This window comes from Quercus lobata, chromosome 1, assembly GCF_001633185.2.
Source record: "Quercus lobata isolate SW786 chromosome 1, ValleyOak3.0 Primary Assembly, whole genome shotgun sequence".
Lineage (NCBI taxonomy): Eukaryota > Viridiplantae > Streptophyta > Magnoliopsida > Fagales > Fagaceae > Quercus > Quercus lobata.
In genome coordinates this window covers 8,989,140-9,061,228 of record NC_044904.1, presented here as the reverse complement: position 1 = coordinate 9,061,228, position 72,089 = coordinate 8,989,140, and the positions used below count along the sequence as shown (strand labels likewise).

Below are 72,089 nucleotides of genomic sequence, written 5' to 3'. Positions count from 1 at the left end.
AAAGGTTGGGGACCAAATATGTAGTTTACTCTAAAAGCTATATACGGTATCAACTTTATATATATATATATATATATATAAAAACATAACATGATACGGACTTAGTTTTATACTTTTATTTGTAAAGATTTTTTGAAAAAAAAAATTAAAAGGAATCTTTATTTATTTATTTATGTAATATGTCCTTTTTTTTTTAAGAAGAAGAAGAGTAATATGTCCTTAATATAGCAAAGGGTCGTTTGAGTAATGACATCATACAAAAGTACATTATCAAAAATAAAAAGAAACTCAAGAGGTAAACATCTTTGGACCCTGGAAGATCCATTACCTTCAATGTTAGTTGGTTTGTATGTTTATTAGATAAAAATTAGATGCAATTTCTTAGCATTAGCACCTTACATCTTTCAATTATATTTACGAATATAATATAGTGTTATCTCTCTTTAACGATGATTAAATTTAATTATGTGACACACAATAACGTTCTGTTTGTTTCAATGGAAAATATTGTATAAAGATAATTTTTCGTATTTTTCAGTGTTTGGTAGCATAAGAAAAAATGTGTCAAAAGAATACTATTTTTAATCAACATAAAAAGTATAGTTTATTTTTAAAAATTGTTTTCTACTAATTTCATTGGAAAACAATTTTATCTCACAACAAGTTAAATAAGGGAAGTTATGAGATTATTTTTTAACTTCTTTAAAGTTTCTACCAAATATAAAAAAAAATGAGATAATTTTATAGAAAATGCTTCTTGAAAAATAAATCAGTTTTTAGAAAAAGAAGTTTTGCCCAAATTTCTTTAGCAGGCAATAAAAAGAGAGGTAGGGCAAATAGTAAAGTCTTTCTACAGTCAAATGGTATACCTAGAATTTAAGATAAAAAATTCGGAGGACATTAGTTCTGAATTAGAAATCCAGTTCACACTTCCAAATTCCAATGGACAGACTCATCGCACTGGGCTGTCAATTGGGCAGTTGAATTACACCTAAGAGCAGCCCAAATTTGGCTCAAAGATGAAAAATGAGAGCAAATATGGGCCCAACCCATGCTCCTTCCTAACTCCCTTTGGAGATCTAGCCCATTTGAGGTTTGAACTTTGAACCTCATTTGGGCCATCCTAAACTAAGTTTTCTAAAAAGTATGATTTGCACAGAAAATAGTTGCCTGTGATGGTTTGTATGGTCGAGTGGGCTAAGTTCAAGCTCAGTCTGAGATTTATCTTGGGCAGAGTGGGCAAAGAAGCTAGTGCTGTCTGATTTATCATTCTTCTTCTGTTTTGATATGTCTAAAACTGCCATATTTTCTTTCATATGGTGCTTAAATGTCGATTTAACTAGTTAAAATGTTTGAGCAAAAGGTATATCTGATTATTTTTACCTTCTTTTGCTACCATCCACAAAGTTATGAGTTGTTACTTCCAAGTTACCATAGTCAAAGCAAAATTTCTAAATCCTGACTCATTTCTCTTTTTATTATGACTTGATACTCATAGTCATAGGTTATAATTAGCTCATCATCATGGAACCAATACCATAATTTGAATTCATACATACAATAAGGTTATCAAGAAGTCTTCAAATGCCAACAACATCTTTCAAATAAGGTTATCAAGAAGTCTTCAAATGCCAACAACATCTTTCTAACATAGTGGGGTCAAGTATGACTTCTGTTCTGTCATAAACTCCTAATGCCACCCAATGTACGACTGAATGTGTTGGACCATAACAGAAGTCTTCTTTGGTAAGCACACAGCTATTAGAAAGAAACTAGATCATCAAGCCTAGAAAAGGAAAGAATTTTTTTTGTCCCATGCCATCATGATGATCTTTTCATTCAAGTGTCATATATTTTCCATTTGAGAATGATCTTGTTATCCAACAGAAAGAAAAAGCAAGAGTCAATTGTGAACACCTTGGTTCCATTTTGGTTAGGAATTTGGAATTGAAAGAAGCTGTAATGGGCTGTGGTTGGGCAATATTTTTCCCCCCCCAAAAGTTATACTTCATCATTATGAAGTTATAGAAAAAATTTCTGTATCGAAGATCTGCATGTCCAAGAATCATCATATCTCACTTTCTTGCGTGCATATATGGCATAGGAATTGAGGCACTAAAATTTATTTCAAGTATTAAAAAAAAAAAAAAAAAAACTACTTTCTAGTTTTAGAATTAAAAAATAATTTTTAAAAAAAGCATTAAGAAGATATGGTTTTTCTAAAAAGTACCCATAGAGGAAATATTTTGGAATGTTAAGGCAAAAATGTCGTTTGAATAGATATTTGTAAAAAAAGAAAACCATCCTCAAAAGGTTTTCAAAAAATCCAATTATTTCAGAAATTAGAATTTAAAAAAAAAAAAAGAGTATTAAAGGCAATTTGTTTCTTTAGATTCGGGACCCAGAAATATCATTGTAACTAAATAGACTTTATCATGTGAGTTTTTGCAACGATTATACCGCCCAGTAAACATGCATGTAAGGCTTGTCTTAAACTAGAAATTTTAGTTTTGAGTTCATAATTTATTGAATTGTCGTTGTCATCATCATCATCAATTTTCTATGAAATGAATCTTGTGGATGGAAGTCTGGTTCTTGACCACCAAATGCAAACTGTACAGTGGATATATAAAATGTGGTCAAGAACGCAAACTGTACAGTGGCTAAATTTTTTAATCAGGCCACAACAAATTATTCAATTCCAAGCCTCACAGGCAATCGGAATATTTACAAGTTATTTCTGGGGTCCATTTCATATCATTTTCATTCTTTCTGTTCATTTATACTTTTTTGCTATGTTTTTTTTTAGGGAATTTTTTTTTAAAACTTGATATAATTAATCTTCTGTCAGTTTATCATATTATATCTTTTAAAGTTAAATTACAGGGCTTTTCCCCTCTCTCTCTTAAATTAAATGCAGCACATTTCTTCTGTAACTTTTGTTACTTCCATGAATATATATTTGTGATATGGCTAAATCAAACATTACCGACACCTATCACAAGCACAACATATTGATGTTGATGCATTCTCATGCCTCTCGAAAACCCAAAAAAGTATTTCTTGTAGGGTTATCAAACACAATTCTAAGAATGTCATGGGGAGCATTTAAGTGTATCTTCATGATTTCTAGTAATAAAAACGAAATTATTAAGACTATATTACCAATTTTACTACATAAGTCTCGTAAGAATGAATGTAATTAACAATATAATAAATAAATTCTGAGTTACTTTTATATTTTTTTAAAAGTTGATATATCAGTTCATAAGACTATATATTTTGTAATTTGCAGTCAATGTCACTATTCACTCCTAACAAAATGTTTCAATTTACAGAAAACCAACCAACTAATAACTTGGCTTTGTCACTTAAAATAGCAACCACCAAAACATATATAATACCCCTCTGCTTTCTTCATGGTGAAGTCTTTCGCTTTTGGAGTTTTTTTTTAACTATTGTTAGACTTTTGAGATTGCAGGTGAGCTAATCGGTGACCTGATTTAAAGACATCTCTTTTGTCATGTCATCACCAAAGTAAACATATATGTATAAACAAAAGTAAAAATTTCAGGAGCTGAGAGTATGCCTTTTGTTTTTGTTGCTGATGTTGCTCTTTTTTATAGATCCTTTGGATCATTAACCTATATTTTTGTTTTCAAAATTGAAAGCCCAGGAGAATCCAACTTTATGGTTGTGGTACAATATATATATTTGTGGTTTTCTGACTCATTCAAATTCACAGTTCACAAACGGTCGGTGGGGTCTCTATAAAAGCAATAGACACCATTGGTTCAAATTAAGGCCCATATGCCCTCCTGAGTTGGTGCTAAAGATAAAAGGGTGGTCACGAGTCATGATCATAATTTTCATATATAGGAGAGAATCATTAATCACATATCATCTGGTACAATGTGAACTTGTCCATTGTCGAATTTAAGGTTTGATAACAACATATATATATATATATATATATACACACATCTTTTGGTCACACTCTTATTTAGAATAAACAACAAATTTTGAGTTCAACAAAATATTAAAAGGAGTTTTAAGAACTTGGAGTTGGCTAGATGCAACATCTCAACTCTCATCCTTTCGAAAAATATAACCAAAACTAAAAATTCTGAAGGTTAAAGCTTTAATCTTGATTTGGGTTGTGAGTTATTGTTGGACTCCAATTTTGATCAGCTAGACCTTCATGGCAATAATGAATGATTTGTTAAAACATGCTATGCAAACCAGTATGATTTGCATTGTAATAAGCGGGAAAATAAGATAGTCCAACATAATTGCTGCTATTAGAATTGTTACTGAGATTGTGAGAGAGAGAGAGAAACAATCTACATCTACAACACAGAGTCCTTGAAAAGTTACATTTTTACTATTGAGCTAAGTAGAAAATATAGAGAGAAATACAAACCCAAGACTATCCATAGGCTTAGGTGTTGCAAAAACATTTATTGCAGCATAGTAATACTACTACAATGACCCAGAAAAATATCTCAAACAGTTATAAAAATTAGGTTTTTTAAATTTTCTGCCATCCAAATCAAACAATTATGATTTCTTTTTCATTTTGATTTCAAGATTAAGATAAAGATTTCATTTTGAAATATATGACTAGAAGATGTCAATATAAAACTGTTCCTTAACTCCCATGACACGTTAGGAAATTGCCTTGGTCCTATTTATAATTATTATCATCTATTGAGGGAGGGCCAGGGGCCAATGCTTCATTAAAAAGCTCATTATGAACTGAAAGGCATGTTGACCTAACGGTTTAGCTTGGATTCCAAATTTCCAATTTTGAAAAGTCTTTTCTGAATGGCTTCAGAAACCAAGTTAATAAAAGATCTTCATTTTTTTTCTCCCTCCAAATTGCATTTTATGTTTTCTAGTCTTGATCCTTATATGCCAACCTCTAAATGAGATGAGATGTGTACACTGTAGACTAATTTTACCTTATCCTTTACTTGACTCAAGCGTGTTCAATCATCAAACCAATTAATATAGGGTAATTTCTTTATTTGATCTAGCAAAATAAGGGTGGATTTTGCACCATCAAACACTGTTACATACTATATAGTCATTTGCATATATTTAAACCGTGGATTGAATTAGGTTAAGTTTAGATCTAGTGCATGACACTATTTGACACATGTCCAAACCTAAAAACGTGTATCCGAATTGTGTCGAGTCAAGTGCACTGATACACTTGACCTAATCCGTGTCCGATTTAATTATAAGACTCTCTTTTTCCTTCTTTTTTTTAAGAAACCCAAACAAATTTCCATTCAATATATAGCTAAATCATTATTGTCTTACATCAGACTCTAGTAAGCTAAATAGAAAAGGTGGCAAAAGCATTGTGGCTCTCTTTCCTTAATTCTATTCATATGGCAGAGCATTTTTTTTTTATCACCAATAATGTAGAGGTAAGAGATACAGTGATGATTTTTTTTTTATTCTTCAGTAAACTATGTTTTGCAAATCCATATTTGCATAATCCCACCACTTACTATGTGTTAAACAGTTTCTCATATTCACTTGAATCCCTAAAAAACCTGCTCATCACCTCCCATTTTATTTTATGTCCACACCAAACAATAAAGTACAACCTTTCGTGGATGGCAACATAGTACTACTTTAAGTGACTGAACTAATTTCGATAGTCATAGAAACTTAAATTGAATTTCAGAAATTGGCTCTTGTTATTCTTTTTAGCTTGTTGGTATCATCACTGAATACTTTTATTTACCCAAACATTTAATTAGAATCTTAAACTTTTAAATCTCTAACTGGTTACTACAGCCATAATAGATCCAACAACCTTTTACAAAAGAAGAGATACAGCATAGTTAATATAGAGCATGCATAAGACTACTCCTTCCATGCATAATCTTGATCCATAACATGTATATTCAAAGTGGTTCAATTAATGAAACTAACTGGCTAATAGTTGCGGGGGAAATGATTTAAGCTGTGGAGTCAACAGAATATTATAATTATTTCTAAAAAATTGGCTAATTACTTGTTTCTCTAAAAAAAAAAGGGACCAATAGCTTAGTTTGGCATTTAGGATTAGAAGAAGAAGCAATCTAAGTGCGGCATTTAGGATTAGAAGATGAAACAATCTAAGTGTTAGTATTTTCTTTAATGACTATGCAAGCAAATTACTCTAGGAGAAAACCATATTAACTCAAAAAGTGTTGGTTTTGGACTGATTTGCCAAATTAGACATTGTTGATTGCAGCTAAACACAATATACTTCCCCCTTGTATGAACTAATCTCCACATATGGTCAGGCAAGAAAATTTTCTAAGATTAGGAATACAATATTTTTCATAACTCGTTAAGGTGATAAATTATAATTGGAATAATAATTTTTTTCACATAGAATTATCGTTGACACCATTTTTATTATGCATTAATCGGAATAAACCGTATCAGTAATTGTGAAAATTATGTTCATAATTTTATTTGAAATTCGGTGATCACCAAAAAAGTAAAAGAAAGTTTTGCCCAAAAAGCAAAAGTAACTAATGGAAATGATAAAATAACAAAGAAGGAGCCATGCTTTATTTCAAAATGTTACCACTTTCAATAAGAATTGACTTTTGAATCACTTTAGCAGCCTCCAAAGTTCCAAGTAATTTCTGGTAAGATTCAAGTTTCATAACGGTCAAATAGATCTAGAAAGAACTAGACACCATTTGTACAGATTAAGGCTGGCATGTCCTACTTGACTTGTAGATTCAAAAAAGGAGTCATGACTAATGGCTATGATTTTTTTTATATTTTGGTTTACGTGTGCTTATTTTGGAAACTGAGATGCACTTTCATAAGACTTAACTAAACATTTGGCTTTATGAATAATTTCGTTTTCATATTGGCGTTGTGTTGTCGTTCATTTCTGTTAACAATCTAAAATGTCAAATAATTAGAACATATAATTTATATAATGCAAATATCACCAGATTATTAAAGAAAATAGACCAATATTCTGTCTACAAGAATAAATACACTTTTTACTACTAACCCAAATGTGAACATATTCTTTTCTTTATTTCTTTTTTTGATGGGAAAATGTGAACATATTCTAGTTGCTGAAGTCATGAATGAGATGAGACTAGCTTATGTTAATCTATTAAATTTTAGGGCACGCTTTGAATATTTTTTTTGCTGGAGTCTATAATAACCTCTCAGCACTTTTAGCTGAATTGCTTATTTTTAATGGGGACATTTACAAAAATATCAAATTTATTGCCATAAAGCTTTTTGGGAGACTATTATATGTTTTATTATAAAAACATTTTATTTCAATATCTTATACCATCTAAACTCTGTCAATGCAATATTTTAGATTTTGAAAACAAAGAAACATAAACCGATTGATTAAAAGGTAGATAATTTAACTTAAACCTTCAGTTTGCATCATTTCAAACCTTATAATCTCTTGGATAGATCATTAATAGTTGAAGATGGACTAAATTTGAAGTTTAAACCATCCTAAACAAAGGAAGGTTTTGAAGATTTGTGATTTCCAACTTGATGAAGACAATGCACCAACTTGTTTCTATCACAAATTAGGTACCTCTAGCCATTCATTCAGGCATTCAACAAGTACACACAAATACGCAAGTGTCAAACAGTGACAAATCCATCTCATATAATTCATTAATAATGTTCTTTTTATTTTTTTTATTTTTTTTTTATTATCATGCTTAACATATAGAACACATTCAAATCAATGGCCTTCAAAATCAAAATGGACAGTTAAAATTTCCCTGGCTTATATTATAGTTGAAAGCAAATAAACAAGATTGCTGTGCTGACTGTATTTACCAAAAAAGAAGGAAAGCAAATTAAAAGAAAAAATTATGTGAAAGGAAAAAGCATTTTTGCTCCTATGTCACCAAACACGCCACTAAGATTCTTGTATCTTTAGTAAATCATCTAGGTAGTAGATACAATACCTAATGTTAGTAAAATAATACAATCCAGTACATCTAAAGTATCAGGGCTTTGGTGGTTGGTCACTTTCTCAAGCATGGGCCACTCTTTTCTAATGAGCAAGGCATGTGATTAGCTCTTTTCTTAATCTCTTTGTAATGTCCCTATACATTTTAGGAGATAATAATAAAGAAGACTTTACAATTTACATAATTTTGAGTCAATTATTCAATGAAAAAGAAAGAAGATGATTTTTGGATGATTCTAGATCTGCTTTTCAATATGTCTATGTTAACTTGTGTTTTGTTTAGCAAAAAAAAATGTTAACTGGTCTTTTTAAGCGTACATTTTGTGGCAGCAATTCGTAATAAAGTATGTTAGGGACACAATATTTTTATAACAATTTTACAACAAACTTTTATGTGTAAATTGTTAGTAATAGATAAAAGAGTGATGTTAGTGATGAGTCTAAATGAGAACTAGTAACAAAATTACTACTTAAAATTTATTATAAAATTGTTATGAAAATATTATGAATATACTGATATAGCAATCATCATTAATTCATTTGCAAACCCAAGAAACTAATTTGAAAATGAAGGGTAGTTATATTATTCAACCTAAACTAAATTTAAAAATTGCCAATATTCACAAATTAAATCAAATGAGATTGAATTTCAAAATTCAAATCCAATCTTTTCATTTGAACTTTGAAATTATCGTAACAATAATAATTCTAATAAAAGATTGTTATTTTTATAATTATAAATATTTGCTAATTATTTTAAAGATATAATTGATGAAGATACTTATGCCCCCATGTTCATTGTAGCACAATCAATTTGAACAAACCTATAACAAAGCTTCAACATTCACAACCAACCAAGTTCCAACTTAGAAAGAAACCCAAACAACTCATCACTTCTCATTCGTTCCTACCAAACAAACAAAAAAAAAAATCAAAATCATTTCATTTCCACCCAATAGTGATTATTGACAAGATTAAGAGATTATAAAAAATTATAAAAAATAAATAAAAAGTGGGGAAATGAATAATGATCCACACAAAAAAGCCAAAACAGTAGTTAAAGAAGACAGCAAAATATGAGGACCCCACAAAGCTTGACAGCTGTATGGCAACAATGACACAGCCACCCTGTACATTGTACCCCCAACGTTCATTCTCTCTCTCTCTCTCTCTTTGTGACTGGTTTATAAATAACACCAACTAAACCCTTTGTTTTACACTGCTTTTCTACCATTCCTCTTTTGCCAAAAGAAAACCCATTTCCAAGGAGGAATTGTAGTGGTTCAATCTCTCTCTAGAAACTAAAAAAAAGCAATCTTTTCTTTTCTTTTTTTTCTAACACAGCATTTTAGAGAAATGGAGGCAATGAAGTTGAAGTTCTTTGTGGCATTGATGGTGGTTTTGATGGCCATCTCTTCTGTGCAAAAGGCTGCTGCAGCTACTGAGGCTCCAGCTCCAAGCCCAACATCTGATGCTGCAATCTTTGTGCCCACTTTCTTTGCTTCTCTTGTTGCTTTGGCTTTTGGTTTGGTCTTCTGAGCTAGCTAGCTAGCTATAATGGGTCAATTCCAATGACCCACATAGAGAGACAGCATGATGATTTCATTTCAATCCCAACCCATTTTTCATTCTCTCTGAATTCACTTTTTGTGTTTAGAGTTTTTTCATGACTATATGAGAGAGTGAGAGAGGAGGCAAATGGGTTGGGATTTTTATTTCATTATTTTTGGGAGGTTCAGGTTAAGTTAATTATTGTTGATTATGTTATGATGGGATTTCTTTGGTTGTGACTTGTGATTGATGTGTTTTTTGGTGGTATTGTAATATAGATTTTATTTAATTGTGTGATTTCTTCATCTTCCTCTCGTTTGTATCTGTGATCCCATTTGATGTAATAAATTCTATTCTTGTATTATATTACACTTCTGAAAATTTCAGTTTTATTTTATTTTATTTTGTAGCATTAGTTTTGCATTGGACAAGGATTTGAGACTCACAAGTTACTATTCTCCAACCCCCAAAAAAAAATGTTAGCATTAATGTTAAGTCTGTTAGATAATATTTTTCAAAACTCAACAATCTTCTGACATCAATTTATTTACAATTCAATCCCTTAAAAACAGTTGGGAAAAAATTTATGAACATAAAATTATGTAGATTTATTGTAATCTTAGTGATGAGCCATGGCTTGGCAGTTTCTGAATGGATTTTGTGTGGCTGTGTTGATGAACGACAGTAATTGTGGGGTCTGAAATTGTTTTGCTATTATTAATGTCATAACCAGAGCCCAGAGAGGCATGTGAATTCAGAAAAGAGGGTGTTCCAACTTCCAAGTGGAGCCTAACTTTTTGAATAACAAAATACAAATAACATGAAGTATCACTGAAGCATTTACTATTATATTATTTAAGTAAAAAGAGGTCTCATTTTGTCAAGATACATGTGAAATTTGTGGAAGAAATTGGAAATTGGAAGCCATTCTATGGCTGTGTTTTTATTTTATTTTGCTAAAGTGTAGCTTTCTAACATTCTTTAGAATACCTAACGAATCTCTTGGATGTGTAGTCTTCTGTCTTACTCTTACATATATGATATATCAAATAATAACAGTATTTTTTGTTGTTTTTGTTAACATATGTGTCCATTCTTAGAACAACCTACTTAATCTCTGATTCTTTATTCCCGCTTATACCAATATTCAATTAATGTTTTAGTTTGAAGATAAATGACGATTATTAAGAGCGGACATTTTAGATTAAAACTCTCCCTAAAAAGCTGACTTAGATGGGGGAATTTTTTATTGTTACTTAAAAGTTAAAACCCAAATAAGTTATATAATTTTTGTGTTCTAGAGTATGTTACTTAGATGGCCCATATGAAACCCAGTAATGAGCCAGGTCTCTAGTCTACACTGTGTCATATTTCTAGCACATTTGAGGAATTAACTAATGACTTAAATGACTTAAAAATTGTGGTTGTGAATTGTGATGAACCAGAATCATAATTCATGGTCACATGGGAAGATATTTCTTTGTGAAATCACTGAAATATGGACATGGGGGAGAATTGATTGAAATTCAGGTGATGGAGACTTCTGGGTGGCCCAGATGAAACCCATTGTTGTCAGTGAAAGCTTTCTCCTCCTTTTTTCCAATGCAAGAAGAATAGGTTGCCTCAACCGTCATCTCGTACATTTTTTTTCCTTGTCTTCTAGTTAATTACACTTTTTTTTTCTTAGGTGTGATCTGGGTCGAGATTATTTAACATGTCAATATATTTTAACCAAAATAATAATAATAATAATAACATGTCAATATGCAATTTAAAATTTTGAATTTTATCTATTTGATAATTGATATCACGTTCTTTAAAAAAAAAAAAAAAACTCTTAACTCATTAATTCTTATTACCTTAGATGCCCTGAAAAAAAATGAAGTTTCAAAAAGCACTATAACAATTTATTAAAATATAAATATATTAAACTCATGCATATAGATATAAAGACAATTAAATCTTTGATGTATAAAGCATGACCTGTTTAAATTTCAAGTCTACAAAAAGTGATCAACATAGAAAAGGAGGGAAAAAAACATTTATTCTTTTATAGTAGAAGTTATAATAAAGCTCTCACTTATGTAAATAATATTTTTTTTTAAAGCTAAAATAGACAGTTGGTTCCCAAAGTTTACCGAATGAATGCTTTTCGTCCATGAAACTTCAAATGAGCCTACTGATTTTTTAAACATAAGGACTAATAATGCTTATTTGAAACTTTGAGAATAAAAAATACTCACTTGGTAAATTTCAGATACTAATCATGTATTTTAGCTCTTCTTTATTTCTTTTCTCAAATGCGACACCTCCATTCTTACTTTCCTTCTTTTTCTTTTCTTTTATTTATTTTTTTAATTTTTCAGTATCCTATTTATTATTTATTAAAAATTTATCAAACATTATTAAAAAAAAGATAAATTTTTTTCTTTATATATATATATATATATATATATCATTTGTTACTTTCAGAGTAGTTATATTATATTAATGAGGTGTGATCACTTCAATGCAAAAGGATTTTTTTTTTTTTTAGCTGAAAATGCAAAAGGATTGACCATTGAAGTTTGAAGCGCTTGGTAATGCTAAATTGCTAAGGTATCATACCAACTCTATGAAAAGAGAATATGGCCGAACATACTGTTGAAAACTATAAAGTAGTTGAAATGAAGGGATTGCATATGATATGATTGAGCTCATAATTTTCTCTCTTATAGGTTCCCTCCTACTATGCTAAAATATGCTGTATTGAAGGGAATTTTATTATAGAATTTCTCGTCACAGTCATATATAGACTCAATTTAAGTAATTGATTTAAAGAGATCTTAGGACAAAATATAGGGTATTGCATTACTATGATTTGCCAGTTTCTTAAGTATCAATCTGACATTCAAAAGTAAATATATGTAACGAATGAAGGGGAAAAAAAAAACCTTCTTGACTTTGAATTTGAGAGCAATTACTAATATTTCTTGATATTGTTAGAGTTATTTTTTCTTTATTTGTTCTATTAGCATATTAATAAGGTCAGGGGCGAGTGTTCGCATGAACACCCTGAGTTGGGGAAAAAAACTATATACCCTTAAAAAATAAATTTTTTAAATTAATATAAGTTGTTGATCATCCTTAAAAAAAATACTTGAACACTCTAAATAAAAATTTGAACTCATGAGATTTTGCTCACCGTTGACATAGTTTGTATTTGTGAGAGGCTTTTAAAATAAATTCAAGAGTTGACATTGTATAGAACCGTGTGTTACATTACTACTGCTCTCTGCACACAGTATAAAAAAACACTCATTACCACACACTTTCATATTTCATTAGATGTTAATAGTGGCATCAAGTCATGTGGGTTATATATAATTGAACAATACATAATGATACAAAATTTGGCAAGTTCACTCACACAAACATTTGTGATGTGATAGATTTGAAATGACATACTATAGCATTTTTTTTAAGGATAAAAAAATGACATTTTATAGCTAATCATTTAAAATTCATGTATACATTTATTTTCATAGATATGATAGAATTTAAATTTATGACATTCACTTCATTATAATTGTTATTTATTATTAGGTCAAGACACCAATTGATTTTTGGCATAGGTAGTATTCAAGTTTAAGTCCCTGACTAACTTAGCTAACATGAACGCACTTTAAATTAGCATATTAATAAAGCTCAAATCTATCCAAAAAAATTCATCAATAGCAAAAAAAAATGTTAAGTTATATACCCTTATTGAAGTCATTTATACTAAAAATTGGAATCCAAATCATTCACTTCAAATCCATTTATCAAAACCAACCTTAAAGAAAATTGCAAGAAAAATAGAAGGCCAAAAGTAGTTGTGATGTGAACTTGTAAAGAGAGACCACATGCCTCTAGGGTCCAGGAAAGTTGGGGACCATGTGGAAAACTAGTATTCTCTCTCTCTCTCTCTCTAGAAAGCTCACTTATTGCCTTAATTCCAAAACCTTGGCCTAGTTTGATTTATCTTCTTCTTCTTCTTTTTATTATTTTCTTTTCATATATATAAATATAATGCAAATAATCCACCCACCACATGTACAAAATGAAGTAGATACTTCCCCATTCTAATTTGCTTTGTTGAAGCATAAAATTGATCGAACCAGAAAGACAGCATATGAGAAATATTTTAAATATGATACAAGGCAGATCATATCATATGTTATGCACATGGAGTCTAATTATATAAGATTTTAAGGCCGAAGAAAGAACAAACATATAACTACCCACAAGAGTGGTTTGATTTGATTGGGGTCAGCTTTGTTTATACGTCAACATGAATGGGGGGCACAAGAATTAGTGCCTACCATGTTACTTTTACTCCATTTCTTTTCTTTCACGAAACAAGTTCGATCTTTCCTTGCAACTTACTAGTGTCATCATTGCAAACATCAATATCATTTTTTTCAATTGTTCTTATCATAAAATACTTTATTTGGTGAGAAAAGTTGAAAGCCTCACCAAATTAGATAAACTTGACTACAGGAGTGAGGAGACTCAACATTTAGTTTCTTCTAATGGTATTACTAATTCAAGAAAATCATTTTCATAGTTCTTTTTACAATTCATTCACAATTGTATAAAATTGTAATTGTATAAAATTGTCAAATGAAAGAAAGGGTTAAAAACGTAATAAATATATTACAATTTCAAAAGTGAGCTTGGATTTAGATTTACTCACCTCTTTTGTCATAAAGATAAAATTGTTAAAGAAACGACTTGAAAATAGAGTAATTCTTAAGTACTTTCGAAATACGGAAAATAGTACTCCCTCATTTCGTATTTATGATGAAGTTCACTCATTAAATTCATGGTGGGATCTATCACGAATGTAAGAAGAGAGAACATCATTTCTTTGAACTCCAAGAGTATTTAAGAATTTTTCTTGAAAATACCCTAGCCGTTCGGGTTGTGTACTTTCCCATGCAAAACTTTCTTTAAAAGAGGTTGATGATCAATTATTTTGAGTACACTGAAAAATTCAACTCCTACCATACACTCGCACATGTTTTGCTACTAAAGCATACGGGTCATTTGATTCATTTCCATTGCTCGAAGATATGCTAAATAGATAGCATGTAGACTCTGACATAATAATTCCTTTCTGACTTCTGATAAGCCCTTGGTAAAGAATTTAAGTTTTTCAGCGACAACTCATGAACAGTCCATTACCACGTAAGAAGAAATCAATTATAGGTCTCTTTAATCTCATACTGAATATGAGAAAATTTTTATAAAAAAAAATTTATCTTGAAGAATTACAGTCTGCAATTAGTCTTACAAACCATTCATAAAGAATTAGACGAATGAGTATCAAAAAGTACCACAAATTAACAAAGTACTAATTGAAATGTACAAATCACATTAACTAGCCGAAATATCAGCTGTCCTAGAACGTTCATATACATTCAAAATCTTCAGTCAAAAGCTACAACCGTTACACCTATCTTTTTTTTTGGGTGAGTAAGACCTAACTATTTCTACCCAGACTGTTAAATTGCTTTCTGAGAATTCAAAACTGTGGATCATTGGACTAAAACTACATATACAGATCACATGTTACAAATATTGTACATTGGAATAGAACACCAGGCCCACTATTAGTAACCTAAACACTAATTCAGGTATTCATCCTCCAATAGAATCCCCACTAATAAACCAGCCAAAGTCATTTTCAAGTTTCTATTGTAGCCTACACTTGTGACTTCTCTGGCTGCCGAGAGCTCTCTTTATCAGCAAAATGAAGAAGCCTTCTGAGTCTTAAAACCATGTCACAGTGGAAAGGTAATGCAGTTCGTCGCTCTAAGTATGCAGGGCTAACAGTCATCCATGATAGCGCATGAAGCTCTGCTGCAACAGACTCAAGAACTAAATGGGTTTCAATTTCAAAATCTTTAGCCTCTGAGCTTAAATTCCTACCTTTGTGGACACCTCGAAAAATTTTGTCTTGCAAAATATTAGTGCCTCCATAATAATCAATAAGACTGACAGAAAGAACAGAAGGCCATTCTTCTTTCAAGTTGCTTCTATAGTCTTTCCTCATGGAAGGTACAGCTTTTGAAACCACAAAACCAGTGGAAAGTGGAATTGCAGAGCCCTTGCTGTGAAGGAGATGGGCCAGGGGAGGTGACTCAGCAGTGAGGCATGTTGGGAGCTGAAGAGGTGATGGAGGGAGAAAGCGCATGCTGGGTGATGGGATCAAAATGTATGAAGCAGATGTAGCACCGAGAGACTTTACAGGGGAAAACCCTTCATGATAGCCTGATGGCCCCATACTACTACCACCTTGAGTACCTCCTGCAAAATGTAACTACATGAATATTACCACAATTTTCTTCAGCATAAAGCCGAGCAAGTTTCCACATAGTTAGTTACCTTAAATTGTACTTTACAACAGTATTCCCAATTATTATTATTATAATTTTACAAAAGAAGAAGAAAAATAGAATGAGAAGAAAACAGGATCAAAAGTTCAAAACTTCGTACCACATGGCTTCAGTGTAACAACTTCCCACACTCCCCCCCCCCCCCCCCCCCTTTTTTTCTCTTTTCTGTTCTTCCTTATTTTCTCTAAGCGGAGGCAGACAGGATTCACACTTTTAACACAAGCAAAGTAAAGCCAGTGTTTCGCATGTGGACTAGACCATGAGTATGTATATAAAAGCTTGCTATGTTCAAATAAACTCTAAAAAGTCATACAACATCTATAATTTGTTTCTCAGTGTATCCCTAAATTTTCTGTACCAAAACCTTCTGAAAGTAGCCTCTTCAAATAAACTCTAAAAAGTCATATAACATCTATAATTTGTTTCTCAGTGTATCCCTAAATTTTCTGTACCAAAACCTTCTGAAAGTAGCCTCTTCATCAATAACAAAAAGGTTGTTAGCAAACCAAATCCATGTCTTTGAACATAAGATTGAACCCCCAAAAAATGACATTATTTTTCTTGAGAGGAGAAAATTTGGTTGTGTAACACCCCCCCACCCCCCCCCCCCCCAAAAAAAAAAAAAAAAACCTTTAAAAAAAAAAGATAAAATATAAACATATATCCCAACAATCAATGCCTGATCCGTCCATTAATCATGTGCACATGCATACAGATTCAGCTTACATTTAAGAATTTACGGCCCCATCAATACTTAGCCAGGGTAGACAAAAACAGTATGCATCACAGGTACAACATTAACCAATAACGTTCTCAGAACAGTAAGCAGAGGAAATTGTAATGCATATGCCCCAGTTCCAAGTTTTTAATGTTTCGCATGACTGATGCATATTACTTTTGATTTAAAGTGATATGGACAAATTCAAGGGAAATGACAAATAAAACTAAAGGAAGTGTGGCCACTTACCAGGGGATGACGAATCTGATTGAAAAACTAAATGTAAAGAATGGTCAATTGAAAGTGAAACAAAACTGATACTCTGCACCCACTGAAGCAAACCTCTAGAGCTGTCAACCACAGTATGGCCACCCATAAGCTGCTTTCTAGCTGCAGGTTGTCCTAAACCACCTTTTATAAATCCAGAAGCTTTGGTGTGAGGGCTATACAAAGGACTAGGTGAGGAAGGTAGGTTTCTCTCTTGAATCAAACTCATTTCCTGTTGCTGTAAGGATGCACCATTACTGCTTGCAAGAATTCCATCACGCACAGATCGTCGCAGTTGAAGAGGCCATTTTTTCACCTCAGAACCCCCAACTGAATTAATGGCTTTCTGCCACTCTTTTTAAAATCAAATGGAAAAAACTAAATAAAATCAATGTCAATGCTAAATGAGAAATGGATATAAAAGGATATGTTACAATTTACTACCATGTTTGAAAATACTTTCAACATATAGGCTAAATCAATTTAATTAGAAGTGGCTGTAAAATCAGTAATAGCAAAGAACAGTATATGCAAAAGAAAACAGCTAAATGATATGTGAGTTCTTCATATCATGACAAAATTGTCTCCTATAAACCAAAATATGGCAACTTCTCCACACCAGACTACATGCCGGTGGTGGGAAGAATCCTGAGGATAAAAAATTAATCATTTTAAATAGACGTATACAATATTGTAGATTCATTCTACAATACACAGCTGTACGCCAGCTACTACTAACTATTTAACTACAAGGCAGAGCATATAAAACATATTAACAATTAATTGGTGGTAACTTTCCCAGCACTTAACAAACAAAATGTGGAGGACTAAAAATATAAGATGACGGAACAAACTCATATACCTAGGTATTCAAGTTCAAAGAAACTTCCAATGCGTGCAATCACAAAATCTCTAGGCTTGGCTACACCAATATCAGGAGAAGAGCAGGCCTGAAGTATCTGACAGCCTTGCTGCAGAACTTGAATGAAAAGGCATTGCAGACCCTTTGTGTCCTGCCTGCTGCTGATTCCACCAAAGGGGAATACATGGCTGTCAAGCAATTCTCCCCTTGAATCTGTCCAGATGCATACTAGCCAACGCCAATCCTCTGTCCATCCATAACAACAATGCAGGCTTGGAGGAGTCTTTTGATGGCTAGATCCAAAGCCATCAGGTTCAGATCCATCAAGTTGAGAGCTTGATCCAGCATCTGCACTTCCTGCTGAACTTGAACCCTGCATAAAGCCTGCAACACTATCATCAGGCTTTGAAGATTCTGATACTATGTTACCAAAAATTGCAGGTGAAACTCCATGCTCCACAGAACCAGGTTCTGCTAGAATAAAAAGAGGTTCAAACATGTAACGAATTTCATCTTGCAGGGAGTAATCTCCAGTTCTAATTGGCTCACAACTTAACCCCCCAGTCCTTGTTGTTTGCCAAGAATTTTCCCAAGCACCAGCCCTAAGGCTAGCATCGATTTCACCCTCTCTTGGAAGGGAATGCCCAGTAATTCGAGGACCTACACAGTCCTTCCACATCCCTGAAATAGGAGAAGACATTTGTGTCATGACTGAGGAAGATCTACTAGATAATGATGATGACTGGACCATATCATTAGAGGATCCTCGCGAAATTCTACGAGCTTTGTTGTAAACAGTGAAGGCTGTCTCTTTAAGAATGACAAGCTCATGAAGTGATGGACTAGTAACTCTAAAAATGGCATCAACTGTCACAATCTGCAGTACTATTTTAGGAATACTAAACCCCGAAAGTACTAGAACATTTGATATTGTTGCTTCATCCACGGCTGCTGAGCAGCTTAAAGCCTTCCCAACCTGACTGTGCGATATCAATCTTTTCTCTCTATCTGATTGGAGAATGACTGATCCAACAGCAACAGAAGATTCAATAACAGTTTGTAGAACTGCAATAGGCTCAGGGAAAGGGCACACCACATATATTACCTGGATACAAAGCACCAGTGAATCAGGTAATCTCATATCTGTTTGTCCATGATAAAATATACTGCAACAGCAAGCACAATGCAAAAAGAAATTTTTTTACTTGTATATAGCTGGTGAGCTATTGCCTGTTGAAAATTATTAAAGTCAGAAACAGCATTCCCACTCCCCCCACCCCTTCTTCCCCCAGCAATCACAAAACCCTTCATCATTGACTGGGAAGCACTACATGCAATTAATTTCAGAATTGAAGCAATTCCAAGAAAATGCTTTTCCATGTTTCTATCAATTGAAAAAAATGCAGTTGGCTCGGTTAAAATAGCCCAAAATGCATCCAAGGTCCTTTCTTGGGAACAGAAAATGACAACAAGGTGATCCTTCTTTCAGAAAGTCATGACGATTTTTTTTTTTTTTTTTTTTATTATTATTATTTTTTTTTTTATATAATGAAAGTCATGACGCTTGAGTCAAGAAATAAGATCTAGATCAAACACAACAACATAAAATATGAACTGAACAACTTTAGCTAAATCAGATAGTGGAACTTCAGCTACTAGACTCAAACTCTTAAGAAATATTAATGAACATATAGATGCTCCAGAATACTGAAAATGAATATAAATTCATAGGTTCCACCTAAATTTTTGAGAAATAAGGCTAAGAGAGTATCCAAGTTCCAATATTAAAATGGTGTATCGTGCATGAATCTAATTAGGATTCACTGTGGTGGAGGAACTGCATCAGGAAAAGGAGGAATTCTACTAGTAAGATATCTAATGAAATCATTGCTGCAATTGAGATCTAATTCAAAGAGAGATATCAAATATTTGGAGTTTCTTTTTGTATTTTATATTGATGATCCGATCCGCATGGCCCATGATTGGGATTTGTTTGAATAATTAGCATAATACATCATCAAAATCAATATGTCAATCCACAATAATCAGGAAAAAGGAAAATAAAAACATTTCAATTTACAACACGATGGCAAATGATACTTGCCACTTACCATACAAGGACCGCTGCTTCCTTCTTTTGGATTTGTGGACAAGCATGGACCAAGTTTCAAGCCTTTTAGAACCTTTGAAAGTGACTTGAGATAGCTCGTCAAGTCCCAACCATTTGAAAGGGAAAGAAAATAATCGCTTATTGAGCCCACAAGAGATGCATTACTGCTTTCTATCTTCATTGATTGAGGACAATCCAGTAGAACAAAACCAGAAGATGACCCTTTTCCAGAATCTATTTCCATTTGGTTTCCCAAACATTGTGGTGAATGACTACCCAGTTTACATGTCTCGTAGACTGTAGAGAACAAAAAATAAAACAAAGCAAGAATGAAGGAACAGTTCATTATTCAAACATTAGGGTGAATGACTGCCTAGTTTACATGTCTCATAGACTGTAGAGAATGGAGAACCAAAAAAAAAAAAAAAAACGCAGTAAGAATGAAGGAACAATTCATTATTCTCCTCTCTTTTGCAGAAAGAAAAAAAAAAGATTAAAACCTCATCGATAAGAAGGGAATGGTAAAAGTATTCTGAATGAAAACATGTAAATTTGAAGCATAAAATTGGCATTTGGTAAAAGTAAAATTTCATGTGATGGAACTCAAAATCCCCAAATGCTTAGCCATTGTAACCGTAACCCAGATTCTAGATAGTGTAGATAGCAGAGGCCTTTTGTCTTGGAGCTGTATATATATTCAATTTCAATAAAATGGTGCAAAAGGGGGTACAACCTAGTATACAGGATATACAAGAGGAACCTTATGTCTAGGAGCTAACCCTATATCCTTTATAACTAATCAAGGAGAATGCTTGATTCCAATAGACCTAGCACTCAAAACAGTGGGTAGAAATATTTGATATCACTAATAATCCAAATCTGGTTTGCTTGTCAAAACTAGGATAAAACACGAAACACTCTTTCAGCAGTAAAACCCAAAAAAAAAGGATAGAATCATATAATCAGCAAGGTTAAACTCTCAATGCATACACATACGCATACACAAGCTAAACAAAAGCCAATTCATTCAGATTTAAAGCATAAAATACCACGCACTCACCAGTTCCTAGTTGTTGGAAAAAATCAGCAGCAGCAGTAGTAAGTGGATCAATGTCAGGACATATAACACTGTAAGTAATCTGCAACAATTAATGAACATCAAAGTTGCAGAATTATTGAAAATGGAAAGCAACTTCTCAAGGCCCAAGGAATATAGCAGAAATGTACGGTATGTAAATAGATTTGATTTTTAGCTTACAGGTTTCTGCAAAGCATATGGTTCAAGAGGAGCCTTCTCCCACACTTGTAGGGAGCTTGCGGACGTCTTAAGCCAATCATCCTGGTACCTATAACAAAAATCATGATTTGCACCATCTCCGTATATGATAACAGTCAAATTTACACTGAGAAGCAGCCTATGATAGTCTACCATCACCATAAAACACATAATGCACAAAGAAAAAGGTCATTATTTGAAGCATCCCAAGAAACCCAAATCCCCCACTAATATCTTGAGCAAAAATAAATTTTTTTTTTTTTATAGGTAATAAAACTTTTATTGAATGAAATGAACATCATGTTCACGATGATGAACACTCTGAACATGAAACAATAACAAAAAGCTCAACATATATATATATATATATAAAGCAAAAAGATGACTACAGCCATTGAATAATATAGTTTTCTAACGATATTTCTACTAACTATGTAGGAATTTAAGGGAAAACTTCAAGGATGAAATGGATTTTATGGATCACTTAAAACATTCAAAATTGCTTCATTGCACAATCTTGCAGTTGCTGTAAAGAACACCAACTCATAAAATATGTTATATTTCGTATGAAATAAGGCAATCATGTCTAAAACAAGATGTCCTGAATTCGTAGTTTCAAGTATGAATATCAAAAGGCATTAGGACTAGATGGATGCCCAACCTCAGAATTTTTTTATTGAAAATTAAATATATTCATACTAAAAAATAATAAGCTAAAAACATTTTATGAAGGACAGTTCTAATACGGAAAAGCAGTCAGTGCATTATTCTAAGAAAAAAAGATGTAATAAGCCTCTAATTTGTTATGAATGAGTCCTGATCACACATCTTCAGACATTAATATTAACTCGGGAATAGATGTATTATGCACGCTCAATGGAAATAAGCTTTCCCATTTAAACAAATTGCTATTGACAAGTAATTTGATCCATCACATATGTAAAATTTATTTAAATAGGTACCATACCCAACAAGTATAGCAGGCAAAGGAAGCACGAAAAGTGTTGGTCTTAGCCGGGTGCATAGTTGCTGCTCTGAATCTGAATTACAGATTTCTTGGTTAGATCTCCTTTGGGATGACTCATCCACCTTAGCTCCATCCATGGCACTAGACACTGTGTCAATGGTCCAACTGTTTGTTACTAAAAAGTCATTAATCTCATCATTTCTATACAAGCATAATTATACCTTTAAGGCCAGATAATCCACCAGCAGAAGACTGGGATGGGCTTATTGGCTCTGCAACAGAATGTGTTACAGTACTCAAAGAATCTCTACATTCACTCATAGAAGAATCAGCAGAAAATCCATCACCTGCACTTCCAGCATCACCTGATTGATTGCGGCCTTTGCACCAATCAGTGACAGATAATGGCCCATCCAAAGTGTTAAAGGCGGATTTTAAGGCAGTCTTTATGTCTGACTGCAACAAACTAATTGCAGACGAAGCATGAACCTGGAAAAAAAAGATATCGGATGGATCATTACTTGACCAACTTCCACGTGTATCACACTGAAACATCTAATTAAGTTCATTTTTTTTTTTTGTCCACAACCACAAAGAAAACTACTAATATATAATTCATTTCAACTGATCAAAAGAAAACCATAAAATTGTACAAACAGCAATAGCATCTTAATCTCAATTCTAAAGTTCCCAAAGTCCAAGCAGAAGGTTGCTTTCTAGAGGAAAAATTATAAGCAAGGAAACAATATATATTATATACCTAAAATATCAGAAAAGTATCCTGCTGTGAATATATTGACCCTGTGCTATTCAATGTATAAGTATTCATCATGCAAAAATAAATTCTAACACAGCACAGCCAAATACCATGTATATTTATTTAGGGACATAAGCATGGAATTAGTGCAAATATTTTAACAGCAAATAACAGATCAGATGGTTAAGTCCCAAACTAGTAATCGAAAATCTTTAATAATATAGGGTATAGTTATCCATTTTCTAGTTGCATTGTAAGCAACAAATTATGTAGCATGACATCAACATATAATCAAGATCAGCTCCAACCAATTTATTCTCACATAAAAAAACTATTTTCCATTAGAAGCTAGAATATGTGGGCTGACAGTGACATATATCTGAGATCAGCAGCAACTTTTTTCTTTATTGGAAACTTTCATAAGCATTTGATGGGTATTGATTCTTGAACCCACGATCTCACCCTCCACCTTGCTCTTATTACAGGGGATGGAGGTGCCATTTGAGCTAGAGCTCATTGGCTGAGATCAACAGCAACATTATCTCAGCAAAAGCAATAAATATTATAGTAAAAACCAACTCCTAGAGAAACACAAGGCATATCTAGTAATGTAAAAAGCATTTCGGTGGACATAAAAAATGAAGGCTTACATTAGTAGAAAGTGGATCCACTAACTCCACACCAGCAATGTCTAGGGAATGACATGAAGCCAGTGTCCCCCCACAACCTGCATGAACCATAAAAGGCCCACAAGAAAACCCCCGCCTCCACTGCTCTTGTAATGCAAGCCAACCATAAGGACCATCACCACAGTCTCCATCTAGGGCCAGATCAACAGAGGAAGTAGCTTGTTGGACAAGTAATGCCATTCCATCAAGAAGCTCCAGAAGCGGTTGCCTTTTCCCAAAAGAAAGGATACCTTCCTCATGGAATGAATTATGAGGCAAGGAAGCGCTAACTTCCATACTTGGAGAATTTGAGGTCTTTGAAACTTTAGGAACTCCAACAGAGCGCCAGACACCAACAGGTGCATTCAGGTGCCCATCCAGCACTCCCCCATCAAAATCACCAGCTATTCTAACTGGTATAGATTCTTTCTTTTTCACCTCATATTTGCCAGATATATCATCTGTCATGGTACCCTGGTCACCAGGCAGGTGATTCAAAACGGTACTTCCAGTTAATCTACTAAAACCAATAGGTGAAAGGCTACTGGAAGCTAATAGTGTGTGCCTAATCCTGCACATGGAGGCCTGGAACATAATGCATTCAACTTCTGTTGCAAGCACTGTCTTCATAGACAAAAGGAAATGTGCCACTTCAAGGGTGCCTTCAGTCACTTTCCTCAGGGAAGATTTAACAGCATTTGTAGAATTGAGATTAGAAAATGTAGAAGGTGCCGCCCCCTCAGATGTAAGAATACTATTATTACCTGAAAATGATCTTTTATCATGTTGCTCTTTCCCTGCATCAACATGAGTGTAATATTTTTTTGAGTCGCTAGGACATGGTTTTGAGTTCATGGCCATGCTAGTCTTCTCATCAGATCCATCATAGCAAGGAGAATAGGGTGGTGTTGCACCATAAATGTAATTGTTAGGACTTGAATTTGAACTCTCAACTTTTCGAGATTTTGGAAAATATGGACTTCTGAAAATCGATGAGGACAACTCACTTGTAGGGGTCTCCACAGCTCCATATTCAGAAGCAAATGTCAACAGTGCTTCAGCTTTTATTATATGATCAAACTCACCTGTAGAAGATGCTGCAGTGTGGTTCACCAGACCTGACGACAGACTGTTATTTGCGACTTCATGATTTTTGCAGAGACTCTCCTCTTGGGCTACTGGAGGAGGTGGATCAAAATTCTCAAAGGATTGAAAATTCCCAGGCAATAGCATCTGATCACAAACATCCATCATCCCAACTGGACTACTACCTACATCTCCGCAATCTGGTGCAGAAAAGATAAGCGCCTGTGATTCTGCAGTTCCTGGGGGCTTCGCAAAACAAAGGATCATCATGAGATTTAATGGAAGTTTAATCATGTTACCAGAAAGCATTTTAGTGGGGGAAGGGGGGAATCTGGGTGAGCAGTTTGCAATCAAAATTTCACTTGAGGGGGCAAAACTACTTCAACAGATAGTTTAACATCATTTAGCATTACTGATATATACACAAACAACTCATCCTCCAACTTAACTAAGGATATATACTTAGAAAAAGTAATAACCAAAAAATTTTATTACCAAAGTAAAAGGCATGCCTCAAACATGCAGCCACTGGCTTCTTGAGGGAAAAAAGTTTTTTTTTTTTTTTTTTTTTTTTTGAGAAACCAGACTAGTAGCCTGAGGGAAAAAAGTTCAAACAAAATATATATATATTTTTTTAATTCCTTAAAATTAATAGAGAGAGAGAGAGAGAGAGAGAGAGAGAGAAAACTTAAATACAATTGAAAATATCAAAGAATTCTGATAAATGAATGATACATTATACCAAAAAGGAAAATTTTGAAGCTTTTTGAGGTGACTAATATTGGGTCAAAAAATTCTCTTTCAGAAAGGTTCATGTCCTTGAACCTTTTCCGTTTTCTTTTTTTGATAAGTAAAAAGATTTTATTGAGGAATAGGAAATATTTTATGCACATATGTTATGTAAACAAAATACTCCGAAAATAAAATCATCAATCATTACATGAAAGAGAGTGTATCAATAAAAATCGATAAGAGAATTCGAATCATTTGTGCCTATGACTCGGGGCCACTTGAATAATGCTCTTAAGAAACCAGATTTCAGCTCTAGAATAGTTCTTTTTTCATTGATAGAGCAATTGTTCCTCTCCCTCCATAAAATCCACATTAAACAAAGAAAGCTGCATTCCACCCAAAACAGCTTAAGTTAATATACCCACTGCACTAACCAAATAAAACTCTATCCCTCTTTTAGGCATTACCACTGCATTACGAACATAGCAAACACGAAATTCAACAATTCAGTAGCAATTGGTCCATTAGTGCAACATATACCCTTCCACAAAATCTTGCGCCATTAGAACCATGAAGAACTTCTTAGCAAGACTTCACATCAAACTTACCCTCAACTTTTGGTCTCCATCTCAATCGATCTTGGGTACAGCTCCATGCGAAAAATTCAAATAAAGGATGCCAAAGAAAAATTTGTCTAACTTTGATGCTCAATCATTTAAAACATGGACAGATCTGCTATTCTATAATGAAGTCCCTCCTCCTACCAATTGTTCCAATTAAGAAAATATTGTTGCATCTTCGCCTACTGCAATTGAGTACAAATCTAGATACAGCTCTTTCAGTGCGTGATCACCACACTGTCATGCCAAAATCTGATTCAAATTTTTTTTTCCCAACTGTTCTATTATGAACACTTGAGAAAGAGAATACCTGAGGACAATTATCCCAAAACTTTATGAAATAAAACCATTGTTCTATTGAACTGATATACAAATCTTTTATCTCAAAGTTCAACACACAAAAATGTTTTTTCAAAAGAAAATATATCAGATCAGGTGCTCCACTATTCTTGTAACAGTAGTCTTATCAACATAGATCAAAGAAGTTATGCAACAAGAAACTGCAATTCTTGTAAAGTATAAGAAAATACCTCCCCGAAAGGCAAAGTGTCATTTTCGAAGAAGTCGCCAAAATCTCCAAACTCAGAAAGCAGAGCTTGGATATCCATGGGCATACCTCTGTCATCATCATCCCAATCCCATTGAGATACAATCTGCTCATTTGCAACTCCTGTTATGGCAGAATTGTTGACGTCCATGGAACTAAAATCAGACTTGCTTGCATCTTGCACAAGAGCATTTGTAGCTGCACCCATCCCAGTTCGAGGACGCTTCGAACCCTGCATTGACATTAAAGTTCACTTGGTTCATGGAGATCACAAATTCAATTCAGAGAACAAGAATGAAATTAGGAACCCATTACTTAATTGTAGCATGAAGATATCAAGTGAAATCACATTCAACATCCACCGAAAGAATTCCTGATATATCCTCACTTAACTAGCACTTGATCACCCCCCACTATGTACTATGATCATGAATATTGAGAAAGATTAATTGACTTTCTATTTAAACAGGAATGCAGACAGATGAATAACAGGGTCATTTATACTCAAGGGTACATCCATACCACATATGTCCAACTTAGAAAGAAAGTTCAACACTCCCCCCAAAACCATATTATTATTTAAAATGGACTTCAAAACATTAAGGGCAAGTGCCACAAACAATAAGAACAAAGTACTAAATAGAAGAACAAACATAGAATTGCTTAATTTCAGTTAGCCAACACACAAAAGCCAATTATGCATTAGGAGCTCACAATTTGAATAAATAACAAAACTGAGCATCCACAAGAAGTTCCACACCTTAGTCCTTTGAAGACATTCCTAACACACTAGGGGGAAGACGGCCAATTTGAAAAAGACATGATACATCATAAATAATACTATAATTTCAATCAAATGTAACACTGATATTGTCTTAAAGAAACCACCCTACATTTTTTTAATAAGTAATAATGTTTTATTCAAAAAAATATTAAGGAATACAAAAAACGCAGTGCACAAAGGCAGTGTGCTAAGGACCCATCAAAAAGATAAAAACTATGATGCATAGAAAGTACAACCATCAAATAAATCAGACAAAGTAAAAACTTCCAAAGCAGTTGTCCACTCAACACAAAATCTGGAGGAGAGAAACCTTCAATTCCTTATTCGATCTCTCATTCCCTTTAAAGGTCTGAGCATTCCTAAACAAAGTCACTAATGTCACCAATTAATTTAAAATTCCACCCTTCCCTTATTTACAGCATGGAAGTTTTAAGGTTGCACCTTCCAAAAGAAAGCCTAGTACTAGCTACATGGAGACAAAACTTATTATAAAACTGAAGATATAACCTAAACATTAACTCTTTTTTTTTTTTGATAAGTAGTAAAAATATATTAAAAAGAAGAGGGGTGTCACCTGAGTATACAGGAAATATACATCAAGGACAAAAACATACCAAGTGCATAAAGTACAAAAGTCCAAGAAACCATGGATTGAAGAAAAAGAACGAAAGCCTAACACTGTAACCTAATCCAGAAGAGTCTTAAGGAAGAAGAGTTTAACTGCATCGAGTATGACAAAGAAAACTCCTTTTTTAAATTGCATCTGCCACTACCAGCCATCCATCAATACTAAAACTAACCCAGATAGGAGGCATTTTTAACCACCATTCCTAATCATTGGAATAGATCTTAACCAAAATTGAGTTTTGTCCCAACACCCAACTACAGCAGGATGACCACCCCTCCGAATTAATGAAACTCTAAAAGAGAAATATTGTTATTACAGGTTCCAACAGTCAAGGATCATTTTTAATCATTGTAAGTTGGGCGCACCAGCTGAGTCTTGAAACCATGGCTCAACTCTCCATATCCTATTCTGCTACAGGTAAAAGGTGCTTTTTTTTTTTCTTTTTTTCTTTTTTTAGCAAGAGCTTAATGGTCAAGGATCAAATTTTGTTCTTAAATGGAACTAAATAATTATAAAAAAGCTGTGAAAAATTACATAATAGACAATACATCCACCATCACTGACTAGATATGAATGTACCTATGATATGTAGAAAATTGGCTTGTCAGACACCAATTAACACTAGTTTGGGAAATTACAGAAGACCTAAACCTTTACTTCAACAATGTAAAGAACTACATTGAACCTTTCCGCAAGAGAGATTATAACAACTATACACTTCTTCATTCTACTATATATTGGTTTTATATACACATTCAATAAATCTCATATACATCTAACCATAAGGACCACAAAATGTATTCACAAACATGCATACACGTAGCCATGCCCTTATTCTATAGACTGCAAAATTGCCATGTTTGAGAACCTATGTCCATCTGCAATTGTTTTTTTTTTTTTTTTGACGCACAAGTCCGTGGCCATGGAACATTGGTGAATTCAAAGATATTAAAAACTATTTATTTTTAGGTAATGAAGTACCATTTTTGTGCAATCATTCTCCGACTGATCATTAGAAGATAAACCAGACTGTCTACATGTTAAAGAATCAGCATCTGCCTCAAGTTCTCTGGCTCCTGCGGACATCTTGTGATCACTCTCACTGGAGCTGCTGCTTATGCTGCCAATACTGCTGGTGTTACTATTGCTACTACTATTATAACCATGCCTGGTGTGTATTCCATTGATTTCAGCCGTTGATCCTTCCATGAAATCCATATTGCTAGCACTGCAAAAACCAGAACAATATTCAGAGAAAAAAGAGTGCAAATTCAGGTACCAATTAACAGTATTGGGATGGACACTTTGTGAGGACAGCTGCATGGGGGAAAAAGTTATGTGAATCTTATTAGAAGAGGTATCTTTTTGGTGGATTGGTGCGACAAGCACTGAAGTAGTGGTAAAAGGGTTAACACTTGTTTGTGCATTGCGATGTTGCAAAGGAGTGGTCCCTTGTTTTCCTATGTTCAAATCATTGAGTGATGCCAAAGACAATTTTGGAGTTGCTTTTTGGATGGAGGAATTGGTTTGGATTTTTGAATGTGGTTCCCTTATGTCTAATGCAGATAATTTGGAGAGACAGGAATAATCACACTTTCAAAGGGGTGGAGGCGTCAATTATTGAACTTCATTCATGAGAACTTTGTTTGAGCGGTCTCGTATCATGGGAGGTAGTGAGACACAGTCATTTGTAGACTTTATTGTCTCTTTCATTTAGATTATGATTCTTTATTTGTACAATTCGTTAGGAGGTTTTTGTGTATAGTCCATGATTTGGATAAACTTATATCTAACTCTCAGAATTCTTTTGTTGTGGGGAGACAAATTCTTGATTCCATTCTCATTGCTAATGAATGTTTGGATAGTAGAATGAGTGGTATTCCAGGTGTGATTGTCAAGTTGGATATTGAGAAGGCCTATGATCATGTGAATTGGGATGCCTTGTTTTTTCTCATGGAGAGGATGGGTTTTGGAGAGAAGTGGGGGAGGTGGATGAAGTTTTGTGTTTCTACCATCCGATTTTCAGTTCTTGTTAATGGCTCTCCAGTGGGTTTTTTTGGTAGTACTCGGGGCCTTTGCCAAGGGAAATCTTTGTCTCCGCTTCTTTTCCTGTTGGTGATGGAAGTTTTGAGTAGGCTATTGAAAAGAACAGAAGAGGGAGGCTTTATTAGAGGTTTTCAAGCGAATTCCCGTTCACAAGGAGGTTTGCATATTTCTCATCTTCTTTTTGTTGATGACACTATCCTTTTTTGTGATGCAACTAGGGAATAACTTTTATATATTCGAATAGTGATGATTTTCTTTGAGGCTATCACTGGCTTGAAAGTTAATATTGGTAAGAGTGAGATTGTTCCAGTGGGGGTGGTAGTGAGTTTAGATACTCTGGCTGGTGTCTTAGGTTGCAATGTTGGTAGGCTGCCCATGATTTACTTGGGTATGCCTCTTGGAGCTCATTTTAAGGATCCATCAATTTGAAATCCTATTATAGAAAATATGGAGAAGAAGCTTTATGGTTGGAAACGTTTATATTTGTCGAAAGGGGTAGATTAACTTTATTGAAAAGTACCCTTTCAAGCCTTCCTACCTATTTCTTATCCCTGTTTACTATCCCTTCAGCTATGGCAGATAGATTAGAAAGGATCCAGAGAAATTTCCTGAGGGGTAGTTATGAGAAAGCTTTCAAATATCCACTTGTTGCTTGGAATAAAGTGTGTTGGCCAATTGAAACGGGAGGTTTGGGGATAAGGAGGTTTGGGTTATTTAATCAAGCCCTGCTTGGAAAATGGTTGTGGCGTTTTGGAAGTAAAACCAATCATTTATGGCGTCAGGTTATAGCTACCAAGTATGGAGAGTCTAGTGGAGGTTGGTGCACTAGAGTTAGTAGAGGTGCTTAGGGATGTGGAATGTGGAAGAATATATATATTTTTTTGATAAGTTGTGGAATGTGGAAGAATATTAAAGGTGCTGAGCGTTTCTTTGGTCATGTGTTTTACGTAGCAGAAGAGGGTCTTCATATTTGATTCTGGTAATGATCTTTGGTGTGGGCACATTTTCTTAAAGGATCTTTACCCTAATCTTTTCTCTCATGCTATAGGTAAAGAAGCTTGGATTTCTGAGTTGATTAGTATTTCACCAAATGGTGGTAGTAGGAGTTGGAATATTCAATTCCACAGGGCTCCTGATGATTGGGAGGAGGAGAGAGTGTTTGCTTTTTACGAGCTTATTTATTCCAAAATGCCTAGGGGTGAGGGGACTAATAGTTTCTTTTGGAAGTTAACCCCAAATGGTGTTTTTGATGTGCGCTCTTTCTATAATTCATTATCTGCTACTCCTACCTTTCCTTTCCTGTGGAAATGTATTTGGGGTAGTAAGGTACCTAAAAGAGTGTCTTTCTTTTTTAAAACTGCAACTCGAGATAGTATTCTTACTATTGACAACCTTGTAAAAAGGAACTTGTCTTTGGTTAATTGGTGTTGCTTATGCAATTGCGATGGAGAAACAATAGATCATCTTTTACTTCATTGCAAGTTCACCCATGCCTTATGGAGTGAAGTGTTTTTGATGTTTGGTTTGCAGTGAGTGATGCCAAGGAGGGCTGTTTCTCTTCTTTTTGCATGGGAGAATTATTTGGGGTTACACTCTTCTTCGGTCTAAATATGGTTCCAGCCTATTTGATGTGACTAATTTGGAGGGAACAGAATACCCGCACTTTTGAGGACATAGAGAAATCTGCGGATTTTTTGAAGTCTTTGTTAGTTGAGACATTGTTTGGGTGGTCTTGTACTTGGGATTTTACACAATGTATTTCCATTTTTGATTTCGTGCATTCTATCTCTGTTTGATTTGTTTGTATTTGTTTCTAGTACATTTTGTTCATCATCGTGAACATGACGTACTTTTTTTAATGAAGATATCTATTACCTATCCAAAAAAAAAAAAAAGTGTACAAAAATTTCTCCTATTTTTCAATAAAATTATTGTTTATTAAAAATAATCAAAATATCATTATATACAAGTAAAAATAAAAGTAAAATTAAGTTTGTAACCAAAATTAAAAAACATGAAGGATTAAAAATTTAAGCATCAAATTGCACATGTATTAAAGAAGATTACAATGAAAAACAGATTCAACATATAAGAGAAAACTAATTAATAAGTACAGGAATTAGTAAAATCCAATGAGCTCTAGCTCAAATGGCACTTCCTCCTTCTATAAGAATGGGTGGAGGGTAGCCAAGAGCCTTGTAGATCAGTGGCATTGCTTGGTCTTCTTTATGAGGAGAACTAAGGTTCAAATCCTCCTTCCCCACTTGTTGTAACAAATGAATTATCCAAAAGAAAAGGATGGGTGTAAGGTCATGGGATCCACTGGGTGCATTACTTTCCCACAAAAAAAAAAAAAAAAAGAACTAGTACGTACATACATTAATTAGATCTAGGGCACAAGTTCAAATGCTTATTTGAGATACAGAGTATCATGAATTTATGTGTCTTTATCTTTTTTAGGACTAAAAGTAGCTGAAAAAAAACTTAGTCAGGAGTATAAACGTTTCATTATTAGTCTATTAGAACATAAACAACTCATAAAAACAGTACTAACCAGTGCATAAAGAAAGATGATCCAGGTAATGAAGGCCCTATCCAATTTTGTAGCCAAAATCTGCAAATAAACATAATCAGTTTTAAGTAACATATAACAACATTTAAGGATCTAAACACATAGAGGAAAATTAAACCTGTGTACGCACACGCACACGCACACCCCAAAGAAAAAAAAAATGTGGAGAGAGGAAGGGAATTTTCCATTGAGGGTATCACTTAAGTAGATAGCAGAAACAATGTCAGTGTTATATCTTAAGACAGAATTCTCAACAAATATGTGTGGCTCCATCACAAAACTAGACAGAGTGGAACCACCTTACTGGCCAGATTCATTCACCCCCCACGCCCCTCTCCTCTTCCCCCAAAAAAAATGTTGAAACATAAACAAAATCTGTAGAACATTTAAAGAACCTTTTCAGAGAAGATCGGGCAAATGATGTATGCAAGACTGGGACAAGCACTGCCTCAGCTGGATATATGAATGTCTTCTCATATACTGGTAATTGATCCGGTGATCCCTTCTGATCACCTCTTCCAACAGCAGGAGATTCAGCAACATGATTCTTGGGCAAATTTCTCGTGGAAACGGTGTTTGATTGCAACGCATTGTCACTTCCAGATCTAGGGCAGCCAAGAGTAACTTCAACATAACAATTTTGGCCCCTCATCTGGCAACCAGAACCTTGAGAAACATGATGTGGTAGACCTATAAATCCATTTGAAGTCTTAAACCTGCCAGAACTGTTTTGAAAAGAAGAAAATATCAATCAAGAGAAATTTATTTAACATCAGAAGACACATTATGTTTATAAAAATGAATAAATAAATTTAAAAAAAAAAAACCTGAAAAACACTTGTTTGACAAGATCACTTGGACAACATCCAGTAAGCCTACCACGAATTCCATGAGGAGAAACAATCACTGCCATTTCATAAATATAATACAAAATCAGTCGAGATGGCAAGGAAGCAAAGATTACATAACAACAGTTTAAAATCAAGGCAACACAATGTGTACAGCCAGTACTTACAAAGAAAATTGGGAAAAAAAATAGAGAGAAAAAAGGGGAGGTCAGAAGTCAACTTCATTATCTCCTGTAGTAATGGGATGCTATGGTAAAAATTCCTCCTACAAATGCATTTGAATGATTGAATCACACCAGATGAAGACTATGTATAGAAGGGACACAGAGATATCAAAACCGTCAACACTAATTTCTTCTTTCCCAATTGATGTATTTTTTGGATAAAATAAGCACATGAGTCAGGAATGACAAGATATCAAAATCAGAATGACCTGCTAAAGCACAGCTTAATTTGTGCAAGTCCAACACTGAACTTCAAATAATATCAGCAACATCATGATCCCAACTACTTGGGTTGACTACAAAATTCCTATTCACCATCCTTACAGCCATACCTACTAGAAAATAACAAAACATCACTTGCTGATTTAAATCAGGAACCAACATTTTATCTTTTGCTTTCCCCTTGCCCATATAGCAACTTCAGTCCATGCAATATTGCTCATTACCAGCAAGCATGAGTTACATGTGGCCAAGCGTCCCCAACAAACTTCTGCTTGAAATGTTCTCATCCTCAATTGGTGATACTTTAAACAGTTACAAATAATTTCTGATTCTATCCTTTATTGTTAACATTCCATGAATATCTACATACTCTACCACAACTCATGATAGGTCTCATTAAAAATGGTCGTACCCAATGCACAAAGCTCCCACTTTTGCAGGGCCTAGGAGAGGTCATGTTAAGCAGCCTTACCCAAACTTTTGTTTGGAAAGGCTAATTCCCAGACTTGAACCCGCAACCTTATGCTTTTGGTGGAAGGCACTTGCCATCACACCAAGGCACATGGCTATATCATAAACTTCCTTCAAATAATTAATATAAAGCAATCAAGCAATACCGTCAAAGCACTTCTCAACTTCCATTGTACACCCTAATTCAACGGAGAAGAGTTTTCATTGACATGTTGATGATCCATCAAAGATGAAAAAACTTCTGCAGACAATGTCTCAAAATGGATTATCAAACAAAACACTTTCAGATATCCGCTGACCATAATTTTATTTAAACACCTTGCCACTTTAGTATCCTTTTTCTTTTATACCAAGTAAAATCTACCAAAAGGTGGAAGAAAGTGGCACAACCCGAGAAGGCTAGAACATGGAAAGTTCCTGCTACTTTAGTATCATTATATTGTTTGGTGAGCAGCAAGAATCATTCATTATGATGACGTTAAAAGTTAAAACACAAGCATGCATGTTTGTCTGGCCATCCAGAAAAGACATGATAAGCAGACCAACAGGTGGCCAAGAATAATTTCTAGCAGACACTGCCTCTAAATTCAAATAAGTAAACATAGGCCCAGCATAGAAATTACATCAACCTGGAAGTCTGTAACCGGAATTATTGGACGAACGGTTTAATACTCTTTCAACTTCACCACTTGACAGTGCCCTGATATGCCTAGAAACAGATAGGAAAAAGAATACCAATTCAACATGAATGGAAATAAAAACTGTCAGCCCAACAGAAGAAGCACTACGATACTAGGAGCAATAAACAAAATGAGGTGTGAACTTAACATACTTTGCTGATACTAGAACATGTACAAAGACTGCCTCTTCTGTGGCAGCAAAGATGAACTCAACCGTAGGTTGCCCTTTCCTGCAGATACACTAATCACATATCAACAACAACAACAACAACAACCAAGCCTTAATCCTAAAATTTTGCAGTTGGCTATGGATCCTCACAGACTAATCACACATCAGCCAAAAAAGAAGAAGTCCAACCTGATACTACCAAAATGACATAATACGGCAACAAATACAGAGCACAAGCAAAGCTAATCCTCACACATGCACGTGAACACAAGAAGGAAAAAGAAAGAAAGAATGAATTTCCGACACTACAACTCAGTTCTGCTTAGGTATTATTTTCATAAACAAAGAGTAGCATATAAAAACATTTCTGTATGTGTGTATGCATGCATCTAGGTTCGAGGCAAAGCCCAATTGAACAGCAACTCAAGGCAATCAATGGATTTTAACACTTTAAGATCCCTAGCACAAACTGGTCACGCTTGTGCAATTCCCTCCTAATACCAGGCTAGCAAGTTCAGTGCCTCATCAGTGCTCAAAGTAACCAAATAAATTTTCATAGATACAAAAACCACAGATACTATGATTTAATATTTTGCACGAATAAAACCAACTTATATAGCTTAGCCAAATTAATGCTCCAATGTGAGAAGGAATGCTACCAGCAACAAATGAAAAACAAATCAGACCAAAAAATGCATTTGCAATAGATTAAGACAAATATTATGAAATTTCCGGATTTCAAGACAACAAAATTTTAATATTTAGACATTTTCAAGCAGAAATTTGCTATGGCCAGCTTCCAAGGATAACCCCTATTTGTCTTGTGATTAAAAGCTTAAAGTATCAAGAGGTCTAAAGCACCATATGGCTTTTTTTTTTTTTTTTTTTTTTTTAAAAAAGAAAAGAAATTTTTAAAAAAAAAAAAAGAAAAAAGAAAAAGAATTATAGGTCATCAGTCTACTTGAGACTATACTAATACATTTGTATTAATTTTTTTTTTTTTACTCACTTCTGAAAATGGGGCTTTGAGGTCCACTTATAAATACCCATTTGATAATTTTATCTGAAAAAGACACGAAAATGTTGTAGATGTTGGCATGAACCCTTCTTACCTACATTCATAAATCACTAGGTAGGTTCACAATCTCCTTTCACTCATCACCATTACTTACTGGGGTTACAGTTGCATCTAGATAGAATCATGGAAATTAGTAAATCTCCAAGATGTCACTGAATAACCAGGCTTTTGCCCTTATTCATTAAAGTAAGACTAATATAAGCTATTGAAGGAATGTGACAAATTTTGTTATTTCTCAAAGAAAATTCCAAGGAATATATTATCACCATATTTGAAAACTGAAACCCAAAAAATAAAAAAAAACACCAACTGCATTGTAGCAAATGTAGGGAGAAACCAAGTCACGTAGCAGACCAAAAGTAGTTGGAATGAGTTCATTTGAGTAGCAACATCAACACTTAAAATCATATAAAATAGTGATATCGTTTCTATTATATACTTTATAGCGACCAACATCATTGCCAGCAATATTACAACTAGTATTATTTCTCCTTTTTTTATAACTAAATCCTCTCTACTACTATTACTAGCACTGCCACTACCACTATTAATTGACTAATGATTGTGACATACCTCAAAATTTCCTCGCTTTGAGATGGACAATACTTCGAAAATACATCTCCAAATCTCATGTAGGAAAGTCCAATCAGTGATCTGCCAATTCCAATAAGATAAATGTCAAGTTATGAACATGACAAGCTTCATTGCTTGTAGTTTGGAAAATGGATAATTAGTGACCTTTCTATACGATTCCTTAAAGCCTGTGAAAGGGCAGCAGCAACCTCTTCGGAATCCCCAGGAGCCAACCAAATTCCAGATGCAACAACTTCAAATCAAATATTATTAGTATAATCATATGGCACAAAAAGGTAATGCTATATGAAAATAGTACAAAGAAAGTTAGAAATATAAATAACAATATAATAAAACCAAAATAAACATTCATAATTTAGACTTTAAAACACACAGACACCAAGCCTTTGTGCCAAATTTTGTGGTCAGTTAGGGATCCTCAACAAGCTAATTAGGGTCAGACACATGTATTTTTTTCTATCATTCTATTGTATTTGAAGTCATACTCTCTGTTACTTCCTTGATTGAATTTTTTATCTTCCCCTCCTTATAAGTGCTAGGTGGAGGGTGAGGTCATGGGCTCATTACCCATTGGGTGCATCCGTAACTTACTAATCAAAAAACAAATGTTATATTTGCTCTTCCTCTACTTAAATCAACTTATTATTTCTCAGCAATGCATTCATCGCTCTCATCTAAACATTATCAAAAGACTCTCCCTTAACTTTTCATCAATAGGGCCACCCCTATCTTTAAATGAATTTCCTTAATTCGAATTCCATCTTTCATTGTATTTCTACTTATCATTCAAAACATTCTCATTTCAACTACACTTAATTTCATGCATATGTTGCTTCTTAACAACCCAACATTTAATACCATGGAGCATAGCTAGTCTTGTAATAAAAAATTAACAACAAATAACATTAATTGAAATAAAAATGTTTTTAAAAAGAGTAAAGCAAAAGGAAAAACTCAAGAGCACATGATACCTCTTAATCTGGAGACTGCACCTTGAGTGTTTTCAACAACAGATGAATGATGCCCAGGAAGAAAAAGCCATAGCTTGATTTTCTCATCTGTGCATGTTGTATCATGTATAAGTATGCAGCGGTTAGATGACCAAAGTTGGTAAGCTACAGTATAAATACTACATGACAACAGGATAGTGAAAAATAACTATTGTGGCGTATACTACCAGGATTGTGCAAACCCTGAGATGGATCCCAGGGCCCCACAAAGGAATTGGTCCAGGTGCTGAGAAATCCTTCCTTTTGTAACTGCAGATGCGATGAAAGCACCAACAATGTAGCGGTATCTTTTTGCTCTACTTTCACACTGTTCATTTTCAAAAAAAAATAATAATAATCTTGATATCACACTGCTTATACTACGTAAATAACTTTCTGATTATCTAGATCAACTTGGAGTAAAATAAAACTTTAAAATAAAAAATAAAAAAAATTCCCAACCCTTTATCAGGTAGAGGGTTCAAATCTGCTTCATGAGGAAGAAACTGGAACCATGATATTTGATTAAGATTTCCCTACAGATATGGTCAATAAAGTGAAAATGATTAAACCATATATATCTCTTATAAATGATGAGGAATAGCTAGTTCAGAAGAAGTAACAATAATCAATATGGAAGAAGACAACACATATAGGATATACAAAGGCCAGATGGACAGTGAGAACCAAGCCATAACAAAAATTTTAAGTTACCAAATTTTTTATTAACACAATAAACTCATTGATAAGAGAGCCAAATTACAAACTCAGCACCAACCTTAAACAGGACTTTAACTTTAAACAATTATATTATCAGATTTGTGTAATCAAACATAACAGAAATCTGATAGAACAAAATGATTTGATCTAATCGATCTTTTAAATACAGTCCAAAAAGAGCTTCTTCTTCTTTTTTTAACTCACATTATCTATATAATTTCATACTGTCTGTTAGCTTTAGTGATTCACGTGGTGCTTTGACAATAGATTCCTCACAACTAGTCATCGAATTGATGAAATAATCACAAGTACACAAAAGAACACGAGTCAGATTCCACTTTACAATTTACATCTTTCATGAAGGCTTGGTGGTTATGTCAGCCAGTATGTGATGTATGGTAAAGGCATAGTAGTAGGTGGTGGATTTGAAATTGACTGCGTTGTTGGAGGTCCCACAGGTGAAATGATGGCCATGGCAAGTTGGCAACAATAGTTCTGGCATAACAGCTGAGTACAGGAAATACCAGCAGGAGTTGAAGGCAGAGCAAGGGAGAAGTAAACTAGCATAGCCTACTACTCTGCGACTTCCATTGCCAGGGGCAGCAGCAACTTGTGGGTTCTTGTTCTTGCAGGGAAGGCATCATAGATGCAATGTGGTAAGAACTGAAAATACAGACCAAAAATTCTAGTGACTGTGTTGGGTTCCAACAAAATGTTTTAGGTGTACAGTCCAGTATGCATCTCCATTGTTTATCCTCCTATTTTCAGAATACCCTATAATTTCTAACTTTTTCTCCTTTTTGGACAAGTAACGAATATATTAAGCACCAAAGGGAGCACAACCCATATAGTACGGAAGTATGAATAAAATTACAAAAAAAAAACACCTATAGGTTATTCAGATTAAGCATGAATTGAATTTTATTATGATTCAGAAAATATCTTAATTGCCAATGCACTCTCTAGCCCAAATGACAACTCCAGTTGGAGGGTGAGATCATGGGGTTTAGAATATCCCAATCGCCAATGAGCTCTGGTTCAAATGGCACCACCAGGTAGAGGGTGAGATCGTGGGGTTCAAACTATCCCAATCGCCAATGACCTCTCTAGCCAAATGGCACAACCAGGTGGAGGGTGTGATCGTGGGGGGTTCAGAGTATCCCCATTGCCAATGAGCTCCCTCATATGGCACCACCAGGTGGAGGGTGAGATCGTGGGGTTCAAACTATCCCCAATTGCCAGTGAGCTCTTTAGCTCAAATGGCACAACCAGGTGGAGGGTGCAATCATGGGGTTCAGAGTATCCACATTGCCAATGAGCTCTCTAGCTCAAATGGCACCACCAGACTCACTCAACGCGTGTGAAATTACCAAGAAAAACAAAAAATCAGAATTTCACAATCAACAACCCATCCACACTCACAATTTCATTGCACCAACCTAAGCTTAAAAGTCTTTCAATAAGCAAATATTGCAGAAAACAACCATGCCACTAACGTAACCTAATAAGAGGCACCAATATGTGTGTGTGGTAACTAAGTCCAATTCATGAACCAAAATAAAGCATGCAGAGCAAATATTTAAGAACAAAAAAAAAAAAAGTTAATATGTTATAATCCAATTTCAAATTCAAAAACACATACAATTTTGAAAACATTGGTCCACATGACTTCAATTTGCAGTGAAGCTCCCTCACTGAAAAAAAAAGCTTCTCAGCACTGCAACAACTACGCTAGGGCACGCATGGTATTTTTTTCCCAGCCTGCAAACACAACGCTCGTACAAACCACGAAGATTCTCAGTTGTTTCTCTTTCAGTAAACGAAAATTTCAAAAAAAAAAAACAAGTATAAGCTAATTTTGAATTTGAAAGTTGAAACCCTAAAACTAACCGTTTGTCCCGCGGAGCAGTTGTACGGACAAAATCGAAGAAGTCGGAAACGAGTTCGAGAATTCGCTCTCCTTGTTAGTCGATTCCGAAGGTTTTTGTTTTTATTTTTTTTCTCGCGAAACAAACAGGTAGAGGGAGAGAGAGAGAGAGAGATTGGGTTGAGAAAGTAGAATTGGTTTTGAGTGTAGTTGGGGAGAGTAAAAACAGTTCAACAGTTTTTATTGAATCTAAGGGTCGAGATTGAAAGAATCAATAAATAGTAGTAATCAAAGAATGAAAGAGGTCGGGTTCATAGATTTGATTCCTTTTTATCTCATTTTCCCCATTTCCCAGTTATGTCGGGGGAGCCTCTGCTAGTTCGTGTCAACGGATCTCGTCCCGATCCGACACATGGACCACTTGAGTCCGTTTCACTTTTATTACAAATTACCCGGATCCGATCTTAATTTTTCTTCCCATGTTTACTTAAATTTAAGGCAAAAATCTAAAATTAACGCTCCAACTTTCAGTCTTTTTTTATTTCAGTCTTCTAAGTTTCAGTTTTGTCATTTCAGTTTTCTAACTTTCAATTTTTGTCAATTCGGTATTTAGTTAACCATCTATTAACTATCTCCATTAAATAAGCAAAACGACGTCGTTTTAGCTTCTTCTTTTTTTTATATAAAAAAAAATTTGTAATTAAAATCAATTAAAAAACCTGTTATTAAAAAAAAAAAAAAACATTTAGGGGAACAACGTCATTCCCTTTACCTGAAATCAAAACACAAATTGTGAAAAGTTTCTCACAGCTCTAAAGTTTCTCGCATCAAATTGGTACTTCTTTATGGCAACTTTAGCTAGAAAAGAAATTAAGCCAAGAAATCCAAGGAAAAGAAAAGTGAACAGAGACTTCTTCATACACACTGAGAGAGAGAGAGAGAGGCTTCAGAGATCTCAGCTTGTTATTGGAAATGGTTACTTTCAGGTTCCACTAGTACCAAATTGTTGGGCGTGCTTTGCCCACTGAATCCAATGAGTACCCTAAGGCTCCGCTTGGGAGGAGGGAATGAAATGGAACGGAGAAGAATAAAAAAAATAATTTTAGAATATTCTTCCCTTTTCTTATTTGAAAGTTTTAATGGAGGGAATGGAAAGTTCATTCCCTTATTTGGGAATTTAAGTGAGAGGGAATAGAATGAGTAGGAGGGAACACTTATTTCTCTCTATTCCCTTAAAACATCAAATTTTCATTCCCCCTGAAATTGGGAAGAATAGGAGGGAATGGAATTAGATTTAATGATTTTTTTTACTAAAACTCCCAAAATACCCCTATATATTCAACCCTTTATTTTAAAATAGGGGTCTAATAGTAATATTGTCATAAAATGATTCCATTCCATTATCTTCATGTTGCTCCCAAACAGGATTACTTACATTCCATTCATTTTCATTTCTTTCCATTCCTTTATTTTAAAACATTACTTAATTCCATTCCATTTCATTCTTTTCCATTCCTTTCTCTTACTTAAATACATTCTATTCCATTCTATTCATTTTCATTCCCTTATGACCATCTCATTCCATTTCATTTCATTCCTTTATGAACTCCCAAGCAGAGTCTAAGATTTACCGCATGAAGCTTTAGGCCGTGAACGAGATTCGAGCCAAGTCCAAGTTCTGGTATTTTTCCGAGGAAGCTGAAGAAGGTCAAGAAGAACAATGGGCAAATGCTTGCTATTAATGAGATCTTTGAGAAGAACCCAACCAAGAAAAGTGAACAAAGATAAGACTCTAGCCATTTTCCCAGTAAAAAAAAGTAGTGTTTGTATGGATGAGACATTGAGGTGTAATGATTTTAGGTGTATATATGTATGTATAGAGGTAATGGTTGGATATCAGTTTGTTAGAGGAGAAACGGTTGTGGATGATTAGGTAGGAATTGTGAAGATGTTATACATCAAAGCTTGTAAGCAAGATACTGATAGAGATTTCATAGGCCATTGACTGACATAGATGCTGAGATTTCTAAACCAAGAAGAAGATTTCAGGACTTGGTCTCTCTTTAAAACTCGGCCTAAATTTTTTTTTTTCTTTTAATTACAAAAATTAAAAAAAAAAAAAAAAAGCTCATTTAACAGAAACAACTAACAAATGGTTAACAAAATACCGAATTGACAACAATTGAAAGTTAGAGGATTGAAATGACAAAACTGAAAGTTAGAAGACTGAAATGAAAAACGCTGAAAGTAAGAGGGTCAGTTTTGGATTTTTGCCTAAATTTAATAACAAAGTTCCAAATTATATATTATATCATATCGTATACTATATCAAACTCCTCTGTTCTACCATGTGGATATCAAACTTACCCCTTTGTCCAACTGATTCCCTCTCATTCTCCCACGTGGATATCAAACTTACCCTTTTGTCTAACTAACAACCGTTTAGGAAAAAAAAAAAAAAAAAAAAACTCTTTTTTATTAATGGAAAGTTTTGGCATCTCAGGAAAAGAAAAATAGAAAGGTCTGTGAGCATGCATATAGTGCATGCGATGAGACTACTATTATTTAAGAGAAATAAACCTAAGTCTTTTGCAAATGGAGACTTATTGAGTAAAGTGATCCTTCTACGTGGTACTAAAGATCTTTATTTAGGTAAAATGTAACCTAATTAGGGAAAGTCATACTTAGTAAGTGAAGCTCGTAACGGGAATGCATACAACAAATATTCAACAAATGTCCTCTAAGCTTGACAAATAGGAAACACGTGGAAGAAACAATCTATATATTACTAAAAACTGAAGCGTAGCATTTAATGCTGCTGCTCTCACGTTGCGCCACATCAGCTGCCACGTCATTCTTTTTTTTCTTTTCTTTTTTAAAATATAAATTTTCCTACAATTTTAAAATGGTTTTTACAATTTTCAACCCTATAAATGCAGCTCACTACTTATTTATTTATTTCCACTATCACCCTATAATAAATCTGTATAATTAATCCAGTCCACCTTTTATTTATTTAGTTCCACTATCAAGCCCAACCCAAAACCTTTTCAGTTCAGCTTTAAGATTTTGTGTGAGCCTTTTCAACTTAAAAGAAGAAGAAAAAAAAAACGTTGAAGCCTTTCAAGCTTTAGGGTTTTTTTTTTTTTTTTTTATTTTTTTATTTAATTGTTTTTAACATTTATTATTTTAATATTTACACTTCTCCAACCTTTCTCTCTCCCTTACTATTTCATATCCCCACTACTTCTTCAATCTTTCTCCCTCCCTTATCTTTTCATCTCCCCATTACCCTTTACATTAATATCATTCTTTCTTTTTTCCTTCATCTTCCTTTATTTTTGTCTCTTCTTTTTAGCTTAAAAGAAGAAAAAAAAAACAAAAAAAAACAAAACGTTGAAGCCTTTCAAGCTTTAGGTTTTTTTTTTTTTTTTTCTTTTTTCTTATAATTGTTTTTGATGAACTCTGGGATATCAGTGGACTGAAAATGTCGGGCCTTGATAAACTTGCGACTGGATCCTGAGAAAACAAGTAAAAACTCAGAGGAGACCGGTGGAAGCTGGCCAAGAACCCTCCGATGGTGAAGTTAGTCTCTGACTGAAAAATGTAAACTCAGTTTCTCAAGAACAGAATGCCTTACTCTTTCATTGGCGTGTGCTTATATAGTATGCGGGAAGCGGTTACTTGTTTAGTAACCGCTCCTACAGTTGAGGAATCCAACAGTCTCGGAAGTAACTTCCGTAACTGACGTAGAAGTTTGTATTTTACAACGGTTGGGCTTGACTGGTGACGGTACGTTCTTCCACTCGGCGGAGACGTAGTAACCTCTCTTGTCCTTTATGGACAAGGAGATGGTAGTAAGCTCGTCCGTCTTTTACGGACGGACGAACGGTAGAAAGCCCGTCTGTCCTCAAGGACAAACGGACGATAGTGAGCTCGTTTGTCCTTAAGGACAGACGGACGAGTTAGTAAAGACTTACCTCTTGTCTATCCTTTGGACGACGCATATGGACGGGAGATGACTTAACGAATTTTCGTTGCACATCAGTTGCCCCCTCGTTCATATGGGTCGTCTAAGGAGACGAACAACCAGGCGTTGTACCCAAAAAGCCCATACGTCGAGATGCCACGTGTCACATTCTCATTGGTGATGAGTCTCGTCGATTCATTTTTCGAGATGAATGACACGTGTCACTTCCTGATTAGTTGTGTCATTTTGTATGCCCAGGTCAATTTCCTATAAATAGGGGAATTCCTCCGTTGCCCTCTGCATTTCTAAGATTTTCGCTCTTTGACATTCCTCGTCTAGAGCCTCGTCTAGGAATTTCCTCTCGTCCGTAGCCTTCATTCGTCTTAGAGCCAGGTATTCCCTCTTATCTCGTCTTTTAGGTTTTTTGATCTTTTCTAAAAAAATGTCGTCTAGCAACAGTCTAGAAAAGGCCATAGACGAGTACCAATCCATGTCCAGTACTAGTTCTAGTGGTTCTAGTAGTAGTGATGGGGGGAACTCTACGGACGAGGAATATGTTTCCGGCGTCCCTGGGTTTCCCTTAGAGGCTATACAACAAGAAATTAGGAAGGCCTCAGGGTCCCAGGCAGGTACCTCGTCCAGGGTTTCCTCGTCCGTCCCTCCGTCTATCCCTTTAGACGAGGAGGAAGTTATTGTATTTAGCTGTGCAATAGACATACCTTCTAAAACAGACGAACAAAGGTTAGATAATATGAGGGCATGGTACCAGATCCCAGACGAGCTTAACCCTAGGTTGCCCGTCCGTGGAGAATGGTGTTGTGATCCTCGTTTTGGGATAGGCGTCTATGAGGCCTATCTTCTGGGGGGTTTGAGATTTCCTTTAAACGCTTTCATTAGGGAATTGCTAGTTAGGTTAGGTTTGGGGGTATGTCAGTTTAATCCGAACGCATGGAGATTGGTCATCTCTATGCAAGTCCTATGAAGAGAGGTGTTTGAGGGGGACCGTCCTCTTACAGTGGACGAGTTCCTCTATTGTTATAAACCCTCCGAAATTCATCAATCCCTTGGCTTTTACCAGTTTACTGTCAGGGGCAAAGATTGTAGAATGATTAGGTCCCTACCCTCGTCTGACAGAAAGTGGAAGACGGAGTTTTTCTTCGTCTCCGGAAATTGGGCTGGAAACCCTTCAGACGTTGGACGGGACACTTTTGGTCGTTATACTGGGACCTAGGGAACCTTCGTCCTCAGGGTAAGTTTTTTTTTTTTTTTTTTTTTTTAAAGTTATTATTATTATTATTTTTTGTATTCTAACTCACTCCTTTACAGCTGTTGGGCGTCCTTCCCTTAGCAAGTTTCACCGTGATCGCGTCCACAGAGCTCGTCTACACGCAGATAGGAGTTTCCACTCCCTAGTGTCGCTTAGACGACTTGCCAAGTGAGGACTTGGTCCTAATCCTTCTGACGAAGCACTCGCGCACGAGATAACAGTAAGGAGAAGTAAGCCTCTAACTCTGGACGTCTTTTACCCTTTATTTTTATGTTTTCTAAAACAAAAACCCTTTTTTTTTTTTATTTAGGAATGGCAACAATGAAAGGTAACAAGGGAAAAGAGGTTGTGGGCGAGGGGGATCGTCCTGAGGTTGGGGACGCTCGTCCTGACTCTGCTCCTCAGACTCGTCCTGACACTGTACCTCAGACTCGTCCGTCTGCTGGGGACAAAAGGAAGTCCCTACCAAGGAATTTGGACTTAGGGAGCCTTCCCAGCCATCGTGACAAAAGAGTGAAACAGTCATCGTCTAAGGTGGCCAAGCCTATCCTGCCTCAGCCCAGTCTCTCCGTCCAAACAATTGATGTGGACGTATCTCCATCTGTGGAGACAACCTCGTCCAAGACCCCTCCTAGGACGACTACATCTATCTAGTCTCAGCCCCCGTCGAGGGTGTCTTAGAACATAGTTGAAAACGAAGATTTGGCTTGGCAACGTTTCCAAGAAGCTGTGAAGGACGAGGACATACATGCTTGTTATGACATGTCTTTAAAAGATTTTGAACATTCTGGTGTTCACGATCTTTTTAAGGTAAATTTCCTTTCGTCTTGCCTTTATTATTTCACTATCTTTTGGGCGTCTTAACCAAGCATTTTTCTTTTGCAGGCCATGTCCAAGTTCATCGTAGCGTCTAGGCAAGCCACTGAGTTGGACAAGACAAGGATTTTGCTAGAGACGACCATAAAAAGCGTGAGGGACGAGAGTAAGAAATGGTCTGGGGTTGCTACTGAGGCTAAGGAGAAAGAAGCGGAGCAGCTAAATTTGATCGCAGAGTTGAAGGCCGCCGTGGTGGAGAAAGATTCTCGTCTTGACCACCTTCAAGCGAAGAATGACGAGCTGAGTACTTCCCTCTCCAAGGCTAAGGACGATGCTATTACGGAGTTCAAAGCGTCCAAGGAATTCACAGACTTACTGGACCGCAACTATGCAGCGGGTTTTGAAGATTTTAGGATGGACGCTGTTGAAAACTTCCCTGAGGTGGACTTCAGCTCTATCAAACTTAATCTGAACGCTGCTACCATCTCTCTTCTCCAAACCAGCTCTGAGGACGTCAATATTGAAGACGATGCCTCCACTCAGCCACCCACTGCCCCTCCTGCTTAAGAACAAGTTTTTTTTTTTTTTGATCCTTTGTTTTGGGATATTTTGATGTAATTCAAGTACACTGAACTCGTCCAAAGTTTTTAGGACGAGGTATTGAAACTAGTTCTTCGCAAGGGTGTTTGGACGTTGGTTGTCCGCCCTTCAAACAGTTGGTGGATTTTATTTCTTTTATGTATGGACGAGATTTTTCATTTCGTATGCATACATTCATACTTTACTCGTCCATGTTTGGTGTGTTTAAACCATCTATTAAAACTTCAATGGTTATTTCTCGTCCTTAGACTAAAATTTCTTTCATGTACCCTGATTGTCCACAGATTTACGGACCTTGCTCGTCCATGTACGGGGCTGTCTAAAAACCTCGTCTATGGGCCTTACTGTTTAGGGCCTGGATGTGTATTATGCCTCGTCCTTTGTCCTAATTGTTTTAAGGCTTGGACGCACATTTTGCCTTGTACAGACGAGTTTGCCAAGTTGGGTTCTCGCTCGTCCTTTGACCTGGACGAGGGTACCTCATCTTTGCTTTACCTTCATGGACGAATATTCCGGGCTTATTATAGGCTCTACCTCGTCCTTTGATTAGGATGGGGTGCCTTGATCTTGCTTTTCCTTCAGGAAAGCTTTAGACGTTACATTTCCGCGTCCAAAGAATTTATTCGTCTCATTGATAGTTAAAATATTTTGTTCCTAGCCACCTTGTAGGTTAGCTTTGAATGAGAGTAGCATGGAGTTCGAATTTCACACAAAACATTTTGTACATTACACATATCGTTTACAGATAGGGCACATACATGCTTGTGCCTTTTATTTAGTTAACTTCATAGCTTCGTCCAGAATCATGATAAAAAACCACAACATAAATAGCAAAGCAATAGTATCAAACATATAATTAAACATAAGTAGAATATAAAGAGTAGCAAGCTCCAAGCTCGTCCACAGTGGTACTCGTTCTGGCTCATTCTTACTGGTAGTACTTCCTCAGGTGCTCCACGTTCTAAGGATGTTCTAGCTTTCTCCCGTCCAGGGCCTCCAAATAATAGGATTCTTGCCTTTTAAAGTTGATGACTCTGTAGGGTCCCTCCCAATTGGGGCTTAGCTTCCCATGAGCTGGATTTTTGGTTGCCAAGGAGACCTTTCTCAGGACGAGATCTCCTATGTTAAAGCGCCTTGGTTTCACCATTGCATCATATTGCCTAGCCATGAGGTTCTTGTACTTCGCTGCTCTGTGCTCTGCTTCTGTCCTCACTTCGTCTATAAAATCGAGGTTCAGACGGAGTTGCTCCTCATTATCCTTGCCGTGATATGATGTCACCCTATGAGTGGCCATGTGCACTTCTGCAGGTATAACTGCTTCGCTCCCATAGGCTAGGTTAAAAGGGGTTTCCCCTATGGGGGTCCTCACCGTCGTCCTGTATGCCCATAGGACACCAGGTAACTCATCTGACCATATTCCCTTTGCCCCCTCAAGACGAGTCTTGATGATTTTCAACAAGGATCGGTTTGTAACCTCAGCCTGACCGTTTGCTTGTGGATGGGAGGGAGAGGAGTAGTGATTGTGGATTCCGAAGTGTTGACAAAAGTCTCTGAAAAGGGTATTGTCAAATTGCCGCCCATTATCGGATACTAGTACCTTGGGTACTCCAAACCTGCATAGTATATTTTTCCAGACGAAGTTCTTTACATTCTGCTGGGTAATGCTTGCCAATGGTTCTGCTTCCACCCACTTCGTGAAGTAGTCTATCCCAACCACCAAAAATTTCATCTGTCTAGTTCCAAGTGGAAAAGGACCCAGGATGTCTAGGCCCCATTGAGCAAAGGGCCATGGGGCCATCATTGGGGTGAGATACTCTGATGGTTGCCTGGGGATATTGCTGAATCGTTGGCATTTGTCACATGCCTTGACATAAGCTTTTGCATTTGCTTGGATAGTTGGCCAATAGTACCCTGCACGGATGACTTTGTGGATGAGCGTTCTGGCTCCCGAATGGTTTCCACAAGCTCCTTCATGAACTTCCCTCAGCACATAGTTCGCCTCTTCTGGGGCCAGGCACCTAAGATAAGGTTGAGAAAAGCCCCTCTTATAAAGAACTTCGTCCATAAGGACGTACCTGGCTGCTTTTATCCTGAGTTTTTTAGCTTCGTCTCTTGCTTCCGGAAGTCTTCCGTCCTTCAAATACGAGACGATTGGGGTCATCCAATTTTCTTCATTCCCTATTTGCTGCACTTCCGGGAGATCTATACTCGGGACGTACTGAATTTCATCATACTCGTCGGTTGTTCCGGTTGCTGAGGCTTCCTTCGCTAAGGTATCTGCTTCCGTATTCTCTTCCCTCGGGATTTGAATGAAGTTAGCTTTCTTGAATTTTTTCACAAGCTGTAATACCCTCTCCAAGTACTTTTTCATTCGTTCTTCTTTCGCCTCATATGTCCCATTTATTTGGCCCATTACCAACAAAGAGTCTCCCAGGACGAGAACTGACTCCGCTTCTACAGACTTAGCCAATTCTAGCCCTTTAAGCAGAGTTTCATACTCCACCTCATTGTTAGTTGGTCGATATTGCAGACGGACTCTATGCTTCAACTTGTCTCCTTTAGGGGATTGCAAAACCACCCCTACTCCTCCTGCATGCTGTGTGGACGAGCCATCTACATGGACCACCCACCTTTTATTCTCCTGCACTTCATCATCGCATCTTGGTGTGAACTCCGCAATAAAATCTGCCAGGGCTTGAGCCTTAATAGCATGTCTTGGTTGGTACCGGATATCAAACTCGCTGAGTTCGATTGCCCATTGGATCAGATGCCCTGCGGCTTCCAACTTGTTCATAGCTTTCTTCAGTGGGTGATCTGTCATAACATTGATTACATGGGCTTGGAAGTAGTGTCTTAACTTCCTGGAAGCCGTGATGAGTGCGAAGGCCAGCTTTTCTATTAGCGGATATCACCTTTCCGCCCCCCTCAATGCCCTACTGGTGTAGTACACTGGCTTTTGCATTTTTGCTTCCTCTCTTATCAGTGCTGAGCTCACGGCATGTGGGGTCACCGCCAGGTATAAAAACAATTCCTCTCCTACCACGGACGGACTTAGCAACGGGGGCGTGACAAGATACGTCTTCAAATCTTGGAAGGCTCTTTGGCACTCGTCCGTCCATTCGAATGCTTTCTTTAAAACCTTGAAAAATGGCAAACACTTGTCAGTAGCTTTGGAGACAAACCTGTTGAGGGCGGCAACTCGCCCGGTGAGAGATTGAATTTCTTTAACATTCTGCGGAGGCTTCATTTCTAGGATTGCCTTGATCTTTTCTGGGTTTGCCTCGATCCCCCTGTGTGAGACCATGAATCCAAGAAATTTTTCCGATGCTACTCCGAAAGCACATTTGCTGGGGTTCAACTTCATACTGTATCGCCTGAGTGTGTTGAAGGTTTCTTGTAAGTCGTCTAAATGCTTACATTCTTCCAAACTTTTCACTAACATATCATCCACATACACTTCGACATTTCGCCCAATCTGAGGACGGAACATGTGATTGACCAGTCGTTGATACGTTGCCCCAGCGTTTTTCAAGCCGAAGGGCATTACTTCATAACATAACAAGCCCTGACTAGTAACAAATGAGGTCTTCTCCTGGTCAACCTCGTCCATCCGTATTTGGTTGTATCCTGAGAAAGCGTCCATAAAACTAAGCAGTTTATGGCCCGCGGTTGAGTCCACCAGCTGATCAATGCGTGGTAATGGATAGTTATCTTTTGGGCAAGCCTTGTTCAGATCAGTAAGCCCACACACATCCTCCACTTGCCGTTCGCCTTTTTGACCATCACTACGTTGGCCAACCAATCTGGATAGTACACCTCTCGGATAAACTTCGCTGCCATCAATTTTTGAACCTCGTCCTTAATAGCATTTTCCCTCTCAGGAGCAAACACCATTTTCTTTTGTCGTATTGGCCTCAAGGATAGACATACGTTTAGGCGATGGGTGATGACATTAGGATCTATTCCAGGCATATCCTCATGACTCCAAGCAAACACATCTATGTTCTTCCTCAAAAACTGAACAAGGTTTTCTTTAATTCCTCCTTCTAGATCTGCCCCCACCCTGGTACATCTCTCAGGGTTCCTTTCGTCTAAGGGAACATCTTCCAACACTTCAATAAGTTCTACCACGACCCTTTTTTCTTCAATAGTCATGGTCTGCACTTGCTCGTCTGTGGCCAACATAGCCAAGTAACACTCTCTCGCTGCCAGTTGATCTCCTTGCACTTGTCCTACTCCATAGTCTGTTGGGAACTTGACTGATAGATGATAGGTGGATGTAACTGCTTTCCAACTATTCAAAGTTGGTCTCCCAATTATGGCGTTATAGGAGGACGAACAGTCTACTACCAGGAAACTCACGTCCTTAGTGACTTGCTGCGGATATGCCCCAACTACCACTAGTAACGTAACAGTACCCACGGGCTGCACCTTCATTCCACCAAAACCTACTAATGGAGAATTCACTGGACGAAGACGGTCTCGTCCTAACTTCATCTGCTGAAAAGCTGGAAGATACAGGATATCTGCCGAACTTCCATTATCAACGAGTACCCTTCTGGTTGTGTAGTCAGCGATGAGTAAGGTAATGACAATAGCATCGTCATGAGGATGGTGGATTCTTTCAGCTTCTTCTTCGGTGAATGTGATTGCCTGTTCGTTCGTATCCCTATCTCTAGGTGGTCGTCCAGAGAGTTGGACGCTTTGCACCATCTTCAGGTATGTTTTCCTGGACCTGGACGACTGAACTATAGAGCTCCCTCCGACAATAACTCTGATTTCTCCGAGAGGTGGCTGTGACGACTCTTCAGCTTTTCCCTTGAGTTTTTCGTCCTTGTGGTCTCGTCCTTGGAAACTTCTTAGCTTCCCCTGCCTTATAAGATTCTCAATCTGCTGCTTTAGATCAAAACATTCATCCGTATCATGCCCATGGTCTCTATGGAAGTGACAATACTTGTTTCTATTGCGCTTATTTGGATCTCCCTTCATTTTTTCTGGTCATTTCAAGGAAGGATCATCCTTGATTTGCATTAGGACTTGATCAAGTGGCATGTTCAATGGCGTATACTGCTGACTTCGTGCTGAGGGGCCTGCCTTCCTGTCACGATCCTTTTTGTCTTCCGTTCGTCCTTCCTTAAGACGAGGACCTTGTTCTGAGTGGCGAGTGGGGTTAGCATCCATTTTCTCAATTCTCTTCCTCTTCTTGGCTATGATAGCATCCTCCGCATTCATAAAATTCTGGGCTGAGTGGACGAGTTCGGCCATGGTCTGAGGCTCTTGCTCATATAGCTTGTGGATGAACAAATCAGAATGAACCCCATTGTGGGAAGCCGCCAGGAGGAGCTTGTCATCCATCTCGTCCACTGCTAAAGCTTCCCTATTGAACCGCGTAATGAACGACCGCAAACTTTCATTCTCCCCTTGTTCTATGGTCAGCAAACTAGACGAGGAACACTTATGCCTCTGTCCTCCGATGAAGTTGTTGACAAACAACTTGCTTAATTCTTCGAAGGACGTTACCGTGCTCGGAGGTATTTTGCTGAACCATACTCGTGCGGGTCCTTTAAGAATAGTGGGGAAAGCTCTGCACATTATTTCATCCGGAACCCCTTGAAGATGCATAGTAGTTTTGAAGGTGGCAATGTGGTCAAATGGATCTTGCGTCCCATCATATGAATCTAAGGAAGGCATTTTGAACTTCGGTGGCAAAGGGTGAGCATTGATAGGAGGCACAAAAGGGGAGTCAGTCCTGTGAACCAAGTCCTCTACGGGGTTGGTCCTCTTCATATTTTCCTTCATCTCATCCATAGTTCTTCTCATTTGGTCCATCTCCCTTTCCAAGTGAGGCACCCTCCTTGAAGGGGTACCCCTTGACTGGCTTTCAAACTCGACATTCCTCTCATCTTGGCTCTGGGCCTGTCTTCCAACGTTCTCATCGCGATGTTGCCTCCTCATGTTAAGTTCTCTAACCAACTCCTGGTTCTGGCGGGTCAATTCTGCCATAGTAGCAGCCATGGATTGCACGTGTTGGACAGAAGGCGGTTGTACGGTAGGCACCGATTGATGGTCGCCTCTGCTTTCTTGAGGGCCTGGGCTGGTAGCCCTTGACCTTGTCCGGACCATTTCAGCCCTTATGTCTAAGAAAGAAATCGCAGAATCTAACAATGGAATTCAAACGTTATTCTTTCCCACAGACGGCGCCAACTGATGAACTCTGGGATATCAGTGGACTGAAAATGCCGGGCCTTGATAAACTTGCGATTGGATCCTGAGAAAACAAGTAAAAACTCAGAGGAGACCGGTGGAAGCCGGCCAAGAACCCTCCGATGGTGAAGTTAGTCTCTGACTGAAAAATGTAAACTCAGTTTCTCAAGAACAGAATGCCTTACTCTTTCATTGGCGTGTGCTTATATAGTATGCGGGAAGCGGTTACTTGTTTAGTAACCGCTCCTACAGTTGAGGAATCCAATAGTCTCGGAAGTAACTTCCGTAACTGACGTAGAAGTTTGTATTTTACAACGGTTGGGCTTGACTGGTGACGGTACATTCTTCCACTCGGCGGAGACGTAGTAACCTCCCTTGTCCTTTATGGACAAGGAGATGGTAGTAAGCTTGTCCGTCTTTTACGGACGGATGAACGGTAGAAAGCCCGTCTGTCCTCAGGGACAGACGGACGATAGTGAGCTCGTCTGTCCTTAAGGACAGACGGACGAGTTCGTAAAGACTTACCTTTTATCTATCCTTTGGACGACGCATATGGACGGGAGATGACTTAACGAATTTTCGTTGCACATCAGTTTTTAACATTTATTATTTTAATATTTACACTTCTCCAACCTTTCTCTCTCCCTTACCATTTCATATCCCCACTATTTCTTCAATCTTTCTCCCTCCCTTACCTTCTCATCTCCCCACTACCCTTTACATTAATATCATTCTTCCTCTTTTCCTTCATCTTCCTTTATTTTTATCTCTTCTTATTCACAACTCTTACTATAAATTTGTTACTATCTCTTCTATTCTATGCATAGTTTTCTCTCACAAAAAAAAAAAAAAGTTCCCTCTTTCTCTCTCTCTCTCTCTAAATTTTTTGGTGTATTTTTTTTTTATTTTTCTTGCATCTCTACTTTAGGTTGATAATTTTTTATATTATTTAAAACTCTATTTTGGGTTAATGCGATTTAGTTTTATTTTTTAAATTGTGATTTATTTTTGTTTTTTAAATTGTTGTTGTTGTTTTTTTTTTATTTTTTATTCTCTTTGATTGTTAAATGTTATCCTATTGCATTTTAAAGAATTAAATATAGCATATAAAAATATAATATTATTCTATTACATAGCATGATTTGGATAATTTGGTATTTATTCTATTACATAACATGATTTTTTATAGTGCTCAATTTAGATGTTAAACTATAAGACTTTACTAATTTTTGTTTATTTTCTAATCCTTTGTGGTGGACAAAATGCTCTTAATAGTTGTATTAGAAGTACTCTATAATGCCATTTATTTAAAGAAGAGCAAAAGTTAGCCAAACGAAATAATCGGATAGGTGACAAATTTTAACTTTTGCAATTTTATTTTTATTATTATTATTTTATAACAATGCATGTATACAAATTTAATTTTTAGATTTTGCTAATAATTGTTTATTTGATAATATGTTTTTGGCGGCCGAAATTATAATTTCTACAAAAAAATAACCTTAATAGATTATCAAAAAAAAAAAAATTATTCTAATATTGGTTCAATTAATCATTGTTAAGTTTTATTAATTTTTTTAGTTTACATTTTTTTGGTGTTTTGGACTGTTCCTATATTAAATTAATGATTGTTCCTATAATAAATAAAAATATAATTACGAAATACATTACTCATTATTAGATTAGTTTAAATTGTAAAAAGAAAATTAATAAAACCACCATAAAAATAATTATCACGCGCAATGCGCGGGTTCGCGGCTAGTTGACAATAATCGCTAAAGCCTTGAGTATAAAAAAGAGGCTTGGTTCCAAGAGAAAGACACCACGAACAATTCAAATAACTTATTGAGATCATTGTAATTTGGTATTTGGGACTCACTATTTTTATTTTATTTTATTTTATTTTTTGAGAAAGAGGATCCACTAAAATTAGTTGTACTTAAGTTTGATTTAAATAATTAATTGTTAGTCTCATTTTATTTGAATATATTTGCTTCCAATCAATTTCATGTTAATATAATAATCTAAGCTTTGATATGTTTATTGTGAACCATTCAAACATCAACATTTTAGATGAATTAGACCTCAAATTAATCTATTTGCAATCCAATGTCGTCATAAAATAATGTAGCATTCAATATTGATACTAGATAACTTATAATATTATTTACTTATTTTCATTTTTCATTATTACTTGCATTTTTTTTAAAATAAAAATCCTCTTAAGTGAGATATTTTTTAATCTCATCCCTAATCCATAAAGTCAAATAATCCATCTAACCATCACTTTCAAGCTTGAAATAAAGTCTCGCACCATATGCAATTCACATATACAACGATCATGCTTAGAAAAATTATTCTATGTTCAAACTATAGTTGTGACTAATTTGCATCTCTAAAATATGCATCACGTTAGTGGGAAAAATGACATGTCGGTAATTTTAACTAATTGGTTGAAAATCTAGAGCTTACCTCCACAAGAATTTATAAACGTAGAACGACTATTACAAGAACTAAACATATATTCTTCCATTTTATTTCTTCTACTTTTTGTGGAACAAAATGGCACCGTTTATACTTTGCCTCTCTCCCCCCCCCCCCCCCCTCCCTTTTTTTTTTTGAAAATAACACTAAAAGCCAAACTATTTTGTTAGTTAGTACAGTTTTGAAAAAAATTTGGCATCTAACAACTCGAGACTAAAGGACTCAATTTCGGTGTTCTAAATCGAGCACGACCGATTCGATTTCAACATAGAACTCGAGCCTATTGGACTCGATTTCATTGTTCAGTTCTTCCCTTCAACAAACTAAAGCAAAACTCAACTCCAGCAAAACGTAGGTCTGATCCGATCCGAGCAAAACCTAGGCGAGCTTCGGCAAGGAATGAGAGATATGGAACAAGACAAAGTGAGAGAGAACCACCGATCCGATCCAATCCTAGCAACTCCAGCAAAACCTGTGCAATCCGATCTGAGCAAAACCCCAGGTGGGTCTTGGGTTTGTTGATGTCGTTGTTTCTCTTTGGTTGTTGTGTTTGATTGTTGAAGAAGATGAGTTTTTGGAAATGAGTTGTGTTTGATTGTTTGAGAAGAAGATTGTTTGATTGTTTCTCTTTTCTCTTTGGTAGTGTTTCTCCTTCATTATTTTCGTTTTTGTTGCGAGTACTGAAATCGAGTCTAAATAGCTTGATTTCAATTTGATGGAAAATGAGTTTGATGGACCCGAGTTTGGCATTCTAAAATCGACTATATTTCACTCGAGTTGTTAGTTTCTTAAATAGTTTTAAAAATATGCGGATTAATGAATTTGTTTAAAAATCAGTTATATTTGAAAAAAAAAACCCTCTCCCCCGTCAGTCATCAGTCACCACTATAAAACCCACCGAAATTTAAGCCACACGGTCCAGACCCCAACGAAAAGAAAAGGCGTGCTCAATTTTACTTCACCAGAAAGCGGAAAGCAGTGTCTGTAGTACAACCATAAGAATGCGAGCTCTGCAACTGAGCAAGAAAACTCTCTCTCGTACTCTCTTCCTCGCCACTTCCACTTCCTCTTCCTCATCACCGTACCGAACTATAACCACCGCCGCTCTACTATCCTCACCCGCCTGTCACAACCACATCCACCGCTGCTCCGACACGTGGCTCTCCGCCTCATCATCCGCCAACCTCCTCCGCTCTCCTTGGTCCCTCACTCAACACCGCGGGATCAGAGTCTCCGGTTCCGATGTAAGCTACGCTTTTCCTTTTTGTTTAGAAATTGAATATGTGTTTGTTTCGAAAATGTGATTATTCCTAATTAATTGTCACAGGTCAAAGTCGGAAACGTGATCGAGAAAAAAGGTTCGCTTTGCTAATTGCGAATAACACTAATTAATTCTAATTTAAATTAAACTAATTCCTTTTTTTTTCCTCTTTAAATTGTGTGTATATATGCTAATGAAAACGTAATTTTCGTGTTGTGATTTTCAGGACGTATTTACCAGGTGATTTGTTTTTCGTTATTTAATATATATAATTTCGATTATTATGATATTAGCTTGTAACGTGGTTAATATTACTTGATTTAGGTGGTTAAGACAGATCATTCACATGAAGGAAGAGGCAAGGCCACTATAAAGGTTAATTTTAGTATTGATTTTGATTGTAATTAATTGTGTCATTATTATTTTTCGTGATCGAGCTTTCGTTTTCCACTGGTGTGAAAATTAAGTTGATTTTTCGAAATGTAGGTGGAGCTTCGTGACATTGAAAGTGGAAACAAAGTGTCTCAACGATTGGGTACCGATGAGAGTGTTGAAAGTATGCATATTTTAACTTTGTAGCTCCTTGAAAAATCTAGTGTGTGTTAAAATTAGCTTTTGAGTAGTGTTTTGTGGCTTTGTTCAAAAATGGGTAAAAGTACAGTCGTACTTGGAAAAAGTGAGCTTTTAAAAAGCTGTGTATGTACTTTTAAAAGAATTCAGGATTGGAACGAGGATTTTATTTTTTGAAGGGACCAAAGCATGAACTAATTTTTTTTTTTTTTGTTTTTGACAACTCTGAATTGATATTTGAAAAGATAAATTAGACTAGTATTTATTTAGTGTTAACAAAATATAAATAAAATAAAAGACACAATAGAAGATATATGCACAATAATAATTTTCAATTGTAAAGTCATCTTGCCCTTGTCTTTCAATATAAGGAGTATTCATATTTGGGACACCAATGTTGCATGCCTTACAAAATGATTTCATAATGTTAAGTAAAGCATACAATCCATTACCTTTAACTTTTTGGATTAGCATTCCTGTGATTGACGAAATAGGCTGTTTGGCATCAACTTTACTAAAAGATTTACGATAATTTCCCATATGATTTATAAAAGCACAATCTTTTCCACCCCTAACTTTCTTTTTATAATTCTTAAATCCATCAACAACGAATGCATTATGCCTAGGAATCTCAGATGGCTTATTAAAGAGAAAGTATTGTAGATAGAAAGCCATATCATTATTAGGCAAATATTCAAGCCATGACGGATATAGCATGAGCCATCAAAGATTGAAAGTCATGTTTATTATCTTATTATATGTCAAATATTCTTTTAACCATGAAAGGTTGAAAGTCATATTTATTTTTTTAGTTCTTCAGACCATCTTTCAGTTTTGGAGGTTAGTTTTAAATATTTGGGAGGGGCTAGGTATACATTTTTTGGATCAAAAATTGCAACTCATATATATTTATAGATAATAATAATTTTTTATTTTTAAAATTTTAGGGGGCCATGCTCCTCCCCCCCACCCCCCCCCTCCTTAGTCTTAGAATAGTTTCGTCCCTGCTATTTAGTTTTTCTAATGCTGGGATTATCACCGGACTGGGTTTTGGCTGAGCACCTGAAAGTTGGGTGCGGTTGATTCCAGCTGATCCATCGTTCAGCTGTGGGTATAAGAACCATCCACCTGACATGATTGTGTTAAGTGATGGGCTTACCTCAACTTGAACTGATTGACCCGTGATCACCTGTAGCCTTAACTCAACTTTTTAGAAACTAATTACTTGAATTGAACTCATGACACATTGCTTGGGTAGATGGCAAGTGGTACTTGCCATAGCACCATAGCACCAAGGTTCAACATCTTGTAGACCCATTGATCAGTTTATAATTATAATTTCCATAATTATTTTACTTACACTATTATGAATTAGGTGTTTTAAATAATTAAGGGTAAATTGTATCAACCTCTCTTGAGGGTTATTGAAATGACACTCACTCAACAAATAACTCCATGCTCTCTAACACTTTTAATTTCCTATGAGAATATTCTATTTAAAAAAAAGATTTCTACTAATTTGTACAAATCTCAAAGGGGAATGTCATTTATACAAACCTCAAGGGAGCAGTGACATTTTTTCCGTAGTTTTGGTAGGAATTTTTGTTTGAAAAACTAAGTATTCTGTTAGGAAAGTTAGGCATGGATTTATGTGTCATTTATACAAATCTCAAAGGGGTAGTGTTATGTTGCCCACTCTTTAGAGAAGTGTCATTTAGTAAAATCTGATGAAAGATATAATTTACTCAATGACTAAAATGGCTGGACTGTGGAGAGGCTTTTAACTTTAGCTTGCTATCAAGTTTATTACTTATATATATATAAAAAAAAAAAAAAAATTTAACCCAAAATTTTACTATCCTTTTCAGTATGGTCATTCTCCATCCCTGGAAGTCATTTAATTTGAATTTTATTCTTTGATAAGAACTCCATTGTGAAATTTTATATGGCTGCTTGCAGGAGTATTTGTTCAAGAGAAAACTTACATGTATATGTGCACTGATCGCAATGGCACTATAGTCCTGATGGAGTGAGTTTGTTATCCCCCCCCCCCAATTTTTATACCTGTTTTCTAGTAAATATGCAATTAAGGTCAAAGATTTTATGGAACTATTTTACTAAATATATATTCTCTTTTAATTCTTAACAGCGTTAAAACGTTTGATCAGCTGGAAGTGTCCCAGGAGTTGTTTGGCAAAGATGCGAAGTATTTACAAGGTGAATAAATATCTAGGACTGAGCATTATATAGTTCATGATATACACCATGATATGAATTGAAAAATTCTAGAGTTGGTCAGAATTTAATTGATTTGATAATAACTCTAGTACTCTATCCCAAAAATAACCTCTATGAAAGCAGGAAATGGGTGTAAAAATTCACTTTATATGAATTCATGAAAATTGGTTTATAGTTCTTATCTGCACTAGGCTCTTCATCTTATGTTCCCATGTAGCTCCACCATTGTATGTCACCGCATGACCAATAAGTCACTGCCAGTATCACGACTCTTGCATTACTGGTACTTGACTATTTCATAATCACTAGTCCCATTATTTGGCATCGTCAACCTGCTTAACTCACTTCAACACACTCACTTATATATTTCAGATTTATTTTGCACATGCTTATTGCTACTTATTTACTGGTTAATGATAGTATTAAATTGACTATTCCTTTTAATTTAATTATTTTTTGTCCGTGAATTTGGCCACCAAAAAGCATGCTGTAGTAGTTAGTTTCCATATGTTTTGATGCTTCAAGAACATGTGTTTTTCTATATCAATTCATCATTTCTTGAGTTTCGTGCTTCCAGCCAAATATAACCCAATGATATTCCTCAAGATTTTGTCTTCTCTTATTAGGAATAGCAATCATTTTAAAGTAATTGTTTATAATTTAGTAATGAGTAAACATTTTGTGAAGTTATAGTAGTTGATGATTTTCTATCATGTTAACTATTGTTCCTATAAAAATTCTTGGAAATGCATATTATGCTCCGTTTGTTTTGATGTAAAATGTTTTACGGAAAACATTGTTAGCATTTTACAATGTTTGTTTTGTTGTAAAATGTTGGTAAAAGCTGAAAACATTTACAGTTGACCGTAAAGCCCTTTGTAAAATTTTGTAAAACATTTTACCTAAAAAAACTTGGTAAAACATTTTACAAACTGACTAACTCGCACACCCGCCCCCATTTGAACATGTTGTGACACCCCCACCCCCCACCTATCTCCTCTCTTGCTCACAAAGGTGGTCGTCGGAGCCCTAAGTCACGGTGGTCATTGGAGCCTTGAATCATGGTGGTCACTAGAGCCTAGTTCACGGTGGTTTGTGGTTGGGTTTTGGTGAATAGTGGTAGCAAAGCTTCGATTTGTGGCTAGGAGGCTCCAAATGTGGCATGGGAAGTTGATGGTGGCTGGGAAGCACCGATCTAGTAGTTGAAGATGTTGATTTGGTGGCTCCCTTGAGGTTGTGCCAATCTAGTGGTTGGGGCCGGGTTTTGAGCTGATCTAGTGGTGGCAAGCTAGACGGGCACCGATTTGGTGGCTGGCTGGCTTGGATTGTGCCGATTTGCTGGGTGGTTGGGTTGGATTGGATTGTGCTAATCTTGTGGTGGCTGGTAGGTTTTGATATGAGATTTTTTTTTTCCTTTTCATTTTAACCTTTAGGTCACACCATACGCTTGAAAGTGTCTTCACTGGAAACATTTCACAATAAAACAAATGGAGCATTATTTTCAAGTTTATTTTCATTTTCTTCCCCCTCCCACTTCTTTGAGGCTTGTGTTGCTTACATAATCAATTATTGCAGTGGTCACTACATTCTCTTCCATCTAACATATGGCATTCATCAACAGGTGAGATGAGAGTTATTGTAAGGCTTTATGATGATATACCTTTATCTGCATCGGTTCCAAAACGCGTGACATGTATTGTCAAGGAAGCACAAGATCCTATGAAGGGGGTCCCAGCCCCACCTAAGTAAGTTTTATGATTTTGCAAATGTAACACCACCACCCCCCCCTTTTTCCCCTTTGCCAGGCAAAGCTATTGTGGAGTGAACTCTCTCATTGAACCACCACAAGGGTGGAGGTGCTATGAGACCGAAAGGCCATTAGCATTCTGCAAATGCTCTTTGTGTGTTAAGAAATGTTCACCTTTACTCATATCCTGTTACCTTTTCTTTCTCATTTTTTCTTGCATGCTTCTTGGAATATAAATTGAAATATATGAGTTACATGATCAAATATGTGAGTATTAACTTGTTCAGATTATGATAATAGCTGTAAGGGTCTACATTATTGCCAAAGATCTAGCTCCACTATTATGTGTGTTGTGCGTGGGCAATATTAATTTAGGTGTTAATGTCACAGAAATGCAACATAATTGTCAGAAGGTTCATGCCCAGGGTGGTTAATTTTATTGACTAAGCAATTTTTGGTTATTGACTTGGTGCAAATTTTTTATAATGTTACTTGTCATTTTATTTTTTAATTTTTTTAAGTTCCCCAAATTTCTGGATATTTTTTTGTTTGGTACAATGCGTAATACATTACCATAAAGTTGGATGATATTTCAATTTTTACAAGCTAATTATTGATGGCCATTATGTTCCAGCTTGCTTTCTTCGTCCATTGTGTATGTCTCTGCTATGGGTCAGAAACATCTGCCTATTTTACAGTATAGTGTGACCATGTTTGGTTCTGTGGTGTGGTCATGATTCTTATTTCAAACTTATTTTGGTATTATACATGGTGTTTTTCATTGTGCTAAAAGATTCCTGCTGTATGGGTTTGTGACATGCATATATGTGATGAACTTCGCTTATGGTTGGTGCATGTGGGACACACACAAGTAATTTTTTTCTTATTATGTGCATACGTTATGAATTTGGCTTATGGGCTGCATGCACACGAACAAAAGCAAGCATGTGTGCACACACCCAAGAAAGACATTCTTAAGAAGTTCTGTGTTTATAAGTAGGTTATCCTTTATGGCCTGATTTTGGAAATTTTTGATCTAGCTAATGTTATAAAAGAACAAGATTTTCTGATGAAACTTAATGTTGTTAATGCCTAAATTTTCTTTTTGCTGTACTTTTGCAATATGTGCCAGATACTTTATTTTTTATATTCATCCTTGAAATGTGGGTTTTCCATTGCATAATTTTTCAGCTGAAGAAACACAATCTTCTTATTCAACCAGCTAGCTGACCTTGTAATTGCTAAAGTTTGTTTATCAGAGGTGTTCACTAATTGTCTAACTGTGGACCATGCGTACACCTTGGCCTGTATGATGAGACTGGCATGTACTGTATTGTCTAATGAAGGCTGTCATGCTTGCAATTGAATGTGATTTTCTGTCCTATTGTCCCCTTTGACAATGCAAAATCAAAGTATTTCACCTTCTTGATCATTGTTCTGCTTTTGCTTGTATCAATGGAATCTTATCATAATAATTTCTTTCCATTCAGGGATAAAAAGGTTGTATTGGAAAATGGCCTGACTGTTGAGGTAAGTTAAATGTTATTTTTCCCTCTAATGTTTAGCTGCTAAATTAGTCACTTGTATAATTACTATATAAAGCAAAAGATGAACTCAGCAAAAAAAAAAAAAAAAAAAAGTGGCAGAAATTAGTTGTGTAAATGGAATATCCGAATTTTTCATGGGATATTTTTTCTATTATATCATGCATGGAGGGTGCCAGGGACAAGACATAGTGTGGGTCCTACATAGAAGAAGGTGTGCTGTGAAGCTTCATGCTTGCCAAACCATTATATCCATCCTCCAAATTAGGCTTTTACTTTAGATACCTATAAAAAGAAATACAGTCCTGATCACAGATCGTACTCGATTAAAGTGATGAAACCAACAGCGATGATAAGCAACATGGAGAAAATATGATATGCGCATGTGTGTAGTGGGGAGGGGTGAGGTTCTGGTACATGTACTATGAAATCTAAGTGGTGTATGTCTTATCAAATTTTCTAATTTTCCAGGTGCCAATGTTCGTCGTAGCCGGTGATGCTGTAGTTATTAATACTGAGACTGACTCTTATGTAGAGAGGTAAAGTTTGTATGTTGTATCTCTAAGATAAAGTTGAGGATTGTCTTGGGTATTTTGTGGCTGTCATGCTTGCAATTGAATGTGATTTTCTGTCCTATGAATAATAACTTGGATAAACTACAGACCCAGATTGGTTTCTTCCAAAAAAGAAAAGAAAAAGAATGGTGACCTACTCTATTTTGAGAGCAATGAAAAGATTGCATGTGACTAATCCTGACTAGATTGTTGAGAATCTATAGCCGACCCTAAAATTTTGGGACTAAGGCGTAGTTGTTGTTGTTGACCTGCTTGATATTGAAATCCAAAGTCCTAACCATTACCGTTTTGTGATATAATATTGTTTAAAAGCTACAGTTCAGTATGTTAGTCTCAAGAATATTAAACTATCATAGTACATGCTTGTCTTTATTGAGTTTATTGACCAGTGGTTGATAGGAAACTAAATTAACTCTGGCCTGTTTGCTATTTTTAAGATATCATGTTGATAAATTGACTTTTCGTGATTTTAATTTTTACAAAATATTTTATTACTGTCAGCTACAACTTTTATCACCTAGTGGTTATTCTTTTTATTTTCATGGAGGTGGATGGTATCAGATGTGTTTAAAAATATTGTTTGTTCGTGATTCTGTTGCCTGGCTTTGCTAATGAAAACTGTGCCCCCCCCCCCCCCCCCTTTTTTTCAGGGCTAAGGCATAATCTTGTGTTGGCTTTATTCTGAAGGAGATATGGAATGTCAAATTGTGCACCATGCATATCTCTGGTTCCTACGGAAATCAATCTTTCAATTCATCGATTTTAGACAATTTGCTCGTACCTACATATGGTATTTAAACTTGAGGTATATGAGACCTACAGGATTTTTATTTTTATTTTTTAGATTCTAAAAAAGTGCGGTGAGGCAATGGGAGATGACACAATTTGTGAAACATGGAGAGCTTTATACATTTTTTCTATGAATAAATTCATACTGTTTTGGTACTTATATATGAGTTTATGAGTAGGGGAAGAAGATGACTTAAAATTGCACATTGCTGCTCCTTTTTGTTTCCCTGTGGACATTCAATTAATATGAAGTTATTCAATACAATGCTCATGTAACTTCAGTCCTTTTATTTATTTTTCATTTATTATTGTTATTATTATTTAATTTTTAGAATGTGAATGTTGCCTTTTAAAGTTTTCATTGTAGGGAGAGGTTTGTGTCCAGTGGTGAATTCTACTGGATATGCTAGGATATGGGCACGTGTCCACCAGACATGCTAGGATACGGACACGTCCAAAATTAGACACGTATCCGCATTTCAATGTGTCTAGTGGAACTGACCACTGGACACAAGCCTAACTCTTCATTGTAAAACAATTATTTTGAAAATCACAACTCCATTTTGAGGGTTATTAAAACTTGACTGGGGTATGCATTCAAAAGTAGAGAGAGGGTGAAAAAAAATGGAAAAAAAGAATAAGAAAAAAAAGACATTAAATGGTGAACTGAATTTCACAAATTGATAGGATTTAATGTGTATAATACATTAATAACATGCATTAATTGCCTCTAAAAAGAATGAGAAAAGTTAACGCATGTCCAGATTAAGTGTATTGGTTTAGAAATTTTTTTTAGACATGTAGGATATGGACAGGCTAGGATATGGACAGGCTAGGATATGGACACGTGTCCACTGGACATGTTAGGATACAGACGCGTGTCCATTGGACACGCTAAGATAAGGACACATGTCCAAAACTGGACATGTGTCTACATCTCAATGTGTCCAGTGGAATTGGTCACTAGATACAAGCCCAACTCTTTGTTATAAAACAATTATTTTGAAAATCACAACACCATTTTGAGGGGTATTAAAACTTGACTGGGGTATGGTTCAAAAGTAGAAAGAGGGTGAAAAAAATGGAAAAAAAGAAGAAGAAAAAAGATCTTTCTAGAGACATTGAATGGTGAATTGAATTTTACAAATTGATTGAATTTAATGTGTATAATACATTAATAACATGCATTAATTGCCTCTAAAAAGAATGAGAAAAGTTAACTGATGTCTTGATTAAAAGTATTGGTTTAGAAATTTTTTTTAGAATTTTTTTTAGAAAAAGCTATTAACATTTTTTATTATTTTTTATATTTCTTATTAAAGTAGTGTTAAAACTTTCTTAAAAGGTTTATTAAAAAAACTCTTGCATTCATTGGTAATGAGGATAGCAAAGGAAAAATTGTTACTTCTTCTCGCTCTTATTTTATACACTTTTTAGAGATAGAATCAAGAGTCATGCTAATGAGTGTCCTTAGAGCATTAGTTAACAATCCATTTAAAGAAAGTTTTTATGGGAAAAGAAAAAAAAATTTATGTTTTGACAATTTTTTTTATTTCCCATAAACGTTATGTCAAAACTTTCTTAAAATGGATTGTTAACTAATGACTTAAAGGCGTTTGTTAACATTTCCCTAAAATCAAAGAATCATAGAATAAAAAAATATAATTCTATTTTTGAAAATCACAACCCCATTTTGATGGGTAATGAAACTGGACTGGGGAACGCATTCAAAGAGTCTTTTGGGTTAATATTGTAAAATTCAAAGTTAATTTGCGTTATACGAACTGTTCAAAGATAATTGGGAAATTGAGGAGAGAGACTGAATTTCGGCAATGGCATTGCCGAAATTCAGCCAAAAAGCAGGAGAGAGAATAAAAAGCAGGAGTGAGAATAAGGAAAAGGAAAAAGCAGGAGAGAGAATAAGGAGAGAGAAAATGTTGAATTTCGTCAATTCCATTGCCGAAATTCCATTGCCTAGTTTTCCTGCCCGAATGCTGTGTGTCCGAGTGTAGAGTGCTCTTAAAATAAAAAAAAAAAGGCAATCGCGGCAATGTCATTGCCGAAATAGGGGAATAATTTTTTTTTTTTTTTAGCAATTGTGATAATGGCATTGCCGAAAATGGAAAAAAAAAAGTGGTTTTGAAATCTCTAGAAGAGTAAAAACAGGTTTCATATCCACAATATTTTCACAATAAATCACATATAATTAGTTATTATTAGTTAAAAAAATTTGTGACAACTAATTGTGGCAATGGCATTGCCGAAATAGGAAAAAAAAATTTGTGGCAATACCATTGCTGAAATAGGGAGAAAAATAAAAGTGATAAACTACTTGAGGCAATTGCATTGCCGAAATAGGGAGAAAAAAATTGGAAATACCATTGCCGAAATAGGGGAATAAATTTTTTTTTAGCAATTGTGACAATGGGATTGCCGAAAATGTGAGAAAAAAAGAGAGAGAAGGATTATGGCAATGGGATTTCCGAAATAGGAAAACAAATTTCGGCAATTCCATTGACGAAAATGTGGAAAAAAAAAAAAAAGAGAAAGATTTGTGGGAATCAAAATTTTTCCCCTATTTCGGCAAAATGGGAAAAAAAAAAAAAGGAGAAAAGAATTACGGCAACGGGATTGCTGAAATAGGGGGGAAATTGTTTCCCCCTTATTTCGGCAATACCATTGCCGTAAATGTAAAAAAAAAAAGAAAAAAAAGAAAAAAAGAAAAGGATTACTGCAACGGGATTGCCGAAATAGGGGGGAAACAAATTTCCCCCTATTTCGGCAATACCATTGTCGTAAATGAAAAAAAAAGAAAAAAAAAAAAGAAAGAAAGATTTGTGGGAATCAAAATTTTCCCCTATTTCGGCAAAATGTTAAAAAAAAAAAAAAAGGAGAAAAGAATTACGGCAACGGGAAAAAAAAAAAAAAAAAAAAAGAGAGAAAAGGATTACGGCAACGGGATTGCCGAAATAGGGGGGAAACAAATTTCCCCCTATTTCGGCAATACCATTGCCGTAAATGAAAAAAAAAAAAGAAAAAAAAAGATTACGGCAACGGGATTGTCGAAATTGGGGGGAAACAGATTTCCCCCTATTTCGGCAATACCATTGCCGTAAATGTAATAAAAAAAAAAAGAAGAGGATTACGGCAACGGGATTGCCGAAATAGGAGGGAAACGAATTTCCCCCTATTTCGGCAATACCATTGCCATAAATGTGAAAAAAATAAATAAAATAAATAAATAAATAGGAGAAAAGAATTACGGCAACGGGATTGCCGAAATAGGGGGAAACAAGTTTCCCCATTTCGGCAATACCATTGCCGTAAATTAAAAATAAAAAAAAAAGAAAAAAAAAAGAAAGGAGAAAAGGATTACGGCAATAGCGTTGCCGTAAATGTGAAAAAAAAAAAAGAAAAAGAAAAAGAGAAAAGTACAGAAGGATTAAAAATAAATAAAAAAGAAAAAAGAAAAAGGAGAGAAAACGGCAATTGGATTGCCAAAAATGTGGGAAAAAAAAATTTCCCTATTTCAGCAGTGCCATTGTTGAAATTGTGGGGAAAAAAAAAGAAAAGAAAAATTGTGGTAATGGTATTGTCGAAATAGGGGGGAAAAAAAATTTGTGACAAATTAATTATGGCAATGGTATTGTCGAAATAGGAAAAAAAATGTTGTGATAATCTAATTGCCGAAAATGTGAGAAAAAAAGAATTGTGGCAATGGTATTGCCGAAATAGAAGAGAGAGATATAAAAAAAGTACGCATATTATTCTTTCAATATATTTTTGACTGAACCAGTTTGGTTTGTCACGTTCTTTTAGAAATAGATAAGGATAGATTCAAGTACACTGATACATTGAATCTTTTTCTAAAGTGCACGCTGTAAACAAAAACAAAAAAAAAGTACATAGATTCTTATAGAATGAAAAAATGACTGATGTGCACGCTGTAAACAAAAAAACAAAGAAAGTATACGGATTCTTACCATAGAAAAGAAAAAATGATTGATGTGCACACTATAAACCAAAAAAAGTAAAGAAAGTACCTAGATTCTTACAATATAGAAGAAAAAAATTATTGATGTGTACACAATAAACCAAAAAAGCAAAGAAAGTACATATATTCTTACACTACGGAAGAAAAAAATGATTGATGTGCACGCTTTAAACAAAAAAAACAAAGAAAGTACATAGATTCTTACATGTACATGTACGTTGTAAACAAAAAAAAGCAAAGAAAGTAAACCAAAAAAGACAAAGATTCAATCAACCAATCACCTCAACTCCTCATCTCATTTGATTTTTATTCTCTGCAGAAAATATATTTTGCCACACCTAAATCTTCAACGTGATTCTTTTTTGTCTACTCCTCATCTCATCTCACCTCATCTCCATTCTTTTTTGTCTGCTCCTCATCTCATCTGACTTATATTCTCTGCAGAAAATAAATTTTGCCACGCCTAAATCTTTCTTTTTTGTCTTTTTATTGTTCAATTGGTAATAAAAGAGAAGGGAAGTGCGAAGTAGAATTGCATCTCATCACAATTCCTCAGGTTGCAAAGTTATTCTTTTACTTTGTTTTAGTGTGCCACAACTAAGGATTGTAAGTTTTTTGTAAATGTAAGGTTTTTTGCTTTGCTTATTAACTTATAGCTCTAGAAATTAACAAATTTATTATTATTGTATAAACATGTGCTTTGTAAATATTAGAAGCTAATACATTGTAAAATATTATGTATTGTTGTAATTGTAATTAATATTATTTGTATGCCTATGATTATGATAATTGTTGGTGTTGTTGTTGTTGTTGTTGCTCTTGTTATTCAAATTTTAGATTAATGAATTATTTTTTATGGTTATCTGATTGTGTGTTTTTTTTTTTTTTCCAAGTATCACTCTATAATTCTCACTCTTTTAGTTGGCATCACAATTGTGGTAAGCATCTCAATTATAGTTAATACTAATTATTGTGTGTATGATTATTTTTGCTAAAACTATTATTATTATTATTATTAAAAATTTTGCTTCATAAATCCTTTATTTGAGTTTCTTTCAATTTTGTTGTAGATATATTTGAAATGGAGCAACAACAATACCACATCTCTAATGATGCAATGGAAGGCAATGTACGTTGCAAGATCCAAATTTATTAATGTCCTAATAATATATACAATTATTCAATTTACATGAAAATAATTTAAACATTAGCAATATAACATTGTATATATATATATATATATATTTTTTTTTTTTTAAATTCAGGTTTCCACCTTACGAGTGCGGTCTCAATCGTTTGCACCCCTCCCGCAGTTAGGCGAGCATATCGCCCCATATTTGCATCAATGTAGATTATACCGTGTTACCCGCCTACCACATATAGATATTGATTGGAGTCTTATCACTTCTTTGGTGGAGCGATGGCAATGTAGTACCCATACATTTCACCTACCTAATTGTGAAATGACTACAACTCTACAGGATATAGCAATCCTTACAGGATTGCCTATTGATGGCAATGCAGTGTGCGGGCCAATAAATTTGATTTGGAGTATAGAATGTCGTAATTTACTTGGGGTGACACCACCTGAAACAGCATTGAAATTTGGTGGTCTTAAAATAACATGGGTAAGGGATACATTCTCAAACCTACCAGAGGGTGCCAATGCTATAACAACCCAACAACATGCTAGGGCATACATGTTTCAGGTTTTGGCTTTACTATTTGGAAATAAGAGCCAAAGTAGATTGCATTGCTGCTTTCTCAAGCTGTTAGACGACTTTGGTGTAGCTGGGGAATATAGCTGGGGTAGTGCTACACTTGCTTACCTTTATAAAGAGCTATGTATTGCTGTTATTAAAAAAAGCACGGAGATTGCAGGTCCTGTTTTCATATTACAATTATGGGCGTGGGAGCATCTTCCATATCTGACCCCAATTCCAATAAATCCAACAAATTTAAATGGCGACGACCCATACGGTTGCAGGTATAATATTTACTTTTTATTTCTATACAATTTTGTAATCCTTGATACTTCCAAACCCTAAATATTGTATGACAATCATTAATTGTGTATAGGTGGGATACCAAAAGAACATTCACTCATACACCAACGCATGTTTTGCGTTCATACCGTTCTAATCACGATACATATAATAATAAACAGGTAATATATCACAATGCATTAATGGTTAATTTACTAGTTATATTATTGTCTTGATTGATTATAACATAGTTATTGTAATTGGAATTGCAGGTTGTTTGGACACCATACGATAACTATATGCATCCATGGTGTCTTACAGAAAGAAATATATGGACTACAACAGCGCCATTGCTGTGCTTCCAAATTGTAGAGTATTACCACCCAGAAAGAGTCATGCAACAGTTTGGGTTGTTGCAAAGATGTCCAAGGTGGCCTACAGACAATTTGGATAAATCTGTGCATTGTATAAAGTTGACAGGAAAGTCCACTGTCAATTGGAGAAGGCAGCATGACCAATACTACCAGTGTTGGAACATGCGAGCTGAACTTCTAGTTGGAGATGACCATTTTGATTCAAGTGTGGACTACGCAACATGGTACCAGCAAAATGGTCACCTATTCACAACACCAGAGGCTGCTGCCCATATATACCAGGTTATTATTTTAGCTTTTTCGATAATACTGCACTAATATTGATAACAAGTTATTTACACATCCAAATACTGTACTAATATTGATAACAAATTATTATTTTCACTTTTTCAATATTACTGCACTAATAAATGTTATTTTCCTTTTTCTGCGGCAGCAAACTGAGGTCAATAAAATGTTAAATTTAGCTGTTGCAAATCAACAGAGGAATGATCTCACAGCACAACAAGTCCTTCCACCAATAGTAGAGGGCCTTACTCGACTGAAGTTATCAATGGAAGCAAATATTTCCTCAGTCCCTACTGAAAGGGTGACAAACTTCGGGCGACGACAAAGGCGCCAAGGAAGACAGCCGCAAACCTATACTGAAACCCACTCATCTACCTCTGCACAACGTGGACAATGCCGAAATGATGATGCCGGACCATCCACCTCCGCACAACACAATATGTACAGCTCTACCCAAGCTGGGCCATCAACATTTGCTGGTAATGAGCCAACCACCTTCAGTGAGTATAATCCAATTAATGTTAACGAGTATTGCATGAATTTATATCAACAGATTGGGTCATCCACTTCCATAGGACAAGGATTTGAGGGTTTGTTTAGCTATGACCATTATCCCCAACCTAATTCAACACCTCCCTCCTATCACCCATCGCCACCTCCATCTTATACTGGGCAATACAATTATGGCCAAGATAGCCAGTACAACTATGATTTCTGCACACCACAACCTTCCCAACCACCCCCTTATGTTGGTGATTTTTGCATGCCACAAAATACATTGGTATGTGCTCCAAACTCTGAAGAAGAGGCCTCCGTAACAGACTCTGAGGAAGATGCCTCAAATGAGGATAGTGGGGAAGATGTAGAAAATACCCAAGATATAGAGGTGTCTTCAGATAATGAAGATGACGACTATGGTAATTA

The 72,089-nt window shown here is 35.5% G+C and overlaps 4 protein-coding genes across 7 annotated transcripts; 2 read left to right on the top strand and 2 right to left on the bottom strand.

Annotated features, from left to right (window-relative positions):
- The first annotated feature begins 9,185 nt into the window (after positions 1–9,185).
- LOC115977503 (arabinogalactan protein 13-like) lies at positions 9,186–9,904 on the top strand. The gene has a single exon (XM_031099387.1). The coding sequence runs from the start codon at positions 9,341–9,343 to the stop codon at positions 9,521–9,523; it is 183 nt and encodes a 60-aa protein (XP_030955247.1). The 5' UTR covers positions 9,186–9,340; the 3' UTR covers positions 9,524–9,904.
- Positions 9,905–14,878: 4,974 nt separating this feature from the next.
- Positions 14,879–40,852, bottom strand: LOC115977485 (mediator of RNA polymerase II transcription subunit 13). 3 transcript variants are annotated; one of them, XM_031099369.1, is made up of 24 exons: positions 40,483–40,852; positions 40,235–40,353; positions 38,335–38,408; positions 38,061–38,200; positions 37,855–37,941; positions 37,028–37,115; positions 36,863–36,943; positions 35,195–35,272; positions 34,992–35,071; positions 33,425–33,503; positions 32,993–33,322; positions 32,580–32,639; positions 28,961–29,207; positions 26,551–26,799; positions 23,565–24,914; positions 22,505–22,646; positions 22,379–22,429; positions 22,158–22,305; positions 21,173–21,260; positions 20,975–21,053; positions 19,916–20,211; positions 17,805–18,909; positions 16,925–17,296; positions 14,879–15,868 (listed from the first exon to the last, which is right to left on the bottom strand). In XM_031099369.1, exons 2-24 carry the CDS (start codon positions 40,256–40,258, stop codon positions 15,264–15,266), a joined length of 5,853 nt encoding a protein of 1,950 aa, XP_030955229.1. In that variant the 5' UTR covers positions 40,259–40,353; positions 40,483–40,852; the 3' UTR covers positions 14,879–15,263. The 3 variants fall into 3 exon arrangements, with proteins under 3 accessions (XP_030955229.1, XP_030955219.1, XP_030955235.1); XM_031099359.1 differs by having other exon boundaries at positions 22,379–22,646; XM_031099375.1 differs by lacking the exon at positions 22,379–22,429.
- A 7,221-nt stretch (positions 40,853–48,073) lies between these two features.
- Positions 48,074–49,933, bottom strand: LOC115994682. Its single transcript, XM_031118907.1, has 2 exons — positions 48,726–49,933; positions 48,074–48,488 (listed from the first exon to the last, which is right to left on the bottom strand). The coding sequence occupies exons 1-2, from the start codon at positions 49,931–49,933 to the stop codon at positions 48,074–48,076; spliced, it is 1,623 nt and encodes a 540-aa protein (XP_030974767.1).
- A 6,744-nt stretch (positions 49,934–56,677) lies between these two features.
- Positions 56,678–64,728, top strand: LOC115977477 (elongation factor P). 2 transcript variants are annotated; one of them, XR_004088558.1, is made up of 11 exons: positions 56,678–57,044; positions 57,128–57,158; positions 57,288–57,301; positions 57,386–57,436; positions 57,548–57,617; positions 59,591–59,660; positions 59,781–59,848; positions 61,491–61,614; positions 62,808–63,028; positions 63,107–63,146; positions 63,632–63,679. XR_004088558.1 is itself a non-coding variant. In XM_031099345.1 (11 exons), exons 1-11 carry the CDS (start codon positions 56,802–56,804, stop codon positions 64,396–64,398), a joined length of 792 nt encoding a protein of 263 aa, XP_030955205.1. In that variant the 5' UTR covers positions 56,680–56,801; the 3' UTR covers positions 64,399–64,728. The 2 variants fall into 2 exon arrangements, 1 of the variants encoding a protein (XP_030955205.1); XM_031099345.1 differs by lacking the exon at positions 62,808–63,028 and adding an exon at positions 64,386–64,728 and having other exon boundaries at positions 56,680–57,044; positions 63,632–63,699.
- The last annotated feature ends 7,361 nt before the right edge of the window (positions 64,729–72,089 follow it).

Coding starts and splice junctions, on each gene's coding strand:
- LOC115977503 (XM_031099387.1), top strand. CDS start 9,341: ATGGAGGCAATGAAGTTGAAGTTCTTTGTGGCATTGATGGTGGTTTTG.
- LOC115977485 (XM_031099359.1), bottom strand. CDS start 40,258: ATGTGGACCAATGTTTTCAAAATT. Junction 38,409..40,234: donor GGACCAATGTTTTCAAAATT/GTATGTGTTTTT, acceptor CCATATCTGTAG/GGAAATCTTAATCAAATATC. Junction 29,208..32,579: donor TCATCTTTCTTTATGCACTG/GTTAGTACTGTT, acceptor TGGTTTTTGCAG/TGCTAGCAATATGGATTTCA.
- LOC115994682 (XM_031118907.1), bottom strand. CDS start 49,933: ATGACAGATCACCCACTGAAGAAAGCTATGAACAAGTTGGAAGCCGCA. Junction 48,489..48,725: donor TGGAAAAATATACTATGCAG/GTTTGGAGTACC, acceptor ATGGGCATACAG/GACGACGGTGAGGACCCCCA.
- LOC115977477 (XM_031099345.1), top strand. CDS start 56,802: ATGCGAGCTCTGCAACTGAGCAAGAAAACTCTCTCTCGTACTCTCTTC. Junction 57,437..57,547: donor GAGGCAAGGCCACTATAAAG/GTTAATTTTAGT, acceptor TTCGAAATGTAG/GTGGAGCTTCGTGACATTGA. Junction 63,147..63,631: donor AAAATGGCCTGACTGTTGAG/GTAAGTTAAATG, acceptor CTAATTTTCCAG/GTGCCAATGTTCGTCGTAGC.